Source organism: Saccopteryx bilineata, chromosome 2, assembly GCF_036850765.1.
Source record: "Saccopteryx bilineata isolate mSacBil1 chromosome 2, mSacBil1_pri_phased_curated, whole genome shotgun sequence".
In the NCBI taxonomy this organism is placed as follows: domain Eukaryota; kingdom Metazoa; phylum Chordata; class Mammalia; order Chiroptera; family Emballonuridae; genus Saccopteryx; species Saccopteryx bilineata.
In genome coordinates this window covers 205,805,143-205,877,231 of record NC_089491.1, presented here as the reverse complement: position 1 = coordinate 205,877,231, position 72,089 = coordinate 205,805,143, and positions in this window count along the sequence as shown.

Sequence of the window (72,089 nt, the reverse complement as noted above, 5' to 3'; positions counted from 1 at the left end):
GGATCAAAGACCTAAATATATGACCTGAAACAAGAAAGTACATTGAAGAAGACATAGGTACTAAACTCATGGACCTGGGTTTTAAAGAACATTTTATGAACTTGACCCCAATGGCAAGAGAAGTGAAGGCAAAGTAAATGAATGGGACTACATCAGACTAAGAAGTTTTTGCTCAGCAAGACAAACTGACATCAAAATAAACAGACAGCAAACTAAATGGGAAATGTTATTTTCAAACAACAGCTCAGATAAGGGCCTAATATTTAAAATTTACAAAGAACTCATAAAACTCAACAACAAACAAGCAAACAATCCAATAAAAAAATGGGAAGAGAACATGAACAGACACTTCTCCCAGGAAGAAATACAAATGGCCAACAGATATATGAAAAAGATGCTCAGCTTCATTAGTTATTATAGAATTGCAAATCAAAACTACAATGAGATACCACCTCACCCCTGTTAGATTAGCTATTATCAACAAGACGGGTAATAGCAAATGTTGGAGAGGCTGCGGAGAAAAGGGAACTCTCATCCACTGTTGGTGGGACTGTAAAGTAGTACAACCATTATGGATGAAAGTATGGTGGTTCCTCAAAAAACTGCAAATAGAACTACCTTATGACCCAGCAATCCCTTTACTGGGTATATACCCCAAAACCTCAGAAACATTGATACGTAAAGACACATGTAGCCCCATGTTCATTGCAGCACTGTTCACAGTGGCCAAGACATGGAAACTGCCAAAAAGCCCTTCAATAAAAGACTAGATAAAGAAGAAGTGGCACATTATACACTATGGAATACTACTCAGCCATAAGAAATGATGACATCAGATCATTTACAGCAAAATGGTGGGATCTTGATAACATTATATGCAATGAAATAAGTAAATCAGAAAAAAACAAGAACTACATGATTCCATACATTGGTGGAACATAAAAACAAGATTAAGAGACATGGACAAGAGTGTGGTGGTTACCAGGGGTGGGGGGAGGGAGGATGCGAGAGGGAAGGAAGGAGATGGTTAGGGGGAGGGGGAGGGGCGCAAAGAAATCTAGATAGAGGGTGACAAGGGACAATCTGACTCTGGGCGATGGTTATGCAACATAATTTAATGACAAGATAACCTAGACATGTTTTCTTTGAATATATGTACCCTGATTTATTAATGTCACCCCATTAACATTAATAAAAATTTATTAAAAAAATGACAATGAATAATAAAAAAGAATCAGTCAGGAATGACAAATACAATATCAGAAATGGAGACCACACTAGAAGGAATTAAAAGCAGGATGGATGAAGCTGAGGATCAAATTAGCAAGCTAGAGGACAAGATAAATGAAAGCATGGAAGCAGAACAGCAAAAAGAAAAGAGGCTCAATATGTCTGAAGAAACTCTAAGAGAGCTCTGTGACAACATGTTATGAAGGTCACTACATAACATCCGCATCATAGGGTTCCTGAAGGAGAAGAGAAAAAACAAGGGATAGAGAATCTGATTGAAGAAATAATAGCTGAAAACTTTCCTAAATTGACGAAGGAAAAAAATCACACAAGTTCAAGAAGCACAGAGAGTTCCGTTACGGATGAACGCAAAAAGGCCAACACTAAGACATATTATAATTAAAATACAAAAATTAAGAGGTAAAGAAAGAATACTGAAAGTTGTAAGAGAAAAAAGGTCTATTCCCTATGGAGGAGCCCCCATAAAATGACATTCAACTTCTCAACGGAAGCATTAGAGGCCAGAAGAAAATGGCAAGAAATATTCAAAATAATGCAAAACAAGAGCCTACAACCAAGACTTCTCTATCCAGCAAAACTATCATATAAAATTGAAGGAGAAATAAAAAGCTTCCCAGACAAAACAAACTCAAGGAATTCATTACAACCAAACCAATGGTACAAGAAATGTTAAGGGGCATGCTGTAAACAGAACAATGGAGAAAAAAACAATCTAGTAAAAGAGGAATGTAGATTTAAAGAATAAAATGGCCATAAACAACTATATATCAATAATAACTTTAAATGTAAATGGATTAAATGCTCCAATCAAAAGACATAGGGTAGCTGCATGGATAAGAAAACAGGACCCATACATATGCTGTCTACAAGAGACATACCTCAAAACAAAAGATACACATGGACTGAAAATAAAGGGATGGAAAAAATATTTTATGCAAATGCAAATTAAAAGAAAACTGGGGTAGCAATACTTATATCAGACAAAATAGATTTTAAAACAAAGGCTAAGAATAAGGGAAAAAGAAGGTCACTACATAATGATAAAGGGAGCTATCCAATAGAAAGATATAACCATTATAAATATTTATGCATCTAATATAGGAGCGCCTAAATATATAAAGCAGATTTTCATGGGAATAAAGAAAGAGATCAACAGCAACATTATAATAGTAAGGGATTTTAATTTTTATTAGCCACACATGGGCTGGCATAGTGGTTTGGAATTTGATATAGCCTCAGCCACAGGGAGAGTCCCTGCAAGATGGTAATAGGATCTCCCCCCTTTGGTTAAAATACTTCAACCCAAAATCCAACACTTAGATTATAATGTCTTTTTACATTTGACCCCTTTTTACCTCTCACTGTCTACATTCACACATCTCGCCCCAAACATGATGAACTTAGTCTTAAAGATGTGTTTTATGCTACATATACTGTCAACTGCATACCTCAAGGGCTATGATGTCAGAAGTTCATCTCAGAGATAAAAACATGGCAGCCTTAATTTTAGATTTTTAAATGTGTTCTTTTTTTCTCTGTATGGTACCAATTTCTTCTCATCATCTGGAGCTTATCACCTTTCTTTGCCTGGCTAATACTTATTCATATTTTAGGGTGACTTATAAGTCATTTCTTTCAGAAAAATTTTAACACTTTAAATTCAGAGTAAATATTTTTTCTGTGTTTCTACACACCCTGCATGTCCCTATCATGCTCCTTAGCATATTACTTGTATATTTGCTCACTCATCTGTCTTCACCACCAGCCCCTAAACTTCGTGAGGAAATCTATCTTTCTAATCACTGTTGTGGTTGAAGAATTTAGCACAGTACCTGAAAAATCCCAGGGGATCAATAAATAACTCCTGAATGAATGTACAAATGAATCTCTAATCACATTTGGTATAGCACAATTCATAGATGAAGAAATATAATAGATTATAGCAACTTACATGGTACACAAGTTTTCCCCAATTGTCATATTTCAAATAAATATGTTAAAATAATATAAGATCACAGACAATTAAAGGTTAGTGTTTATAAATCAATGAAGACAACACTAGGACTTTACAGAGGGAAAATAACCCCACCCACCTTTCCAAAGTTAATGCATTGTTAAGGTTATACTTTAACAGAAATAGTTCTAGAGTCCAAGTTTTCTGGTTGCTAGTTTAATGGTCTTGAACTATGATTTTCATCAGGTTGTGCAATTTACCATTTCCAGGAAGAAGTAGAACCCATAGTAACTGGTTACTTCCTTCTTCAGAGGATAGGCTGCACAGAACTAGAGGCAGAAAAATGACATGCAGAAAATATGAAGATAGCGATTTTATTTTTTTTCATTTTCATACTAGAGAAAATTTGCTTTCATACTGTTTTACACCTGTGTTTTCTGGAGTGGCAGAGGGAACAAAAAAAGCTGGTCTGCCAAAGTCAGGTTTCAAAACAGTATATCAGCCACTAATATTTTTTCTGTTTGTTGTTAATATGAGGCAGTAGCCTTCATTATCATAATCTTCTACTTCCTCAAACAACCAACCAAACAACCAACCAATCAACCAACCAACCAACAAACCAACCAACCAGCCAACCTCTTTCCCTCTGTCAGCTCCCTTCCTCTCTTTCTTCCTCCCTAATTTTTTTTCTTTCCCATTGTCCTCATAGTAAGGTTTACCCATCTTCCTTGTTACTTATTATTAAAGTAATGGTGAATTAGATTATGGGGATTTTCTAGTTTTATTTATTTTTTATTTTTAAGTAAGAGGAGGGGAGATAGACTCCTGTATGTGCCCTTACTGGGATCCACCTGGCAACCCCCATCTTGGGCTGATGCTCAAATCAACCAAGCTCTCTTCAGTGCCTGGGGCTGATGCTCAGACCAACGAAGCCACTGGCTGTAGGGGGGGAAGAGAGAGAGAGGGAGAGAGGGAGGGGGAGAGAAGTAGATGGTCACTTCTCTTGTATGCTCTGACTGGGAATCAAACCTGAGATGTCCATACTCCAGGATGACACTCTATCCATTGAGCACACTGGCCAGAACCAGGATTTTCTAGTTTTAAAATTATTACTTAGTATAGTGTTAATCTGACTGCTTTGTGGACTCCTATTATCCTAAGTAGTTACTAGAGTGTTTTCCAGAAAGAATGTCAACTAACATAAAATTTTCCTCATTGTCTAAATTTGTTCTTCAAATTTTTGATTTGTATCTCTGTCAATAAGAAATGTTTAAGCAAACAAGCACCCTGATATATATATATATATATTTATTAATAATTGCATTAGTTACATGTACTTGTTAGCTTATGAATTAATAAAACTTGATCACTGACTTTTGGATAAATACTAAAAGTTCTTCTCTGTTCTATTTTATTTATTTTTTATTTTAATTAATTAATTAGTTAATGAATTAATTTACTTTTAGTGAGAGAGACAGAGACAGAGAAAGGGACAGCTAGGGATAGACAGGAAGGAAGAGATACTAGAAGCATCAGTTGCTTGTTGCAGCACCATAGTTGTTCATTGATTGCTTTTTCAAATGTGCCTTGACAGGGGGATGTGTGGGGGGCTCCAGCTAAACCAGTGACCCCTTGCTTAAGCCAGTGACCTTTGAGCTCAAGCCAGTGATCATGAATCATGTCTATGATTCCGAGCTCAAACCAGTGACCTTGTGCTCAAGCTTGATGAGCCCACACTCAAGCCAGCAGCCTTGGGGTTTCAAACCTGGGTCCTCTGCATTTCAGGCTGATGCTCCATTCACTGCACCACTGCCTGGCCAGGCAATATACTAGAAGTTCTAATATGTTCTTCACATATCTCCATATAACCCCTCTTGTGTATCTTTTTTTTTTTTTCAGAGACAGAGAGAGAGAGTAAGAGAGAGGAATAGATAGGGACAGACAAACAGGAACGGAGAGAGATGAGAAGTATCAATCATTAGTTTTTTGTTGTGACACCTTAGTTGTTCATTGATTGCTTTCTCATATGTGCTTTGACCGTGGGGTTACAGCAGACCGCGTAACCCCTTGCTCGAGCCAGCGACCTTGGGTTCAAGCTGGTGAGCTGTGCTCAAACTAGATGAGCCCATGCTCAAACCTGGGTCCTCTGCATCTCTGTCTGACACTCTATCCACTGCATCATCACCTGGTCAGGCCCTCTTGTGTATCTTTTGGAGTATATGTACCTCACTTTGAGCAAGAAAACAATGTTCCAAACTCTGGCAGGAAAACAACTCTTAGTTACAAACTGGTGTACTTTCATCATTGACTATAGTTGTTAATTTCCCCCCCAAAATTCTATGCCTAAAATAGTAAGGAGAATTCCCATATAGTATCCCACTTTTACTTCTTTAGTGCCTATTGAAAAACTTGGTATAACTTACCACATTCTAGCATAGATGTGAAATTAAATAGTGGGTAAAACTTATTCTGAGTTGCTTCAAAATAAACTCCTGATTTTTCTTAAACATCCATGAACCGGTTGGAAATAGAACTTTTTCAGTGTTTCTAACAATACTTTAGAACTTCTGCTTCTATTAATAACATTAGGGAGTTAGGGAGTTGCAGCAACATACAGTCTTGCTTGATGGACATATATTTGTGGCTGGGAGGGCTGGAAATTTTCCAGCATAATGATTTTCATATCTGTAGAGCCCATCACTCAAGAATTCTTAAAAAAAAGGAGAAAGATATACAAAGATATAAAAGGATAATTACTACAACATATGTTTCAGATTTTAAAAACAATTAGCTGGAGACCCCAAACTTTCCTTTCTCATTCTGCACACACAATAAAAAATAATGCTTCATATTGGATAAGCATTTTGTTTATGATTGTTTTATTTGATGTTTTTACCAATTATCTGAAGTAGCCAGGAGTTATTATCTCATTTTCTTTCCAATTGAAAGAATTGGTAAAAAAGAGATAAAATCGGGGTGGAACAAGCTAAATCTTGGTCTCTAGTGCACTAAGCTGGCCTTCTCTTAAGAAAATTTTTGCTTAGTTAACCTTTAATGATATATGTGACTTATTGGCCTACTTATGTAAATAACATTTTCATTATGTTAACTATAATTATAAAAAAGTGTTCTTAACGTGCAGTTACTCTGTGTGACCCAAGTGGAGGAAGTATCATTTGGAAGTTTGGGGACTCAGAAAATTCTCCAGTTTGAAGATAAAAGAGTTGGATGGAAACTAATACTATGGTTCCTTTGAGTTCTCGTAGTGTCTGGTTAAATCATTTGCCTATCCAGTTTTTTAAACTCTCTTGGAATGACAGCATGCAGTTTTGCTCTCTCTCTCTCTCTCTCTCTCTCTCTATATATATATATATATATATATATATATTTGCTCAATATATTATATATATATTTGCATTTTATAACAATAGAATATAAATTTAAATGTACCAATTTGGCAACATTTCTTCAATGGGACAATGACATTATAATGTACAACATATGATATTAGAGAGTGAAATTGAGTAGAATAGTCTTACATTAAAAACAACTCAGGACAATATTCTAGCTGCCATCCTAACTTCCCTGCCTTTGCAAAGATAGAAGCTTCACCAGAATGAAATTCCCAATTTATATTTTACCTCAAACATAGCTGCAGGTGCAGTTGATTACGAGAAAAACTGTTTTATACTAGTTTTCATTTAAAATTGATTTTAATCCTTAAAAGTTTTCTGATCTTTAGTAATAATCTCTTTAATAGTTTCTCCACTATCATCTAGAATATTTGTTTACCTTATGTGTTATCCTTTATGAATTAGATTAAATAATTTAAATTTCTTCTCCAGTACTTAAGAACAGCAATAACATTGATTTTTTTTAGTGAGTTTTATTTATTTATTATCCAGTGATGGTGATTAGAATATACAGTAGGTACTGGGATGGTTCATAGGTATGGGAAGAGTGTTAAAGGGAGAGTCTTCTGGTAGAGTGATCTGGGAAGAAGCAGACTCTTGAAACATAGTCAGCATTTTTTAAATCAAAATTTGATGAGCATCAGTTCAAGTGAAAGCAGGGAAATGAGAAAGAGAGAATTATGGGTAACAAATCATCTTTTTTTTCTCTTCTAAATAGTATTTTAAAGTTAAAATAGGCCTAAAACTATCCAACTCTAGTTTTCGAACAACACTTCCACAAAGTTGCTTTGTATTGCCTTTATCAATTAATTCATTATATTATATAAAATATTACACTTAATTTTTAAGGGAATAAAATACAAATTGTCCTTATTTTTAAGGAAGTTGTGGACTACTATAAAGCCCCACAATCCAGTGTTCTTATGCAAACCTTGGAACTATTCCTATTGAAAAAAAGTGTTCATTTCAACTTACTCCACTTCTAGAATTGATGCCATGACCTTTGAACTGCTTGGTTATTTGGTTATAAATATTGGCTAAAACATTTTCAGATATCATCTGTATAAATTAATACTCATGTGACATTTTACAAGTTATTTTTCTATATACCACATTATATTTTCTATTTACCATATTATTATGTTAAAGTTCTGCAAGTATTTCTTTTGACTGGAGGTCCTGAAACTGTTGAACAATATGTATTTGTACTTCCTTTGGGAAGAAATGATTGGTTTTTATCACAGACACATACATTTCCACTATTAAAAATATAAAAAAAATCAGATTGATCATTTGGATTTTATTGGGGAACTGTGAAAACAACATTTTTACAGTGTGCTGGTTCATGGGGTAGATAGGACATTCCTGAGAGTTATTGCTACTTGGCCACAATTGGAATCCTCAGGATGCCGCTAAGCTCTGCTTGCTCATGGTGTGCCTTGAGAGATGGGAGGCTTCCTTGCTGAGGCTTCAGCCAAGGGAATCAGTAGTTAGAGAACAGTTTGAGATACTTTACTTTTTGGGCTTAGATTACATCAGGGGAAAGGAAAGTGGGAAAATTGTGAAAAGATGGATGGGGAAGTCCTCACTATATTTGACAGCTGCTATAAGAGTCTTCCACCAAAGGACCAAAAGCCCAGCATTTTCCTGCTCATTCCATGTCTGGCCTAGTAGTAGACAGGTCCCTCAGATGAAAGTCCTCATTTTATAAAGTGTGCTATTTTAATAATCATAAACTTATATGATTGTTATGTGGATTGAGCAGAAAGAATATTTGTAATTTATAATCTTTGGTAAACTCTATACAGCACTGATCTTTTATGAATGTGAATCATCCTCATTTGGGTTCATCTGTGTTAATCTATTTTACTATTGTCTTATACATTGAAAAGTGATGCCTGGTATGGAGGATTGTGAGGAGCAAAGGAAGAAAGCCTTTGATTCTATTTTCCAGGCCTCAGTCTGGAGGATGAGAAAGGTTTGGGTAATTGTGGTCTGCTTCCCTTTGAATTTGATGTCCAGACTTGAAGAACTACATCTCCAGAGGGTTTTTGTGGTATTCATTCAGGTCAAGGTGACCTTGTCCTCAGACGGTGTCTGACATATTCCATTTGATATTACTTTCTCTGCTTAGCAGTCCTTCACCTGCCAAGAAAAGCTCAGCTCCAGACCAAAGCAAGGCCTTGACTTTCAGACTGAGGGGATGACAGTCATCAGCTGTTATCCAGACAAGCCAATGGTCTGCTTAGCCGAAGCTTGTCAATAACCTCGAAGACAAAGGGATGGCCTGGAAACAATTGTCATTGAGCATGGGCTGATTATAGAAGTCATATCTTTGGATGATTTCAATAACTTTGATGATCTCCACAAGCATGGTTTTTTCTTCTTTAGTGCAAAACAAGTCAAAAGATATGGACAAAGGTCATGTGATTAATACTCAGAAAGCAAAACAGGTTAATATGTTAAACATGCTTAAAGAGTAAAAAAGCTCTTTATCTTTTATAGCACATAAAAACATTTTTTCCACTTGGCAAGTTGTATTTATTTAAAAATAGCATAGAATCATGTGGTAGGAAATGAGAAAAGAGAAGGGAAAGTACTCTAGTATGCTCTCAGAAAGCTATGGATTGAATTTTACTTATATGCTTAATACTGAAGATAGTTGTTTTTTACTAATGAAAAAAAAATTATAATTGTTTGTCCTAACATTTTTTTAACAGAATAAAAAGCTGTCTCTCTAAAAATGAGACTCAGAGACATGGACAAGAAGAGTGTGGGTGTTACAGGGAGGGGGGGAGAAGGAGGGGGTTGGGGAAAGGGAGGGGCACAAAGAAAACCAGTTAGAAGGTGATGGAAGACAATTGGACTTTGGGTGATGGGACTGCAGCATAATCAAATGTCAAAATAACCTAGAGATGTTTTCTCTGAACATATGTACCCTGATTTATCAATGTCACCTCATTAAAATTAATTTTAAAAAAGCTGTCTTTAAAAGAAATTCTATGTTTGATTATTTTGTCCTTTGCTACATGAGATAATGTGAATTGTATCCTTGCTGGGTCACCCAAGTTTCTCAGTCTCCTATAATTACTGAACATTTGTAGATGTAGCTAGACACTTGATTTGATTCAGGCCTGGTTTTCTGGCAAGGTTACTCTGAAAGTGGTGTTGTATACTTACATACATAGGAGGCATGTAAATCTGCTGGTTTCCCTTTGTATTATGTTTATTATTATCTCTGAGACTCATTATAGATGGATAATCTTCTAAATCTGTCAACTGTTCTTTGTTTCTGGATATGTACTGAAGGTAGACACAATGATATCTCTGTTTGGCTGCATGAGAGATGAAAAAAAATAAGAATGAGTGATGACTTCCAGGATTGGGCCTCAGCAACAGAAAGAATGGGGTTGCCACCCACTGACTGGGAAAGTCATAGGCTAAGCAAGTTTGTGGAGAGTGAAAGTGGAGTCTGGAGTTTAGTTCTGGACTTATTGACTTCAGAATGTCTGTTAGGAATCTGTATCAGTTAGGGTTTAAGCAGAGAAGCAGAAACCATATATTTAAAAATATTCTAATGTATTACATATGAATATGTTAATACATGTGTTCAAATCTACTTAACAAATCTCTTTGAATATCTTTATTTATCTCTTTATATACTGGATATATACACAGTATAATGAGATATATCTTTCTTCATTTCTGGATATGTTTTGAAAGTAGACACATAGAAAGAGATATACAAGATAGAGGTATATGAATGTCATTTATACTGCATATATCTTCAGTGTATACAGAGATAAATGGAGATATATAAGGGGATTTGATAGAGAAATGTGATCTTATGCAATTGTAAGACCTGCTTAGGCAGTTTTTGTAAAGTTGTCATGTTTGTGTCTTGTACTGAAGTTTGAATTCCATGGGGCAGGCAGTTAGGAAGGAAAAAAAGGATGCAAAGTAGGGGAAAGTGAGTACAGCATATACTAGAATATAAGCAAGTTCAGTTTATGGTACCTTTGACCTAACGGTATGGGTCTCTTAAAGAAGCCAGGGTCTTTTGTTAGAAAGGTAAACACATAAACTGGGACCTAGGATTATAAAAGCTAAAGTATATTCCAAGGACAAAGTATAGCAATTGCAGATCTCACCTCTGTCTCATGCCAACAGGAGAACCAGCAGATAAATAAAAATGGGCAAGAATGACAAAGTGGCTGCTACTTCAGTTTTGCCCTCCAAATCTTCCATAATAATCTCTCTTGAAACCTAACCTAACCAGAAACATATAGGAAAGGAATTCTGGGAAATGCAGTTTAGTCTAGACAAGTTGATATATGACAGAACCACCACAACATACAAATAGGTATTTGGATATGTCAGTGTGCAGTTCGAGAAAAATAAATATGGAAATTGTTATATAGATCAGTGGTCCTCAACCTTTTTTTGGCTGGTTTAATTTCAGAAAATATTTTCATGAACCGGCCTTTAGGGTGGGATGGATAAATGCACAAAATAAAATTATGTGACTGGAGTAAACACTGTGGTATTTTTAAATATAATTGTTGAACTTACAATATTTATTGGGCTAAGTTAAAGGAGGAACGAGCATGTTCTCATTATTCAGGCTGTATTTAAATTTGTTATTCTGACAACATTTTATGTCTGACATCAATATATAATATGATAGGTTCAGGCTCGCTACCAATTATGAACCTACAACAATAAAAATAAACATGAATCCACTGTGTACTCATATGCAACTTAATTAGAGGCGTCCTCTTAACATTGCACCAACAACATAGCATGAGTAACATCCTCTCTGCCTCCAAACACTTTCTAGTTGCTATGGTAACATTTAAACTTGCCTTAAAAATAAGATACAACACAAAAACAAATATAAAGTGTATGAAAAATACAACTCACCATTGTTATAAACATTGTAAGTTAAGGGTTATTTATTATAATGTTTATATAGAATGAGAGATAGTAGCCTATCCTCAACAACCATAACGCTAAATCAGCAGGAACCCTGAGCTTGTTTCTCTGCAATGAGGTGGTCCCATCTAGGGGTAATGGGAGACAATGACACCCAAAGAGTGTTGCTTATGTCCAGTCTATTTTGTAATTTTGTTTTGGTTGCTGTCACTGTAGAGAATTCCGCTTCACACAAATAGGATGTTGGAAATGGCAACAGGGTTTTTAGTGCTTTTGTGGCAATCTCGGGGTATTCTGCCATGACTTTAATCTAGAACACTGGCAGAGTTGTAGTCTCGAACATATTTTTTAAGGCCACCATCATCTGTGATCTCCAGTCGTTGATCCTCTTCTTGCATAGACATGCTGGATTCACCTGGTTTGTTGACAAATGGATCGTGGATTCATTCCTTGGCAATTCGTGGGTCTTTTGTGGTTGGGAAGTAGCATTCAAACTCTTTTAAAAGCAAATACAGGTGATCATGCACCAGCTGGGACAATGAAGGCTTGGGCTCAGTCTCTTCCAAAATTCCCATGAATGTTTGAAACATGTCAATATACCCCTGTTTATGCATCATCCCCATAAATCCAATTTGGCTTTAAATGCAGCTACTTTATCTGCCAACTTGAAGACAGCTGTCATTTTCCCCTGAAGTGACCGTTTGAGTTCATTGAAGAAGTTAAATATGTTGCACAAGTAAGCGAGTTTTGCGACCCATTCCTCATCACTGAAATGTGCAGCTAGCGGTGACTTTTTTTTCTGAGAGAAATTTCTGCAGCAGCTCTCACAATTCAAACATTCTGGCCAGGGACCTCCCTCAGGATAACCATCTTATTTCTGTGTATTAGAGAAGGTGTCCGTGCTCCATGTTCATTTCCTCACAAAGCTGCTTGAACAGGTGCAAATGAAGAGCCTGTGCTTTGATGTGGTTAATAAATTTAACGACATCATTCAATATGCTGTTAAATTCTGATGGTATATTCCAGCTAGCCAGCATTTCCCTGTGAATGACACAATGCGTAGACTCGCATTCAGGTGCAACCTTTTTAATCTGAGTAGTTAAACCAGACATCCTTCCGGCCATGTCAGCAGCTCCATCTGTGCATATGTTGACACAAAAGGAGCATTTCAGTTTTCCTGATATATAGTCATCCAGTGATTTAAATAGTTCTGTGGCTGTGGTTTTGGTTGGAAATGATAGTGCACATAACATATCCTTATGCACATCCCCTTGATAAAGATAACACACGTAAACAAGTAACATTGCCTTGTTGTTAATATCTGTAGATTTGTCAACCTGGAGAGCGTACCACGGTGATTTATTAATCCTTTCCAACAATTGTGATTTAATGTCCTCTGCTATTTCCTCAATGTGCTGTGTGACAGTGGTAGCCGAAAGAGGCATCTGTGCTATCTTTTTAACCACAGCCTCTCCTAGAAGTTTACGACAAATGTCTTTAGTGGCTGGAAGGATCAATTCTTCACCAATGGTGAATGGCTTATTAGCCTTAGTAATACAATTAGCCACCAAGTATGATGCTCTCAGTGCATTTGCATTTATTGATGTAGTGGCCACCAGTAATTGTTTCTGTCCTTCTTGTTCATGCTTTTTTCTTTTAAAATATTCAGAAGGCTTGTCTTTTAAGGTAGGGTGCTTGGTATCCAAGTGGCATAGCAGTTTTGAAGGCTTCATTGCCTCATTACTTAGCCGGTCGCCACATATTATGCGGAGTGGCCTTGGTGCACAAGAATCACCAGTTGCAATAAATCCATACTTCAAGTAGGACTCCTGGTATTGTCTGTTAAATGAAGCCTTCTTTTTCTTCGAGTTTGTAGGTTCTTCTTCTGTCTCCTCACTGGCACTTTTCCGCTTCGCAAAAAAACTTTCGATGGAATTTTGTTTTCACTCATTTTGCTAGTTTATGGGTTTAATTTTAGTGGCAACATATCACTTGACTGAGACAAGCATCAGGAGTGAGTCTTAGATGGATGTAACAGAGGGAATCTGGTCATTTTAAAAAAATAAAACATCATTCAGACTTAAATATAAATAGAACGGAAATAATGTAAGTTATTTATTCTTTCTCCACGGACCAGTACCAAATGGCCCACGGACCAGTATCGGTCCATGGCCCGGGGGTTGGGGACCACAGATATAGATGATTTTTAAAGATTTGAGTTTAAATGCAATCACCCAGGGAATGAGAGTAGGAAGAGAAAGGAATAGATCAAAGGACTTGATGATCTCCAATTTTAGGATACTAGGGAGAAGAAGTATTTAAATAAGCACCAAGACACAAGATGAGTGGTGTAGTAAGAAAACCAGAGAAGCCTGACCTGTGGTGGTGCAGTGGATAAAGCATCAACCTGGAAACGCTGAGGTTGCCGGTTCAAAACCCTGGGCTTGCCTGGTCAAGGCACATATGGGAGTTGATGCTTCCTGCTCCTCCCCCCTTCCTTCTCTCTCTTTCTCTCTCTCCCCTCTCTATAATGAATAAATAAAATCTTAAAAAAAAAAAAAGAAAACCAGAGAATAGGGTATCCTGTGAGAATAGGGTATACTGTCTTCACAAAGACAGTATATCAAAGAGGGAGAGATTAATTACATCAATATCTGCTGATTGACCTCATATGGTAAAGAACTGATCATTGGCTTTCAGATAACCTAAGGAGAATATATAAAGAGAATCAAGACTGGTTAAGTGGATCCAACTGGTCTCTTTCAGCTTAAGAGAGTAAAAAGAAGAGAAAGAAGCTTCAGAAGGTGTGGCGGGTGAGAAAAGTGGAAAACCAGATGTATGGTGTCAAAAAAATTAAGAGAAGAAAGTGATCCAGGAAGAAATGGCAGTCAAGAAATATATGCAGGCCCTGGCCGGTTGGCTCAGTGGTAGAGTGTCAGCCTGGTGTGCAGGAGTCCCGGGTTTGATTCCCAGCCAGGGCACACAGGAGCAGTGCCCATCTGCTTCTCCATCCCTCCCCCTCTCCTTTCTCTCTGTCTCTCTCTTCCCCTCTCACAGCCAAGGCTCCATTGGAGCAAAGTTGGCCCGGGTGCTGAGGATGGCTCTGTGGCCTCTGCCTCAGGCGCTAGAATGGCACTGGTTACAATATAGCAATGCCCCAGATGGGTAGAGCATCGCCCCTGGTGGGCATGCCAGGTAGATCCTGGTCGGGTGCGTGTGGGAGTCTGTCTGACTGCCTCCTCGTTTCCAACTTCAGAAAAATACAAAAAAAAAAAAAAAGAAATGGTTTGATTGCCTTGGAAACAGACCCTCCCACCCCACTGCCCCCAAAAAAGTTAGATGTAGGTACTTTATTTTTAGGAGATATCTACATGATGCTGCATTGATAGAGCAAAGAGAAAGACATGGCATGGGGAAAATCAATAAAGTGTGTCTTACCGAACTGGTTTTCAACTCCAGGGCTTCTTTTAGAAGACTCTTTAGAATTTTCTCTCTGACTGAATTGAAACTATGTAGAACTTTGCCCTGATTAGTTAAGAATTGTCACCAGATGGTCTATTATTTTGCTGGGGTTGCTCATAACAAAGTACCACAGTCTGAATGGCTTCACCAACAGAAATTTATTTTCTCACAGTTATGAAGGCTAGAAGTCTGTGGTCAAGTTGTTGACAGAATTAGTTTCTTCTGAGGACAATGAGGGAAGGATCTATTCCAAGCCTCTCTTGGCATGTAGACAGTCAAGTAATATACTCCTCACTGAAGCAATAAAATATCCCCTAATTTTCATAAGCAGTGTATTTGATGAGGACCCATCCTGATGATCTCATTTTAACTTAGTTACCTACATAAAGATTCTGTTTCTGAAAATGGTCAGATGCTGAGGTACTGAGGGTTAGGACCTATACATATGAATTTTGGGGAAGACACAATTTAGCCCATAACTGGTGATGGTCACCCCATCTTTCTAGGATACCTTATTTTATGGCTGAACTAATTTCCATAGATTAATGAAAGCACTCTTGAAGAAAATCCAAGTGTCCCAGTTGGGGCTTGAGAGGAAATTCTGTGAGGTTATGTGTGAGTTGTTCGCCAAAATGGCAACCAAATTAGAAGCTGATAAAGGGTATATGGTGCAGGGTACCCAGAATATCTATAATATGTACAAGTATCACTGTAAGTCTTGACTAATAACCTGAAGTGGGCTCTTTACTCTCTTGTAAAGTGGGCTAGTAATTGTACATTTTCTCATCAAGCCACTTTTCACCTCCTTTGGTAAATATCTATTTCACCTTTTATTATTTTTTTCTATCCTCCAAAATTCTTTCTCCAGACTTAATCCTGGTTGATAAATTTGCTGCCGATTTCACTGAGAAAATCAAGTCATCAAAGAGGGCTTTTACAAGTCTGTCCACTCCCTGTAATGATGCTCATATAGTCTAACTTCTTTCTTTTTATTTGAATATCTGTGCTGCTAGCTAACGCCAGATTATCTACCATCACCTATATCGTTTTCCTAGTCTTTTGTCTCTCATGTTCTCACCTTTACTTCTTTGACATCAGTTTTCCCCTGACTACTTAATCTATTCCATCAGTACGTGACAAGCTATTATTTCTTTTCAGTTCAACTTCCCCATCCTTGCACTATCTCAATTTTATCTCTTTTTACAACAAAACTGCTTGGAATAGTTGTCTGCACTTTCTGCATCCAATTTTCTCCCCAATAGTCTCTTTGGACTCCTTGGCAATCAGGCTTCACCAGCCTACCTGCAGTCTCCAATCCATTAGTGCATATTACTGAATCCATGTCCAGTGCTCATTCATTTGTCTTCATGTATCTGTAACATCTGATAGTGCTGATGATTCCCCTACACTGAATCACTTTCCTTACTTTGAATTCAGGTGATTACCCTCACTTCTACTACTCCGGCAACTGCTTCTTTCAGTTTCTGTTGCTCATTTCTCCTTATCTCCCCAAATTTATCTTCAGTCCAACACTTTCTCCCAAACTCTAGGCTCTTATCTATAGCTCCACTTGGATAATTAAAAGGCATCTCAAATTTAATATGTCCAAAATGGAGATCCAGATAATTCCCCATCAAAACCACTTTTGCATAGTTCTTTCCGCTTTAGTAAATCATGTTAGTGTTTTATGTCAAAAACCCTGGAGTCATCTTTAACTCTCACTTTCTTACACTCCATAATTCAATCCTTCAGCAAATACTTTCAATTTTACCTCTAAAAATCTATCTAAAATTCAGCCACCTCTTACCACTTCTACCGTACCATGTTCTCTATACCACTGTCATATCTTCCCTGGATTGCTAAAATAGTCTTTATGGTCTCCCTGATATTGGCATCACCCCTGTACAGCTTATTCACAACCAAGCAGCTAGAACGACTATGTTAAATACAAATCAGATACAGTCTCTCTACTGCTTAAAGTCTTCCAGTAGCTTTCCATCTCACTTAGAATAAAAGTCAAGAAGTATAGTCCGGTCCTCAGTTTCCTCACTGACCTCATCTCTTTTACATGTCCATTCCATTTTGCTCTATCCTTTCCACAAGGGCATTTTTGCTTTTGCTTCTAAATATCTGTCACACTTATGCTTCAGGGACTTTGCACTTGCTTCCCCCCCCCTGCAATTTTCTTTCTTTATGTATGACAGATTCTTCTTGCAGGTTTTTGCTATAATGACACTTTCAGAAAGGTCTCTCCTGATCTTTCCATCTGAAATCTCAAGCTTTCTTTCAATATTTGTTACTCCTTTCTTAAAATTTTCATTTATCCTTAACCCTTATTTAACCCTTTCAGTAGTGAGTTTTTTATATGCTTGGTGACCCTTGGGAGTGAGTTTTTTTGCAAAAAGTGAAATTAGTTCCAGTTTCAGTTTTATTAACTTAAAATCATGGGTTTTTTGGATAACCAATTTATGGAAACAAGAAGAACATATATTTCCCTTTTTTAATGTTGCCTTACACATTTTTAAAATAAAGCAATTATACTCTGGATGGTCAGGAGGAATGAGGACATACATGAACATTAGTACTACTCAAAGGGTTAACTATTCAGCATAGCACATATTCTACTTTCTTACATTGCTTATTTTTGGTTTCCTCTGAGAGTGTGGACTCCATGAAGGCAGAGATATTTGTCTATTATTTTCTCCCCTGCATTCCCAGACCCTAGACCAGGACTTGCATGATTCTAGCCAAAAGAATTCTTGTTCTGAGTGCTATACTTGTCTCGACTTATAAGTCAAGTCAATATGCTCAGTTTCATTATTTTCATTGTGATAAATGACGGGATCCAAAGAAGAAAAAGAATGCCCTTAAGAACTTAACTAACACAACTTGAGGAAACTGGGAAACCAGTAAATAAATCAAGACATCAACTTTGAAACCATGCTGGTTGAGCATTCTCAAGGTCATTTATACAAGTTAGCAACATTTTAAGATCAAATAATAATTTAGGAGTTAAAAATCTATACAATTTTAGTTTATTGTGTAGATTGGTTTCTTTTTGTAAAAAAATGTTGAAATTCATAAATTAATAAGTTGAGATACCTTTTTCCAAATGGTAAGAAAAAATGATTGAGATACTAAGTTTTATAAAAAAATAATAAAAATTAAAATGTAGGATGTAAGTGGGAAAAGAATTGCAGTATGAATGAAAGAACTTTCATAACAATTAAGAAAAAAAGGAAAAAGGTATGCTAATAAAAATTGGCAAAAAAATAAGAATAAACAAAGCTGAATTATTAATGGCTAATTCTGAAAAAAATATCATAATCTTTAATCTAGCTGTTATGGATTGATTTTCTAGTTAAAGGGCCTATCATTCCTTTTTCTCTCCAGTTACTGACTTAGAACCCTCAACCTGTCCTTATTGACATTATTTTTTTTTTTCTTGAGGCTTCTTAACCCTAAATTGTCTAAAAACCCTGAGAGTTTACTCAATCCAAAGGGCATAAATTCTGTTTTTAAAGGATCATTAGTCTTAGTCACTTGTCTGCGGTCAGCTATGGGTCAGGTAGGTAGCTCTGTTGATCTTGATTTGGCTTCCTCGTATATCTGAAATCAGCTCACTACAGGCTTGTCTAGAATGGCTTTCCCTGGGATAAATGGGCTCTCTTCTCTGTATTTGGCATGCTGGAAAAGGCTGTTCACATGTGGTGGCAAGATTCTAAGACTAAGAAGCATGCAAAATCTCTTGCAATCTAGGCTTGGAATTTGCAAAGTCCTTTCTGCCAAATTATATTGACCAAACAAGTCAGAATTTCAACCCAAACTCAAGGGGTGGAGAAATAGATATTACTTTTCAATGAGAGATGATGCATAGTCACATTGTAAAAGCATGTGTAATAAGAGTCTGACTCATATTTTAATGTTCAACTGCTGGCAACTTTTAATCTTCACTCCTCCCTCTTCCTCCTCTGCCCCACATCTTGGTAAGCCAGGAGAAAACCTGGGTTCACTTTCCTTTGGAGCCAGTGTAAAGTTCAAACCACTCAAGTCCCTGTCCATGCAGGAACCTTTACCCAGCACAACCTCTTGACTATTATAAAACCCCAAAGCAGACTGTTATTTTGCTTTGTAAGCCATGTTTGAATCAACATGGGAGAATGCTCTCCTCTTTCTTTTTTCTTTTCTTTTCTTTTTTTTTTTTTTTTTGCATTTTTCTGAAGCTGGAAACAGGGAGAGACAGTCAGACAGACTCCTGCATGCGCCCGACTGGGATCCACCCGACACGCCCACCAGGGGCCACGCTCTGCTCACCAGGGGGCGATGCTCTGCCCCTCCGAGGCGTCACTCTGCCGTGACCAGAGCCACTCCAGCGCCTGGGGCAGAGGCCAAGGAGCCATCCCCAGCGCCCGGGCCATCTTTGCTCCAATGGAGCCTTGGCTGCGGGAGGGGAAGAGAGACAGAGAGGAAGGAGGGGGGTGGTGGAGAAGCAAATGGGCACTTCTCCTATGTGCCCTGGCCGGGAATCGAATCCAGGTCCCCCACACGCCAGGCCGATGCTCTACCGCTGAGCCAACCGGCCAGGGCGCTCTCCTCTTTCTTAATAGTCTTATTATCTAAGTGATATATCTTCTCATACTCTCTTGGTGTGTCTGTGTAGCATCATTAGTCTTGACACAAAGTCAAATTTGGGTTCTTTCCCAAGTAGCACAACAGGGTGGATAAATGTGAAAAAATAAAGCCATTTGTGTGATTTGTTACAGTTAAAATCTGCTACATATATTAGTTACAAACAACCCTCCAATCTAAGTAGCTTGTAAAGACAAAGACATGTCTTTTTTTTTTTTTGTGGTGAGCTTCATTCTAATCCTGTTGGCCAGGGTTGTGTCTACGGTTACTGAGGTCATCACAGGAAGTTTATAGCTGCTATCCACATGGCTCTGTTGCATGGATATTTTTAATTGTGGAATTCAAGATGATGGGACAGCCCTCAACTGGGAAATGCAGATCTAATGTCAGTGGAAAACGAGCAAAAGAGCTGTGGCAAAAATGCAATGACTCTTTACATTTCTACTTGGATGTGGTATGGGTCACATCTTTTTATATGCACTTGGCCAAAATAAGGCATGTATGTATTCATGATCAAGGGCAATAATACAAGAATAAATATTCCTTCTACAAAAGGCATTTTAATCACATGGTAATGGGTGATAATTTTTTTAATAAAAAAAAAAGAGGTTAATTAGGAAAATTAGTATAGTATACCCAAGAACTTTAAATTTTTTCTCTAGTTTTTGATCTATTAATTTTTTTTATTTAGTGAGAGGAAGGGAAGCAGACTCCTACATGTGCCCCGACTGGGATACACCCAGCAAGACCATTAGAGGGCTATGCTCAGCCCATCTGGATCTGCTGCTCTGTTGCTCAGCAACTGAACTCTTCTTAGTACCTGAGGTGGAGGCCACTGAGCAATCCTCAGCTCCTGCGGCAAACTGGCTCCAATTGAGCCATCGCTATGGGAGGAAATGACAGAGGGAAAGAGAGAGATAAAGAGAGAAGCAAGATGAGGAAGGGTGGAGAAGCAGATAGTCACTTCTCCTGTGTGCCCTGACCGGGAATTGTACCTGGGACATCTACATGCCAGCCAACACTCTACCACTGAGCCAACTTGTCAGGGCCTGACCAGCTAATTTTCCATCTAACAATTCAACCTAAGCAAGCATGTTGTTGGAAAAAAATGAATTTAATGAGGCAGGTCATTACAACCATCAAAGGCAATATGTTAATATATTATGATATATTATTGTGATACAATATTATTATTTTTTCTTTTATATTGAATTTATTGTGTGTGACATTGATTAATAGAATTACATATAGGTTTCAGGTGTAGAAGTCTATGATACCTCATCTATTTATTGTATCATGTGTTCTCCACCTCAGCTCAAGTCTCCTTCTATCATGTTTATTCCCCCTTTACCCTCATCTACTTTGCCACCCCTCCTTTCCCTTTGGATGTCACCAGGCTGTTTACTGTGTCTATAAATTTTTGTTTTTGTTTTCTTAATCCCTCTACCTTTTTATCCAGCTCTTTAACCTCCCTGTCCTCTAAACGCTGTCAGTCTATTCTCACTCTATGAATGTTTTATTTTGTTTTTTAGTTTATTTATGATACAATATTATTTTTTATTAGAATAGTATAAAAGAATACTTATTAATATAAAAAATGTTTATGATATTTTTACAGTTAAGGTTTCATAAGGAGTATAGATCAAAAGGCTTATTCACTTTCAGAAAGTTTTAATTCTGGTTAAAAATATAACATAAAATTTACCTTTTTAACCATTTTAAAGTATTTTATCTCATTTATTTTTTAAGAAAAAATCATTTATATAACTATGTATTGGGGAAAATAACAGAAGGAAAGACACTTAAATATTTATAAAGGTATCTATAAATGTGTTAGGTAAACTTTATTTTCTACTTTTTATTTACTAATATCTTAAAAGAACATGTAGCTTTTGCAGTTTTAAAAGTATACAAAGTAAGTGGTGAAAACTTGGATATCTTCAATGTAAAAAAATATAGAAACACAAAATTTTATATGTGAACAGAAAAGGATTATAAATAATAGAGTATGAAACATCCAGGGTTTGCACAGGTTATGTTTGACACCTAGGTTATGGTCTTCTGAAATTGTTATGAATTGGTGACTTTTTTCTCAGTTTACACTGATTTGGATAACACTAGTCATACTATTGTAATACCTCCAAATTAGAGTTTAGACAATCAGCATCCTGTGATATGGGCAAGACTGTGAGGTCATTTTATGGCCCTTGATTTTTATAATCAAGATTATATTCCCAAAAAGTAGAAGAAAAAGATATGTGAAAATGATAAAAATTTTCACTGAAAAAGAGTATGAAATGCATAATTTTAATTGATCTACCAGTGGTGACCATATAAAAATAATTGCTGAAAGCAGACACTTCTTTTATTCAGGTGATTCTTCATGTTCTCGTTATCTTTGATTCCCTTTGTCTTCTGAAGAGCATGATGATCTGTGAAGCAATGGGGAGAACGTTATTTCCTGTGTCTTCGTTTGAGCCTCAGAATGGTTTCTTCAAACAAAGGCTTAGTGGGAGTCTAGTTTATGACTTGGAGCAGTGGTTTAGGCAAGAAGTTTGGAGTCCTGGCATTCCTTGTCCCTTTGTCTTTGTTGGCCTCATACAGCTGCGCAGATCTGTGCTCCAGAAGAAGCCGGTTTTAACCACTAATTTGAAGTTTAAAGCAACACAACTTTGCTCTTAGAAGTCAATTAGTATATTGTCCCTCCTATCAACACTTAAAAATATCTCCACTAAAATATTGCAAGTTTATAAACTGTGTTTAGCTTTCAGGGTTTATAATTTCTATCAAGGAAATGTTTGAATTTTAACATTTCCATTAAAATGACTGAACTATCACATATCTATAGGGAACATCTGTTTGAGTTAAATTTAACATGGTCTTTAACCTGTAATTAAGGCTATGAAAGATTTTAGACACTTGAATACAGGGTTCAGCATGCCACACATACCACCAGCCTTTATCTTTTACTTTTTTGTTAAGATTTTACTTAGTCATTTTAGGGAACAGAGAGAGAGAGAAAAGGGGAGGAAAAGGAAGCATCAACTCCTATATGTGCCTTGCCCAGGCAAGCACTGGGTTTCAAACTGGTGACCTCAGTGTTTCAGGTCAATGTTTTATCCACCATGCCACAACAGGTCAGGCAATACCAGCCTTTATTTTAATATAAGTGAGGGTAACCTGTGTTTTGATACTGTGAAACCAAAGGTTACAGTGTTCAGGTAACACGAAGAATAGAGGACATAATTTTTTAGGTATGGAAACAAGCAAATTACCCAGACTTTTGAGGCAGAACAAAGAAAGCATTGAGACATGCATGATGCAGTAATTAAAGGAAGCAATGAATGTTTAGAACTAAATGATGTACAAGAAAGGACTGCAGAAATGTGATTGAATTCTTTCAAGGTTTTAATACTCATGCAGTTCAATTCCTTATCAGTTATCCTATGCTCAAACCAATAAGCTAGTAGGTGTGCAGGCCCAGACACAGTTTGTGGTGTCCAGAGCAAAATGAAAATGAACTCCTTGTTCAAAAAGAAGGATAAATTACCATTAAAGGTACTAACATAAAGTTTTTTCATTCCTTTCATAGTCTTTATCTGACTTATTATGACAAATTTTATTTGCTATTTCATGTCATTCTAAATAAAAATATATATAAATTTATTTTTTTTAATATTTTATTTATTGATTTTTTTAGAGAGAGAGGAGTGAAAGAGAGAGACAGAGAGAGAGAGAATTGGGAGGAGCAGGAAGCATCAACTCCCATATGTGCCTTGACCAGGCAAGCCCAAGGTTTCGAACCGGTGACCTCAGTGTTCCAGGTCGACGCTTTATCCCACTGCACCCCCACAGGTCAGGCCAAAATATATATAAATTTAAATTATTACCATGAATTTTACTGTTCATCTTTATTTTATGGAATACCAGTGTTTTTAATTGAATTTATTGAGGTGACATTGGTTAATAAAACCATAGAGGCTTCAAATGTACAACTCAATAAACATATCTGCATATTGAGTTAGGTGGTTCACCATCAACATGAAACAAATTCAGAACTTACAGGAAAAAATTGATAGATTTGATTTTCTCCAAAATATTTTCTAAAAGGTTGTGAGAAAAATGGAAAGACATTGACTGAAATGTTGAAAATGGCCTCAGGAGAGTAGGATTTTAAGCCATTTTTACCTTTATTTGTATTCTTTTATGTATTTTTCTTAAGGAAAGGAATTCTTATAAGTAAACTAATTTTTAATTCTGTAAAAGATAAATTAAAAAGTATTCATTATTTAGCGGAACTTGGAATGCAAAAATATGAGGTCATTTCGAGTCATATTTTTGGCACTGCTTTGGCAGCCTATGAGTTAAAGTGGGAAAATAAGTTGTGAAATATACTAAAAATTAAGGATTGTGTAAAGCGGGTAGGTGGTATATGGGTTTTTAAGATGCTGGGGAGAGAGCTATTTACAGGACTGTTTGTATACTTCAGGGCAAATGAGGAGACAAAGCGGTGTAGTGACAGTTGACTGGGAGACCAAAGGAGCAAAGGAAACAGAGCCTGTAAAGACAAAGGACAAAAGAATTATTAGGATGGACCTGATGACAGGACAGAGGAAATCCTGAGTTCTGGATTTCAGAAATTAAAAAATTCAGAGCAATGGTCAGGTACAGAGAATAAATGTTTATTGTAAGGAGTTGAAGTTGGAAATGAATGTAATTTGAGTTTTCCTGGGTGACAGTTGTCAGCCAGTATTTTTGTAGAAAGGAATCTTTGAGGAAAAAACTAAGAATGCTTTTAAAAGTATAAAGAATTGGAACACTATGCTTTATATATTATTTGTTAATACTATGATATAATTATCTTTAAAAAGTAATGATTTAAACCATTGCACAAAACCTGTATTTACACAATTTTTACAATTTGCAAACTGTTCTTTAATCTTGCCTTGTACTATCTCCTGCCTATTTTCTATTTTTTAAATAGCATTTTATATTACTTCTGGATTCACTGCAATTTGCTTTCTTTGCAGAAACATCTGTGCAGTTTAAGAATAAAGTTATGCAGTCTTGGCACATAGTCAAAATATTTTAAATTGATTAGTTTTAGTGTGATCAGCACTATCCCATGTATTAGGTGACCTTTATGATTTATATTAGTTGAAATATAGTTCTGTGATTTAATAAAGGATCCACTGAACTAATTATGAATTGAATTATTGAATTTATTTATACATCTACAGTAGGAAAGAGTATAAATGAATCTTACAAAAATTAACAACCTTTTTCTGTTGATGGTTCACCATGCTTGCCAACTCATACAACTAAATTTTTATGTCTTAGGGATCTTTATCTTCTGATGTTAGCTTTCATTACATTTTATATGATTGCCTATTTACAATCCATTTTCAAATGTTATCCCCTGTTTAAGGCGAAAAGTCAGTCTTATTATTTTCTTTTGTGCATATAATGAAATTGAAGCTCGGCAAGGTTAAACTGGTTAGAACAAGTATACACAGACACAAATAAATAATTATGTGCTTGGAGTTAAAAGTGCAATGTAAGTTTGTTCCACAGAACTCCATTTTGAAAATGCTTCGCACATAAATGTAAATATACTTTTCCCTAGTTCTGCTGAATCAAGTTATTTAATAAGTGGTTAGATGAAGAATAAGCCACAGACCTCTAAAGGCAAATTGTTTTATTGACTTAATTTCTTCAAGTTTATGAGGAGTAAATTCTAATTCTTTTTTTTTTTTTTGCATTTTTCTGAAGCTGGAAACAGGGAGAGACAGTCAGACAGACTCCCGCATGCGCCCGGCCGGGATCCACCCGGAACGCCCACCATGGGGCGAAGCTCTGCCCACCAGGGGGCAATGCTCTGCCCATCCTGGGCGTCGCCATGTTGCGACCAGAGGCACTCTAGCGCCTGGGGCAGAGGCCACAGAGCCATCCCCAGCACCCGGGCCATCTTTGCTCCAATGGAGCCTTGGCTGCGGGAGGGGAAGAGAGAGACAGAGAGGAAGGCGCGGCAGAGGGGTGGAGAAGCAAATGGGCGCTTCTCCTGTGTGCCCTGGCCGGGAATCGAACCCGGGTCCTCCGCACGCTAGGCCGACGCTCTACTGCTGAGCCAACTGGCCAGGGCTAAATTCTAATTCTTAATATCCAATAATTCTTACTTGGAATTTTTCTCTGTTAAATTGAATGATAATTGAGACTCTGTATTCTGCAAAAACTTGAAACAGCTAATTGGAACAATATAGGCAATGTTCTAAATTTCGTATTCAAGGTTTTCTTTTACAATTCCCAAATAAAGTTGAATCAAAGATTTTGTTAGTTAGAAAATTTTTCTCATGTTTGAGGCTCTTTCAATGCCTTCACAATATTGTTGCACCCCACTTTTGTTTGCAAATTATTTCAACTAGTAAATCTGAATTATTAAGGCTCACTGTCATAAGCTGAATTATCTCCCCTAGAAATTCATGTGTTGAACTCCCAGCCTCTGGTACCTCAGAATGTAACTGTGTTTAGAGATAGGACCTTTAAAGAGATCATTAAACTTAAATGAGGTCAGATGGATGAGCCTTAATCTCTATGTGACTGTATTTGAAGATTGGGCCATCAAAGAGGATATTAAGTTAAAATGAGGCCTATAGGGAAATTGTGTTTATAAGAAAGAAAAGAGGCACTAGGGAAGCACTTACACAGAGGTAAGGTCATGTGAGGATGCAGTGAGAAGGTGGGCATCTGAAATTAAAGGAGAGAAACTTCAGGAGAAGCCAAACCTTGATGTTGGACTTCCAGGCTTCAGAACTGTGAGAAATGAATTTCTGTTGTTTAAGCCACCCCATCTGTGGAGTTTTGTTATTGCAGCCATAGCTGACTAATATATTCACTAACAGATGACTCCTCCTTCCCTGAATATTCTGTAAGATTTAAACAGCAGGTTCTGTTAAGTGAATCAGTGCATTACTATGTTACTACTCTAAGGCAAATGGAAGGTTGGATTTTCAGGACCTCTTGTTTACTGAGGGTCTGTGTTACTGGTTCTGGTTCATTTAATTGTTGGCACACAAGAACCATCAACATTCCCTCTGCCCAGGTGATCATAGGAACACAAGGTAGGATTACTCCCTGACTGACTATATTCTTTTATATATAAACTTTCTTTCTGTGAAGTCACTGAATTTGGAAAGAGGGAGGTTATTGTTTGTACCACAAATTTATCCTTTAATTTATCCTTTCTAACACCACTATGTGTTGTCTTAATTAAAAATGAGTGAAAGCTAACTGATATTTTCCTGCAGTTAAAGAAAACATAAAATTTAAGTATCAGCTTATGGATACACGACCAGCCAAAACATTCTAATACCTTGTTTATGCAAATTGTTGAAGACATAGATAATTTAATCATTCTTATTCATCTCTGTAGAACAAAGTTAAGAGTGTTTTATCTATATCAAGGGAAGAATATTTGGGTGATTAAAGGCCTAGAGCTGGCAAATGTGACTCTTCAGTTTATAGAACAGTGTTGGCTAGATTCCTAAACATCACCATTTATAAAATCATAAATATTCAACATGAAACAAAGCCAAAGTTCACTTGCTCAATTTTGCTGCTGTAATTGAAACCACTTAGAGTTGTTTATTGTTTTAAGACCAGAAACAATAAAGATAGCATAAATAAGAAAGTGATCCAGTGTGATGCTATCAGATAAATCAAAGGAAAACAACTAAGTTTTTACATACACAGCTGACCTCATGCTCTTCCTGACTGTGGTTAGCATGCCAGCATGAAGCTTTCTCCTGTCTCTTTTGGAAACTGGGGATGAGGTAAAGGGCAGGTCCGGGTTCTCAGTATGTTTCTCTTCTCTTCTTTTTAACATAGACACTAAAACAGCAATCTGGTTAGAGAGAAAATAAAGCTAATATTTTTGGACAGCCAGTCATTCTGCACTTAATGAAGAAAAGACAAACATTTTCCCCTTTCAGAAAACTTTGGTTAAGAAATTTGAGCCTGACCAGGCAGTGGTGCACTGGATAGAGCATCGGACTGGGATGCGGAGGACCCAGGTTCGAGACCCTGAGATTGCCAGCTTGAGCACAGGCTCATCTGATTTGAGCAAAGCTCAACAGGTTGGACCCAAGGTCACTGGCTCGAGCAAGGGGTTACTCGGTCTGCTGTAGCCTCCTCCCCAGTCAAGGCACAAATGAGAAAGCAATCAATGAACAACTAAGGTGTCGCAACAAAAAACTAATGATTGGTGCTTCTCATCTCTCTCTATTCCTGTCTGTCTGTCCCTATCTATCCCTCTCTCTGACTCTCTCTCTATCTCTGTAAAAAAAAGAATTTTTAATGTGCCTTACATAAAGACTATACTATATTTCTTCATATATAAGACATACCCTTTCTGAAAAATTTGGGGTCTAAAAAACTGGGTGTGTCTTATACAGTGGTTGTAGATTTTTTTTAACTTGCATTTCCTACTTTTTCATGGGAATAAATTTTGTGATGAATAAAACTCGAGTTCAATAACTTTATGTAATAGATTATTTTTTAAATTTGGGCCCCCAAATTAAAGTGTGTCTTATACATGGGGACATACAGTAAATATTAAGCAAATATAACAAAGCTCAAAAGTTAAAATAAGGTGAACTGATTCCCAAATGTTCAAACTATTAGGAGACAATAGCAAACTGGAGCAAGGCTCATAAATTGTGAAGGCAATAGGTAGCAACTGAGTGATACTGTATTAGTGTTTCAAAGAAGACATTGGGTCATTCCATTGGTTTCATTTTCATTATTTGTGTTGTTAGATTTTCAGACCCAACTCTCTTGATATATGTGAATGAATGAGATGCAGATGAGAGAAATAGAATGGTGGAAGGAAGAGTTGTTTTAGGGTTACCTCCCCTAAAAGGTTATAGAGGGTACCCACTTAGACACTCAGATGTCACTGAATATGCTAACTACATAGAGCCATCAGCTGATTTTATGGAGAGCCAACATTAGACAGGTGTGAGGACATCTGTAGTTAGATTCAGGAGAAAGGAGACTAAGAGTTCCACTAGCTATAATTTCAGAGGGAGAGTAGCCAACTGTCCAGGGTCAGCCACACAGAGTTAGACAGCAGGGAAGACCTGAAGGAAGGTGAGTGATGACATGCTCTTCCTCCATCTGGACACACTATTTCTTTGTTTTTGTTTCTTTTTGATGTTTAAAGAGTAAGATTGGAGAAATTACTGAAGCCCTATACTTTAGAGCAGGGATCGGGAACCTATGGCTTGTGAGCCAGATATGGCTCTTTTGATGGCTGCATCTGGCTCACAGACAAATCTTTAATAAAAAAATAATAAAGTTAAAAATATAAAACATTCGCATGTATTGCAATCCATTCATTTCCTACTGCTCATGTTCATGGTTGTGGCTGGAGCCAATCACAGCTGTCCTATGGGACAACATCAAATTTTTATTGGATAATGCATAATGTACACAGGTCATTTGTTGTATGGCTCTCATGGAATTACATTTTAAAATATGTGGTGTTCATGGCTCTCTCAGCCAAAAAGGTTCCCAACCCCTGCTTTAGAGACTGACTTTATCTGAAAGAAATTGTTTTATAACAGAAGAAAGTAAAATAATTATTTGCATTATTATTATTATGTAATTTCCCCCTGATACCTAGTGGAAGGTCGGCTCCTGGATGATAGGTTCAAATCCATTATATAAATGAAAGAAGCAACAAACTTTTGCATAAGTGCAGTTGTATTGTGTACTTTATTTCTCCTTCTGCAAATATTTTTTGACATTTGATATAAGTAAGGTATTAGGCTAGTCATTTTATTCATTAGTCATGTTGTTTAAGAAAATTTTATTGTTAACTTATTCAGTACACAATTAATTATGACTGGATATTGCTCTCTTTACAGCTCTAATTTTTTAAAGTAATATGATGACTCAGGTTTAATTTAAGATTAAAGTTTTGACCCTGGCCAGTTGGCTCAGTGGTAGAGCGTCAGCCTGGCGTGCAGGAGTCCTGGGTTTGATTCCCAGCCAGGGCACACAGGAGAAGCGCCCATCTGCTTCTCCACCCCTCCCCCTCTCCTTCCTCTCTGTCTCTCTCTTCCCCTCCCGCAGCCAAGGCTCCATTGGAGCAAAGTTTCCCCGGGCACTGAGGATGGCTCTGTGGCCTCTGCCTCAGGGGCTCGAGTGGCTCTTGTTGCAACAGAGCATCGCCCGTCTGGTCGCAACAGAGCGACGCCCAGGATGGGCAGAGCATCGCCCCCTGGTGGGTGTGCCGGGTGGATCCCTGTCGGGCGCATGTGGGAGTCTGTCTGACTGCCTCCCTGCTTCTGGCTTTGAAAAAATACAAAATAAATAAATAAATACAAAAAAAAAGATTAAAGTTTTAATTTATCATCTCTATTTGGGAATATGTCCTATCTGTAGTGTGGCTTTATCAGTGTTATACACTTTCAGTTCTTGTTTCATCTTCATTACTATGCTCTGGGACAGAACACTTGTTTATTTGACACCTTCTCCAACCCTCACATACATCACATTTATTTTGATGCCTACGATAGCACAGATACCTCATAAAGATCTGGTGAATGAGTGAGTGAACATGTATACATAATTTTTTAGACTGTTTTCAACTTAAGAAAATGATTGTCAATACTATATAACATACTCTACAATACGGAGTAATACATTTAAAAAATAAATATATTTTTTACCTATTGATAAATGTTAACTGTAGAAAATCAGAAAGTGGAGGTGTCTACTTTCAGACAGAAAAATATGTGTCTATGTTATGTTGTCACCTAACTTTCACAAGCTTATTTTATGGTAATAAAATATACATACAATCTTAGCCAATAATAACTAAAACATGACTCTCTCTGGGAACACTTGGATCATAAAAGGCAGTTTCTGGAGTAAAAATATCTCTAAGATCCCATGAAATGACAGAGAATGGGAAATTGATTTGTATTTTGCATTGGGATTAAATAGTAAGAGAAGAGGGAAACTATACTGAATTGTATGTCACATAAGAAAAAGTCACTTAAATATAATTTCTCCTCATTCTGATTTGACTTTTTAAAAATTTTTTTAGAAGTAGTCTCCTGTTGTGACTAAAGGAAATAATAATTCAAATTTAATGTGAAAAGCCAGCTATTACAGAGAGGCAATGTGGTATAGTGGTTAAGATATAGGCTCTAGGCCCCAGAAGGCCTGAATTTTAATCTTAGTTTTGTTGCTTACTAGATGAACAACCTCAGGCACATTACTGAACCTTCCCACGCTCATTGGCAAAATTTCTGAAATATAGGCCCAGCCTCCTAGATCTATTGTAAAGATTAAATGGCAAATAAATGTGAACAGATCAGAATATTGACGGCACAGGGTTAACTCATACTGGGGAATCTCATCACTTCAGATTTGGAAACAATCTTGGAAGAGAAGGTTTCAGAGAAGAGTAATTAAGGTAATTTACAAAATAGAAAAATTCATCTTACGAAGGAAAATGAAAGGGATAAAATTTGTATTGCCTGGCAAAAGGACAAGTCGGAGAACCTAATAACCACCTACTGGCTTTAGATAGATTCAAGTAGCACAGAGAATATAATTTAACATGGGAAGAAGGAGTACAGCTATAATTAATAAGACTAAGTCTGGAAAAAAAACATGTTGAGTAAACATTAGAAAAGCAGAAAATAGATACTTCTTCAAAACGAGAACAATATAATTGTGGGAAGCCTCCCAAGAATGGTGAGAGAAGTCTTTCTCGTGAAAGCATTTCTCACACTATAGTGTGTAAGATGCTGTAGAAAGTCACTGTCCTGTTCAGTTTGGAAGGAAATCAGAGCAGCGTTCAATATTCCAAATATAAACCTAGTCATTCTTTTTTCTAAGTCAAGGATAAAAGTATTTATCAGAAGGAGTTTCAGACTTTTGTATTATTTTTTTTTATATCTGCAGGACCCAAATATTCAGTCCATGGCAGGAAGAAACATGCTTAAATAAAGTAAAAAAAAATGAAAACAAAAATGTATTTACCACCTAAACAATATTACAGTAATTCCAATTTCAGAGGCTACTGAAAAGCCAGATCTCCATTTTTTTTGTTTCTAAATGTTGGAGTGGGTCCTGTCCCACTGGCATCCTGACCTGATATCACATGGACAGAACATTTGTTGGCTTGCCTCATTTTGTGTTAAAAGTATACAATGGGAGAGATCAGGCTTTCTTACTGATACTTAGTATTTTTTTTATATTAGAAATGCTGAAGCTAAATTTTCATGCCACATGAGAAAAATCAATAAGCAAAACCAGAGACCCAAGTCAATGTATATGGTTTCTGGAAAATGAGAACAATGGGGAACTTATTTCCATATACAGTGTATCAGATGGAAAGCCAAACAAATAGCCAGCAGTAGACCAAACTGAAAATGAAATAGAGCACACATGACTTGCTATAATAACACTGGGGAACAAAATTTTTGTTGCATCCACAAAAACACTTGTTCTTACCTAGTTTGAGTGTGCTGATCTAAAATCTGACATTAGTTTTTCTCTGGAAGCTACAGTTATTCTTGCAATTCAAAATTTTAGGTTTTCATCTTATTGTAAAATTTTCAACATTTATTTTAACATAATGAAATAGAATATCTTCTTGGGCATCATCTTTGTGAAAATATAATAATTTATATAATGCAGTAAATACACTAATACACTAAAAGATATGACTGCATCAGAATTTATCTACAATTTTGAAATAGAACATATTAAAACACTTATTTTAATCATAAAATTTGTGCAAAACTTATTTAAATTTTATTCAGGCAAAAATTTGCGTTTGTAGCTCTTGCGTTTGTGTACTTGTTGAGGAAAATCTCATTTGATGCTCCAGCAGTAGTCTGCTCATCACTAACAGCTCCAAGATTTTCAGGAAACTTATCAAGGTGACTGTTCAGGAAGTGAATCATAACACTCATGTTACATCCAATGTTGTGGAAAGCCAACAGCATCCTTTGAACCAGAAGTTTATAGTTTTCTGCCTTTTTGTTGCCAAGAAAGTTCATTGTAACTGCCACAAAAGACTGCCATGCTGCTCTCTCCTCCTTATTCATCTTCCTTGCAAAGTCTTTGTCACATATGAGGGTTCTAATTTGAGGTCCATCGAATACACCTGCTTTTATCTTCTGGAAAGACAAAGCAGGAAAAGCAGAAATAATATGTTGAAAGCATTTACTTTCCCTATTTAAAGCCTGAACAAACTGCTTCATTAAGCCAAGTTTGATGTGAAGTGGGGTACAATGATCCTGTCTCAATTACTTACAGGTTCATTCACAATATTTTGCATCTCTACTTCCAGAGCTTCACGTTTCGGCCACTCATTCTGTGTCCAGTGTTTCTCCTGAGCTCAGCTGTCCCACAAACACAGAAAGCAAGGATACTTCTTGAAACTACTCTGTTGTCCTGACAGAAATTTTACCATTTGAAGATCCACACAAATGATCCAGTTATACTCCTCATACTTCAGAAAGTCAAAGACAAGATTTATGTCATTTTAATCTTCTCACAGATGAGTTAAATAACCAATTGGAACTGCTGCATAAACATTACCATTGTGTAGAACACATTTCATACTCTGTTTAGAGCTGTTAAGAAATAGCTGCCATTCTGTTAGACTGTAAGTGGTAACACATAGCTGGTTGAGAAGACTACTGATATCATGACAGTAAACAAAGTGTTTGTCCTCAGAAAAATAGTCCACAAAAATTTGTTCACGCTTCCTGAAATGGGATACTTTAGCTTACCAGTGAAGTACATTCTTTTCTTAAAGCCTGGAGGCTAATAACTCAGCTGCTTTCTTTGATAGGCCCAAATCTTTTACTAAGTCATTTAATTTGGGTTGGCTAAACTGCTGAGGGGTTAATGACTGCTTGGCATCAGAAGAAGATCCTTCAGATTCTACAACCATATCCTCATGCATCTTATCAAAATACACTTGATCACCATGTTCACTTTCTTCATTTTTAGAATAAATGAAACCATTGAAAACTGGAACGGGAGTGTCTCAGATTGTGGGATAGGTCGTATTGCTGAAGAAATATTATTATACGTGATCATATGCCATTTTTCTTGCCGATGCCCTTTGTATGGATCAGACAGAAATAACAGTCACTGCTGTGGTTCTTAGGTTCATGCCAAACCATGGGAATACCAAAAGGCATCCCTTTGTGTTTTCCTTTTGTCCAGTCATGAAGCATTTCCTCACAATTATGACACACAATATGAGGGGCCCAATTCTTGTCTTGATCACCAAGGAGAACTTAAAAATAGGCAATATATGTACTTGTCACAAATAATGAAATATTATGCCTTTGACGTTGAAGTGTGTAACAGCCACATATATACCAGAAGGTGTCAGGACTATTCTTACATTTATGCCTACTTGAAGAAGCCATGATTCCATCTTAAAACAAAATAAGAGGGTGTTTTTATCAGATAATGATTTTCATTTAAAAACAACTACAATTATGTAAAAGTGATGTTTGTAAAACATTAATTGCCTTGCGGTTATATTCAATTCAAGAGTTGTTGCCCTTTAACTCCAATTTAAAAACCAATGCGTGCCATTAACTGTAACAAAAAGAAACTAAAATTGCATAAAAACTAGAGCACGCACCAAAAAAAGGATTTCAAATTTGGAATCAGCAATGCACAGATATATAGAAAAAGTTCTAAAACCTCATGCAACAGAAAATGAAAAAAAAATTGTTCCTCAGTGGGTGATTTGATTACCTCTTTGCATGTAGCCATAAGGATTTGCATCAAAAACTAAGGAAGAAAAAGATTTTAGGTTTGTTTGCTTTATTATTCCTAGAGTTGACTATGTAGTAAGTCCAACAAGCCAACAGTCAGCTTGGAACTATGCAAATAAAAAGCTGAGGGCAGATTATTAATCTTTAGATGGCTTAATGTAGTGCAGTTGAATAATATTTATTAAACACACACAACAGTTTTTAATTTTTAAGTGATTTCATATATGTTTTTTCATTGGATCCATTCTGACTTATCACATTAAGAAATCACAGAGGGAGGGTCAAGCCATGGTAAAGATATATATAGTAGACTTTTTTTTTCTATTTGGCTTTAATATACAGATATTATTATGTTCAGAAAATCACAATACTTTCCAAAGAAGAATATTAGCAATTTTATGAATCATGTTTTTTTTTCATGGTTATATTCCCAAAGCTAATTCAGTGTTTTTAACCACTTCAAATTGGACATCAAGAGATACTATTTTTATATTTATTGATTTTTTTATATCTTATTATTATTATTTTGTGTGTGTGACAGAAACAGAGAGAGAGATAGAGAGAGACAGATAGGACAGACAGGCAAGAAGGGAGAGAGATGAGATGATCAATTCTTCATTGCCACTTCTTTGTCTCCTTAGTTGTTCATGGATTGCTTTTTCATATGTGCCATGACCAGGAGGCTACAGCAGAGTGATCCCTTGCTTTAGCCAGTGACCTGGGGCTCAAGCCAGTGACCCCATGCTCAAGCCAGATGAGCCCACACTCAAGCCGGTTACCTCAGAGCTTTGAACCTGGATTCTTCACATCCCAGTTCGACACTCTATCCACTGTGCCACTGCCTGGTCAGATACTATTTATATTTATAAATTTTGATTTCACACTATAAGTCAGAGTTCTCATATATTTATGCATGTGAAAAATCTGATCAGAGCCAAAAAATTAATTAGGCATTATAATTAATTTAAAATAATCTAATGTCTACACCAAATGATTTTTTTGAAATTGATTTTAGTTATACTCTGGCTTTTTGCATGAAAACTAAAACAAAAACTTAATCCAATATGACTGAGTCTAGTCTGGGTGGAGTTGTACTTAGTAATTAAAAATAAATTATGTTCTAATAATATTGAAGGTAAAATATATTCATCCATATAATTGTTTGAAAATAATAATATGCATTTTACATAGAATTTTAAGCAATAAAATTGCTAATTGGTCTTCCTTGACACAATCATTTCATGTTTGGCTTATAATTACATTATATATGGAAGTTGCAAGATAGTAAAAGGTGATTCTATAGCATTGAAACACTCTTCTTGTTTGAGTTAATCTATTAATTTTATTTCTGAAATGAAGGGATCTCTGGGCACTAAAATTTCCTGTTAGAATACAAGGCTTCATTGAAATAGCTTATTCAAATTATATCAAACTTTTTAGTTAAGCACTCCCATGCTAGTAACCCCCCCCCAGATCTTGTTTCACTGACCAATGATTGAGGGCAGCAGAAGGTGAGATGGGGTCTTAAGTAGCAAGCAACTTACTCCTGGAATCTGCCCTGTGGTGGGAGTCAGAAACTTTACAGGAAAAAAGAGGAGACCTTAGTTCTGCAGGAGGACACAGAGGGAAAGTAATACTTAGTGTAAAGACATAAATGTAGATGAGGGAAAAAGCAGAGGGTTTGGATCCTGCATTGTCAAATAAGTAATTTCTTAAACTCTAGGCACAAGTGGTAGATTATAGAATGTGTAGATTTGTGCAGGCTTTTGGGTCTGTGGTTCAAAACAGAGGAGCAGTCCATTGGAATTCAGGATTTAAAAAAAAATTATTTAAACAATTAATTTTAATGGGATGATATTGATCAATTAGAGTACATAGATACAGAGAAAACATCTCCAGATCATTTTGACATTTGATTATGTTGCATACCCATCACCCAAAGACAAATTGTCTTCCCTCACCTTCTATTTGGTTTTCTTTGTGCCCCTCTCTTCCCCTCAGCCCCTCCCTCTCCTCCCTTCCACTCCCCCATAACCACCACACTCTTGTTCATGTCCATGAGTCTCAATTTTGTGTTCCACCTATGTATGAAATCATACAGTTCTTAGATTTTCCTGATTTACTTATTTCATGCAGTATAATGTTATCAAGGTCCATCCATGTTGTTGTAAATGATCCTGTCATCATTTCTTATGGCTGAGAAGTATTACATAGTATATATGTGCCACATCTTATTTATCCAATCATCTATTGAAGGGCTTTTTGGTTGTTTTCATGTTTTCACCACTGTGATCAATGCTGCAATGAACATGGGGCTGCATGTGTCTTTACATACTAATATTTTTGAGTTTTGGTAGAGGGATTGCTGGGTCATATGGTAGTTCTATTCTTAATTTTTTGAGGAACCACCATACTTTATTTCATAATGGTTGTACTACTTTGCATTCCCACCAACAGTGGATGAGGGTTCCTTTTTCTCCACAGCCTCTCCAACACTTGCTATTACCTGTCTTGATAATAGCTAATCTAACAGGTGTGAGGTGGTATCTCACTGTAGTTTTGATTTGCATTTCTCTAATAACTAATGAAGATGAACATCTTTTCATATATCTGTTGACCATTTGTATTTCTTCCTGAAAAAGTGTCTGTTCATGTCCTCTTTCTATTTTTTTATTGGATTGCTTGCTTGTTTGTTGTTGTTTCAAGAGTTCTTTGTATATTTAAATATTAGGCTCTTATCTGTGCTGTTGTTTGAAAATATCATCTCCCATTGAGTTGGCTGTCTGTTTTGTTGTCAGTTTCTTTTGCTGTGTAAAAGTTTCTTAGTGTGATATAGTCTCATTCATTTATTTTTGCCTTCACTTCCCTTGCCTTTGGAGTCAAACTCATAAAGTGCTCTCTGTAACCAAGGTTCATGAGTTTAATACCTATGTTTTCTTCTATGTAATTTATTGTTTCAGGTCTCATTGGTACAAGGGGACAAACTGTAGTTAAGTTTCATTCTTTTGCATGTGGCTTTCCACTTTTCCCAGCACCATTTATTGAAGAGGCTTTCTTTTCTTCATTGTATTTTTTTGGCTCCTTTATTAAAGATTATTTGACCATTATATATTATATATGTGGTTTTATTTCTGGGCTCTCAATTCTGTTTCATTGGTCTGAGTGTCTATTTTTCTGCCAATACCATGCTGTTTTGATTATCGTGTCTGTATAATATACTTTGAAGTCAAGTATTGTAATATCTCCAGCTTAGTTCATTTTCCTTAGAATCACTTTGACTATTCAGGGCTTTTTTTTTTTTTTTTCTTTTTCTGAAGCTGGAAACGGGGAGAGACAGTCAGACAGACTCCCGCATGCGCCCGACCGGGATCTACCCGGCACGCCCACCAGGGGCAACGCTCTGCCCACCAGGGGGCGATGCTCTGCCCCTCCGAGGGGTCGCTCTGCCGTGACCAGAGCCACTCTAGCGCCTGGGGCAGAGGCCAAGGAGCCATCCCCAGTGCCCGGGCCATCTTTGCTCCAATGGAGCCTTGGCTACGGGAGGGGAAGAGAGAGACAGAGAGGATGTAGGGGGTGGGGGTGGAGAAGCAAATGGGCGCTTCTCCTATGTGCCCTGGCCGGGAATTGAACCCGTGTCCCCCGCACGCCAGGCCAACGCTCTACCGCTGAGCCAACCGGCCAGGGCCATTCAGGGCTTTTTATACTTTCATATAAACCTGTGATTTTTTGTTCCATTTCTTTAAAAAATGACATTGAAATTTTGATGGGAATTGCATTAATTTGTATATCACTTTGGGTAATGTGGTCATTTTGACTATATTTATTCTTCCTATGCAAGAATAAGGAATATTACTTTATTTCATTGTATCTTTTTTTATTTCCCTTAACAATGCTTTGTAGTTTTCATTATATAGGTCCTTTACATTCTTTGTTATGTTTATTTCTAGATATTTTATTTTTTTTTGTTGCAACTGTCAAAGGGTTTATTTTTTTGAATTTGTTTTCTGATGTGTCATTGTTGGCATATAGGAAACAATAGACTTCTGTATATTAATTTTGTATCCAGTGACCTTACTGAATTGGTTTATTGTTTTTAATAGTCTTTTTGTGGAGTCCTTGGGGTTTTCAATATACAGGATCATATCATTTGCAAAAGGTGAAACCATTACTTCTTCTTTCCCAGTATGAATGTCTTTTATTTCTTTCTCTTGTATGATTATTCTGGCTAGAACTTACCGCACTACATAGAATAAGAGTGGAGAGAGGGGGCAACCTTGTATTGTTCCTGATTTTAGAGGAAAAGTCCTCAGTTTTATGCCATTTAATATGATGTTTGGTCATAAATGGCCTTTATTATGTTTATATATTCTCCCCCTATACCCATTTTGTTTAGTGTTTTAAACATGAAATGATGTTGTATTTTATCGAATGCCTTTTCTGCATCTATTGATAGGATCATATAATTTTGTTCTTTGTTTTGTTGACATGGTGTATTATATTAACTGTTTTACATATGTTGAAACATCCTTGTTATTCTGGAATGAATCACACTTGATCATGATGAATTATTTTTTTAATGTGTTGTTGTATTTGGTTTGCTAGTATTTTGTTTAGGATATTAACATCTGTATCCATTAGAGATATTGATCTGTAGTTTTCTTTTTTGTGTGTTGTCCTTGCCAGGTTTTGGTATGAGGGTTATGTTGGCCTCATAAAATGTGTTTGGAAGTATTTTTCTTCTTCAATTTTTTGGAAAACTTTGAGTAGAATAGGAATCAAATCTTCTTTGAATGTTTGACAGAATTCACTATTATAGTTGTCTGGCTCTGGAGTTTTAATTATTGGGAGGTTTTTGATAGTTGTTTCTATTTCCTCCCTGCTTATGGGTCTGTTTAGGCTTTCCACTTCTTTATGTGTTAGTCTAGGTAGATTGTATTGTTCTAGGAATTTATCCATTTTTTCTAGATTGTTAAATTTGTTTTCATATAGTTTTTCATAATATTCTATCATAATTCTTTATATATCTATGATATATGTGGTGATTTCTCTTCTTTCATTTTGAAATTTGTTTATATGAGTCCTTTCTTTTTTTTCTTAGTGAGTCTTGCCAGGGGTCTGTCAGCTCCTTGTTTTATTGATTTTTTTCTATAGTTTTTCTGTTCCTTATCTCATTTATTTCTGTTCTGATTTTTATTATTTTCTTTCTTCTGCTTGTTTTGGGTTGCCTTTGTTCTTATTTTTCTAGTTCCATAAGATGTGAAGTTATTTACCTGGGCTTTCTTTTGTTTGTTCATATAGGCCTGTAGTGAGATGAACTTCCCTCTTATTACTGCATTTGCTGCATCCCAGAAATTCTGATATGTCATATTGTCATTTTCATTTGTCTGTATGTATCTTTTGATCTCTGCTTTTATTTCTTCTTTGACCCACTCATTTTTTAGAAGTATGTTGTTGAATTTCCACATTTTTGTTGGTTTGTTTTACTTCTTCTTGCTGTTGAATTCTAGTTTTAAAGCTTTATGGTCAGAAAATATACTTGGCATGATTTCAATCTTTCTGAATTTGTTGATGTTATTTTTGAGGTCCAACATATGGTCAATTCTTGAGAATGTTTTATGTACACGGGATAAAAATGTATATCTGACATTTTGGGATGCAGGTGTTTATCATATCCAATTGTTCTAGGGTTTTGTTAAAGCCCATATTTCTTTATTGATTTTCTGTTTGGATGAATGATCTAGAGTCATCAGCAGTGTATTGAGGTTTCTGAGTATGATTGTATTTTCTGTTGGTTTTTATTTTTAGATCAGTTAGTAGATGTCTTATATACTTTGGTGCTCCTTGGTTTGGTGCATATATATTAAGAAGTGTTATCTCTTCCTGATTCAATGTTCCCTTCATCATTATGAAATGACCTTCTTTGTCTTTGATTACTTTTGCTGTCTTGTAGTCAGCATTGTTAGATCTGAATTTTGCTACACCTGCTTTACTTTGGATGTTATTTGCTTGGAGAATCATTTTCCAACCTTTCACTTTGAATTTGTTTTTATCCTTGTAGCTTAGATGTGTTTCTTGAAGGAAGCATAAAGTTGGATTTTCTTTTTTGATCCATTCTGCTAGTCTGTCTTTCTATTGGTTAGTTCAATTCATTTCCATTTAGTGTAATTATTGACACTTCAGGGTTTCCTATTTCCATTTTATATATTGCTTTCTGATAGCACTGTATCTTGTTTGGTTCTTCTCTTTTGTTTTTCTGTCATTTGTTTTTGTTTGGTTGTATTTAATACTTTTTCCCTCTGTTTCTTCTTTTTAAGCCATGTGTTTTTGTAGTGTTTTTTTTTCAGGGGTGGTTACCATTGAGTAATAGAAAGGATATATATTATAATCATTGTAATACTTATTCTCATGGGTGCTTCTGTACTCCATCCTCCTTTGTTACTGTTAATATTTGTTCAGCCCCCTTTTTTGTTTTTGTTGTCACAGAGTAATCTTATTTTTATTGTGATCTTGATGGAGCTTTTACTTGTAATTTTGTTTAGTTTTGTTCTTTGTATCTGCTTAGATAACCCCTTGTAGTATTTCCTGAAATGAGGGTTTTCTGGTGATAAATTCCCTCATCTTTTTTTATATCTGTGAATGTTTTTATTTTTTATTTATATTTGAAGAATAGCTTTGATGGGTATAGTATTCCTGGCTGGAAGTTTCTGTCTTTCAGTACTTTAAATATTGGCATCCACTTTCTTCTGGCTTGTAAAGTTTCTGCTGAGAAATCTGCTGTTAACCTAATGGGCCTTCCTTTATATGTTGTATTCTTTTTTTTCCCTGCCTGCCTTGAGGATTTTTTTTGTTTTGTTATTGGTTTGTGATAATTTCATTACAATGCGTCTTGGAGTAGGTCTGTTTGGCTTAAGGTAACTCAGTGTTCTGTTTGCTTCTTGGATTCTAGCCTCTAATTCTTTCCACAGGCTTGGGAGTTTTCATCTATTATTTGTTGAATATGTTCTCCATTTCATTTTTTCTCTCTTCTCCTTCTGATGTACCCATTATTCTTATGTTGCTCTTTCTGATGGAGTCAGACAATTCTTGTAGGGCTTTCTTATTTTTTTTTAATTTGTGAGTCCCTTTTCTCTTCTCTCTGTAATGTCTCCGATTGCCTGTTTTTTATGTCACTAATTGTCTCCTCCATCTGGCCTGTTCTATTAGCTAAGCTTGTTATTCATTTTTCAGTTCATGTATTGAGTTTTTCATCTATATTTGATCTTTTTCATAGTTTCAATTTCTTTGGTGATGTATTCTTTTTGTTAATTGAATTGTTTTTTGAGCCCTCTAAATTGCCTGTTTGTGCTTTCTTGTACTTCCCGGAGTATTTTTAGGATTTCAATTTTTAATTCTCTATCATTTGTCTCCAAGGTTTCCATGATATTTGATTTCTTTTTTCTTAATGGCATTTGAGAGTCATATTGTTAGTAACACTAATAAGAGATGATTAAAAAATAAAATAAAAATTGAAAAGATATAGTGAAAAAATAAAAATTCTATTATGCTAAGTGAAACAGAAACTATATAGAATGGGGAGACAGAGCTGAGGGAAAATAAGAAAGAGATAAAAAAAACACAAAATGTTACAAAAGTATGATTCCAGAATAAAATAATTTGTTTATAAATGATGATAGAATGAGAGAAAAAGTAAATGAGAAAAAAGAAGAGAAAAGAAGAAAGAAAAGGTTAAGGTTTTTGAAATGTAACCCTCAAAACAAAATGAAAAATGTGACACCTATGGACAATGAATATTAAAATGAAAAAAGAAAGAATAAGATGGAAAGAATATAAAATAATCAAAATGGAAAGAAAAAATAAAGAAACAAGAAAAAATATAAAAAAGTTACAAAAAATGTAATTTTTTTCTTGTTTTAAGAGGTAGCTTTTTTTTCTTTCTTTTTCTTTTCGGCAGGTGATGCTGTATTACAGGTTTTGTCCCTGTGGGGCTCTTGAGTAGGGATTTGCTGATGTGTCACTATGGCGATGATGTAAGCTGGGCCTCAGTCCTGTTGGTCAGTGGTGCTTGTTAGGGATTGCAGGCTCCAACAATAGGAGAGTCAGTCAGTTTCCCAGAGGCCTCTCCCCACCTCTTTTCTTCCTGAGCCAGCAGCCTGGGGACTCAGCTGTGAAATTGCCCCAGCTACTGCTTGCAGAGCAAGAGGCTCTAAGAGCTGCCAATTCCTTCCTTCAGCCCTGCTCAAAGCACAGTTCTGGGTAAGGCTGTGCCAACCAGAGTGGCCAGTGAAAGCAGGCAGGGTAGGGAGTCTATTGCTGATCAAGTGCCTTTCTAAGGGCTTCCAGGCATGTCTCATTCACCTTAGTGCTCTGTGGTTCTAATTTCCACAAGCTTTTCTCCCTTGTGTCCTGTTTTGAAGATAGCAGCCCAGTCCCCACGACTTCCGCAGTGCACTCAAAAGTCTGCTCTGCAGTAATGCACTTTGTGACCTGTATTGGCTCGCAGAGGCACCCTGTCTAGATAGGTCCAGGCCTAAAGATCCTGGCCCTGTGCACTTACTGTGCTGTTGGTTGGGCAGTTGGGACCACACAGAAACAGTAGCTACAGCCCACACAGAAGTTCACTGCTGACAATCTATGGTCTAGCCCCTCTGCCTGCAAATGCATGCACCCACCCCAGAGGTGACAGGTAGAGCCACTCGCATTCCAACCATGATTGTGGACCAGGAGTGCACAAAACCCAAAAGCCACTAACCCTAACCCTAACCCTAACCCTTTGTGGGCAATCCACTCCGGCAACCTTCGTAGGTGTCTGCTGCCCATGTTAGCCCCACGTTCGTGATCTCAGGCCCAGCCTGTGTGCTCTCTCCTCTGCCTGATCATCCACCATAGCCCAACTTCTTTCCTCTGCCCCAAATGCTCTGTTTCTTTTGATTCTAGGAGAAAGCGGCCCTTCCTCAGATTCATGAGGAAAGCAGAATACTTCATTCTCTGTCTTATTTCCTTCAGAGTGGATTATATTCAGCCACCTTTTCATCCAATCGTACCTTTGTCTTGCGTGTGTATATTTCAGGTGCTTCTGTGATTGATTTTCTGTCTCTAGTTGTTGAATTTGTTGAAATTTTAGGGGGGTTATCAAGAGCACCCCTCATTTCTCTAATGTCCAGAATTCAGTATTTTATTTAAAGATATATATATATTATAATTTATACATATAAAAGTCTAAAACAAGGAACCCTGGACATTAAAATTCATATATATGTAAGTTCTGTATGTACATAAGTATTATATTGGGCACAGGGGACACAGAAGAATTGGACAGCATTATTCTCAAAAATCTTGCAATCTACTGGCCACACACTATCTCCTGCTACAGTGGTCCCTCTGTGTGTCCTGACAGAATTATGGGTACACTCACAGAAGGAGAGCAATAGGAATTGGAACAAAACTATTCAAATTTGGGAGAAATCAAAGTGCGAAGTGCAAACATCTTGTTTTGATGGCAGACCAGCAGCCATCAAACTTTTCATGTGAAGAAGAGTTCATTAGAGGTATGCACCTAATTAATAAATTATAATAAAAATTTTCTTAAGCCTGAGTTGAGTGTTTTTAACTTCTCTTCCTGGAGCTACTTTCCTTGGACTGTTGTGGTTCTTGTCTAGCACAATGTGGTGGAAGGGCAGAATACCAGGGTCTGATTCTAATTCTGTTACTTTCTTGATGTCTACATATAAGGCCCCTGATTTTCTATTCCCAACTGGTAAAAGCAGCATCCGTACTTTCTTCAGCTTCTCAGAGATAAAATGAATGATTTAAAAGTTTATGTAAGTGGCAAAAAAAAAACCCCGAAAGAAAGACACCCCTGTGTAGAAATAGTAAATTACTTTGCAGCTCAGAGGTAAGGCATTTGCTGCAAAAAATTAGCAATTAACTACAGTACCGCCTTCTTTGTGGTTAATAGACATTTAAAACCTGAGCCTAACAGTGGCATCTGTAGTTCCATCAGGTCACTGAGAAAACAGCCTGCACTATCTGAATATAAAAATATACAGATGATGAAGAAATTCTATGTTTTAATAAGCTATCTCTCTTTGAGTATTTAGATAACATTTGGAGGGCCTTTTATTTTATTAACCTTTTCAGTGGATAAAGAATTAAGAATTACATTCTTGCATTGTATGAGGAATTTTACTTTATCAACATCTGACATGACTTTAGAACAGGGGTCCCCAAACTTTTTACACAGGGGGCCAGTTCACTGTCCCTCAGACCATTGGAGGGCCGGACTATAAAAAAAAAAACTATGAACAAATCCCTATGCACACTGCACATATCTTATTTTAAAGTAAAAAAACAAAATGGGAACAAATACAATATTTAAAATAAAGAACAAGTAAATTTAAATCAAACTGACCAGTATTTCAATGGGAACTATGGCCTGCCTTTGGCTAATGAGATGGTCAATGTGCTCCTCTCACTGACCACCAATGAAAAAGGTGCCCCTCTGGAAGTACGGCGGGGGCTGGATAAATGGCCTCAGATGGCCGCATGCGGCCTGCGGGCCGTAGTTTGGGGACCCCTGCTTTAGAAAATGCTGAGTGTTCTGAAACAGTTTGTTGCTTAGTATGTCTCCCATCACTGAACGCAATAGAGGCCCTTATCAAATAAGAATTGGTTAAACTTAGAGCTTTTAGAATGGCTATTAATGCAGATTAATGAGTTTCTGAGAGATTAGAGTTCAGGAGCTTTGATATAAAACATGTACCAGAATTACTAGAAAGCCATGTCAGTGAAGAACAAAGAGAAAATGACACTCAGAACTTTCTTTCTGACCCTCCTGTCCTTACTTAGTGTGCAGTTATTGGTATGCATACTTTAAACAATGAGGATGTTGAAGTATCATTAATATTGTTTTAAAAACTAATTTTCCAGTGAGTATAGGCATATAATTTTTTTCTCCACATGCAAAACTTTGGTTATCTTCAAATATATTAAATTCTATATATTGAGGCTTGCTACAATTTACACTGGACTAAGAAACCAATGGTCTTGAATACCAAAGTTCAATTTGTTTCTATACCTGTCTTTTATTGCATTTTTGGGGAATAAATATTCTACAATATTCAAATACTGTAGTGTAAGATCCCCCAAATAATACTTCATTTAAAAAAAGTTTAAAATCAGATTAACAATTTTTCCCAATACTGATTTTTAATATTAAATTATTTAAAAGTTATTGGTTATTTTAGGAAATGATAATTCCTATAATATTAAGTAATTATAACCATGAATATAAATCTCTTTCCATGAATTCAGGTTTTCTTTTAGGGCTTTTAAGCAAATTGAACATTTTCCCCATTAAGTTCCTATAAATATCACGCTGGTTAATCCCAAAATACTTTGCAGTTTGTGCTGCTGTTGTGAATGCCACCTTTTAAAAAATTGTATTTTCTTACTGGTTATTTTGCTGGTGCAGAGCAGGGTTTCTCAACAACCTTTCTATTGACATTTTGGGGCTGGATGATCCTTTGTTGTGGGAGGCTGTCTTGGGCATTGCAGGATGTTTGGCAGCAACTCTGGCCTCTACCCACTAGAACCTTTTCTTCACTCCCCCATTGTGGCAACCAAAATGTCTCTCTATATTGCTAAATGTCTGAATGCAGACAAAATCAGCCCCCTTGTGAACCACTGGTTTTGAGGAATGCTGATTTTTGTTTTTACATGTTAATCTTATATATATTTAGCAAGCTTGGTGAATACTCTTAATAGTTTCTTTCTTCCCCAACACAAGTTTGGGAGATATGTGTTCTTTTTAACTATTCCAGTCCTACCTACTTTCTAAGTCTGTTATACTGAATCCATTAAACTTCCCCTGATTATTCCTGGCCCAATTAGTTTCTTTCTCTAAATTTCTTTTAAAAATTTGAGTTTATTCTCTAAGTTTTAGAATTAATGTTATCTCCTTATATTTAGGTATTTTTATTTTTAAAATTCTCATCTCAAATAAAATGTTGGTAATCAAGAGGCAGGGAATGGGGAATGGTTGGAAGGGTCACAAGGTGTAAACTTTCAGTTACAGAAAGTTGGGATGTAATGAACAGCATGGTAGCTATAATTAATAATAAAGTATGGCATATTTGAAGTTTGTTGAGAGTAAATCTTAAAAGTTCTCATCACAAGAAGAAAATTTTGTAACTATGGTGACAGATGTTAACTAGACTTATTGTGCTGATTATTTTGCAATATATGCAAATACCAAATTATTAGTTCATACACCTAAAACTAATGTAATGTTTCATGTCAATTATAACTCAATTAAAAAAAGTAAAAGGATAAATAAAGTTGGCTCTTGAATACAAACTTTATCTAGTTTTTTTTAGAGCTCCCACAACACTTAATAGAAGAAAATACAAAGTATGTTCTAAATATGCACTCAGTAACAGATATTACTAATAAATGGATAATTAGTTAAAAGATGGCACTTATTTTCTTGACATTTTCTAAAGAAAACAAATTTTGGGGAAAAATTCTCTTATATAAATCAGTTTCCAATTCAAAAGCATCTACAAAGGATATGTTTGTTAGTTTTGTTTTTGTTTCTATATTTTTATTTGCTTATTTGAGTGGTTTGAGATAAATTGCTTTGGTTCAATACATAATCCACAGTCTAAGCAAAAGTTTTAGAAATCCATAGTATGGGCTCTGACCTATAGCAATGTAGGGTTAAAAGTATAAAACTAGGCAAATAAATTCCTCCTGCCTCTTCTTTACACTTCATTTTGCAGAATATTTTTATGAAGCAGTGGCAGCACCAGTGCTGATTTTGGTGAGGAGAGCACTCCTCTTCCTAAAGCCATGCTAAATGCCTATAAAAATCTATGTAAATACAATGATCCAGTTATAAGAAAGATTCTTCAAAAGCAGCTCCCCCCACAATCTTCTAATTATTTTTCCCTTTCCACCAAACTTCCAATTATCTTTCCCATCACCATACCTGCTATATTTCAGTTCTGGAGCTGCCACCATTTTGGAACATTGTATAATGAGATATCTTTGTCCCTAAATTTGTTGTAGAGTTTATTAAGTTTTATTAATGCTGAAGCAGAAACAGTTGAGAATTTAAGAAAAGCATGATTTCTTCTGTAGAACAATTTGTATGTAACAAATTAAAGATAGGTGACTCTGCAAGTCTCAATGTCATTCAAAGTGTCTAAGTAATTGCTAGACAAAAATTTTCTAAGGTTCTGGATATTATTACCTTACTGGGTAGCAACTATGAACTTGGTAACTGCCTCCTTTTCTACCTTAATGATACACATTCACCCTTTTTAGTAGGTAAATATTTATTATATGTATTAACTCGTGATTCCTCTAGTCAGCATCTTCCGGTCTCTCATTTCCTTAATGGTTAAATCACACTTCTTCCTAAATCCCTGGTGTTTCCTGTGAATAGGAGAGGAAAAGAGTCAGTTCAGAATAAAACTGACAATTACTTCTAACAAGCTACCAATAGTAGGAAAAGAGAGGAAAGAATATTTGAACACTCATCTCATTGTAAGACTGAGAACAGAGAGGACACTACATCTTTTTTTTTTTTAGATTTTATTTATTTATTATAGAGAGGGAAGACACAGCAAGAGAGAGTGAGAGAGAGAGAGAGAGAGAGAGAGAGAGAGAGAAGCAGGAAGCATCAACTCCCATATGTGCCTTGACCCGGGAAGCCAGGGTTTTGAACCAGCAACCTCAGCGTTTCCAGGTTGACGCTTTATCCACTGTGCCACCACAGGTCAGGCAACACTACATCTTTTGTGTGTTGTTTGTGTCCTTCACAACCATCAAGTGATCTGAAATTATTTCTGTTTGGAAAGAATTTACTTTCTCAAGACCAGGAAAAAGACAGACAGGCCCGTGGATTAGTAAAGAACAGGAACAAAACAGATGGACATTTCTTTCATTTAATTGGATTTATAGGATCTGAAGGGAAGAAGCAAAAATAATTTAAAGGAGGTCAACCTGGAGGGATATCAGTTTTATGGGTAGGGAGAATGAATTTACCATGTAAGATAAGTAATAAATATAGGAAATATACCCGGAGAAATACTATCTAGTGTCAGTAACATCAGTTATGTATCATAGCATTGAGAGAAAAAAAAAATCTTTTGAATTCAGGAAGTTTTTCTTGTTTGAAATTCTGTTCTTCAAATCTGTGAAGTAATGGTTCAGATGGGATTTGTGATAGCACATAGTGTGTAACCACATATGGAAGCATCTACTTAGGTTGATGGATTATAATATTGAATTTGAAGATCATGTATTCTGCAATTCTATATTCATTTTCTCTCTTGTAGAGCTGTTTGTGGAAACCAGATTGTAGAGGGAAAAAAATGTGTCTTGGAATAACAGATGTAGAGATTATGACTTAAAACCCCATTCTTCACAAATAAATTGCTCTGTGCCTTTGGACAGGCTGCCTAATTGTTAATGCTCTCCAATTTTTTCTTTATAAAATCTGAGACTCAAATTTATCTTACATATAAATGTTAAAAATCTCATGATGAAATGGTTCTTTCATTTCCATTGAGGTTTGGGATGAGAATCATTCACTCATTATCACAGAATCGTTAATAATTATAAAGGAGGTTAAAAATCAAATTCTACCCTCTAAGTGTGTTAATACCTAACATGTTTATTGAGTCATTTTTAAGATATAATTTGAGAACAATTTTGATTCTAGGTGGTAATGAAATATATATACCCTATTTATTTTTTTGGTATTTTAACTTTAAAAGTTGGATTTTCAAGTGAAAATACTTGATATAAGGTTGATAATTAGTTTCTAAAAATTGCTTGAAAAACTAGATATCTCACATAGAAACTGGTATACATGTCTACAGTGCCAATTAAGAGATAGTTAAAAGTAGTGACCATCGTGAATTTATCATTGATTAGAAATAAATTGAAGCTTTTAAGATAATTAGATAATTGAAACTATCATCTTTAAATTTTTAAGGGCATCTCATTTTAATTATCTTATTTTTAAAATAAATAGCACCTTCTAATTTTATGTTGAAGTCCATTGGGCATTATTTAATTTCTTCTTGATGACATAGTTATCACTATGATTTTAAATTACATTCATGCTATAATATAGAGATGTTCTTCTTGAAGTTTTTTTGATACTATTTAAATGGCAAGGCGTATTTCCTTGTCTATTCTTTTTAATTTTTTTTGTCTTTTTCTTTGCTGTCATTCATCCTTAAATGATACTTCTTACTTCTACAGTGTACTTTCTTTCATACTCCATTCTTTACAATTTATCATTTCCAAACTTCCATAGACCAGAAATGCCAAAGTTAGTAAAACTAGTTGAATAAAATCTACTTAAAAAATTTTAGATGTAAAATCCAAAATGAGGATGAACTAATAAAAAGTATTCCATGATTAAATGGATTCTTAGAAATAAAAAATAGTGTCTGCACAGAAGCATCTGATATATACTATCAAAAGGTAAAAAATATTTCACAAATCACATACTAACTTACCTCCATCAGAGGCAGTATAGAAATAACCAAAATGCAAAATAGTCTGTATTTGAGAAGCACAGCAGTTTCACTCAAATTGCCTATTCTCTGCAACTTGAACAGTATAGCGTCTTGTTTATCCCTTTTGGGAACTAAATGGATAACTTGTTTCTGTCCTGTGTAACTAGCCCAGATCCTCTTCAAATATAAATACAGAAGAAGTAATGAAGAGGAGCTGTGGTGAATAAACCGTGCAGTCATTAACAATTATTTGATGGGAGTCTGCTGTGGATGAGGCCCTATGATAAGCACTAAGAATATAGCAGGGAATGAGGTACATCTATTCCCTGCTCTCCTTAAACTCATGGCACTTCCTGGTACTTTGAACAATGTTTAAAAATGTTAACATCAGGGGAAGCTAAGTGAGGAATACATAAACACTGTGTACTATTTTTGAAACTTTTATGGAAGTTTAAAATTTGTTCAAAAGAAAAAAAATGAAAAGTATAATGACACTGATGTCATAACAAATTTAGGATGTATAAGAACATTTGACAAATGAAGAAAATCTGGTGGTTTAGGGGAGAATGGTGTTAACTACATCCAGGCAGAGGAACTAGTAGACAGCAGAGATCTGTGGTGGTAGACAACACCAGCGTGTGTGTGAAGATAAATGACACTTAGGATGGCCAGAGCACTGGGAGTGAGAGGTGAAGGAACATCAGCCCACTTGGCCATTCCCATCATAGATCATTCCTCTGATTACAAGGATGCTGGTGACAAGGTTTTTAGAAAACCAGAGCTATTAATTCATAACATGTAATTTTGATCTGATCCTTTTCCCCTTTCATAGTATTGAGTTAATTATATCAAGCCACTGCTCAGCCATGTACATCACATTTTACTCAGTTCTCTTCTCATATAGCCAAGTGCCTAGATTTTGTCAAGGGAATAATGTGAGACTATAGGAAAATTGAGCCACAAGGTAGAAGAAGCCATAGTCTCTAAATTACCACATGGAAGATACATTTTTATCAGCAAGAAACACTTGCATTAAACTTCTATAGTGTTAAGTCACCTACATGTTGTTTTTATTTATTACAGTAGCTAGTGTTGCCTTAACCAACAGAGATATTGACTTAAAAGTTTTTAGGGTTTGAGTTTTAGAATCCAGAAGTGTCCAGATCATTAAACAACTCTGCTGCATGGATCTTGGTTCTTACTCCTTCAAGCATGAATTATCTTGTTTTTTATCTGCTTTTTTTGGTATTTTTCTGAAGTGAAAAACAGAGAGACAGACAGACAGACTCCTGCATGTGCCTGACTAGGATCCACCTGGCATGCCCACTAGGGGGTGATGCTCTGCCCATCTGGGCCATTGCTCCATTGCAACTGCATCCATTCTAGTACCTGAGGCAGAGCCCATAGAGCCATCCTCAGCGCCCAGGCCAACTTTGCTCTAATGGAGCCTTGGTTGTGGGGGGGGGGAAGAGAAAGAAGAGAGAAAGGAGATGGAGAAGGGTGGAGAAGCAGGTGGTCTCTTCTCCTGTGTGCCTGGCTGGGAATTGAACCTGGCACTTCCAAATGCCAGGCTTATGCTCCACCACTGAACCAATTGGCCAGGGCTCCTGTGTTTTAATTTAACAGTTATTTGTTGCATATCAATTTCAAGCAAAAAAGATCACACCATGTCTTTTACTTATTGCTTTATGAATGATATCAGATAGCATATTTATCCTGAACCCTAGGGTCACCTAGTACATTGTGAATAGTCCATAGACTCAGTTAAATTCTTTAGGTTTTTCAAATAATTGTTTACCTTTTTCTATTTATTGCTTGAAAGAACTCTTTATTTGATACACTTCCCTTTTACTGATATTACAATTTTATAAACCAAGAAGCTCAAATTTGTAATGTCAAGGAATTTTGCCAAAGTCACAGGACTGATAAATATTGTAGTCAGGATCCTCATATAGGTTTTCTGATGCAAAATCCCATGCTCATTGTTCTTTCTCATAGTATTCTGTCACAGAATGTGACAGTAACACATCAGAAAAAAAGAAAAAGAATTACATGAAAACTGACCTGTTATTCATTATCCATTTTTCTTTTCTGAGTCTTGAACCTCAATTTATAGTGGCCATTACTACATATAATTTTTAAAAAGTGTATTAAAGCATCTTGATGTGCCTACAGTTAATGGGAGATGCAGTTGCAAGAGAGACAAGAAGATGGGTGATGGGTACATAAGGTTCATTATACTGGGCACTACTTAGAGCATTATTGTGAACTTTGAAATCCTAAGTTAAGAAAAATGATATAGATGATGTCAGAGAAATAGGTGCCATGAGGAGTGCTCCCAATACCTCTCCCTGAAACTTCAACAAATTCGACAACTAGAGACAGAAAACAGACTCAGGAGCATCTGAAATACACATACATCAAACAAAGGTAAAATTGGGTGAAAAGGTAGCTGAATATATAACCCACTCTAAATGAAATAAGATGGAGAATGGAATATTCCTCTTTCCTAACTGACCTAAGCAAGGCCTGCTTTTACTTGGAAATGAGAGAAAGCGAGGGCTGGGAGTGGAGAAAAGCTAGGCTAGGGCAGAGATGTTCAAGCTGAGGAGCAAGTTGGCCTGCAGCTCAACTCACGTGGAACTAATGCCAGCGGCAGACCCCAGCAGAGGTGGGTGAGCAGTTGCCTTGTTTACTCCTGTTATCTTGGTCAACGAGCACGGGCAGTGTGTGAGTGGATCCACCTGGTGCTTCAGGCATGGGTGCCCACATTCCTGGACAGAGGGGCTGGGTTGGAGACTGTCAGTAGTGACCCTCTATATGGGCTGTGACCAGAGTTTCTGAATAATCTTGGCTTCCCAAACAATGGTGCATGGGAAGTGCACAAAAGCCAGCTTCCCTACACCCAAACCTGTCTGAGTGTAGCACCTCCATCAGCCATACAGGCTAACAAATCACACTCCTGGGGAAGAGAACTGCGGAAGTGGTGGGGGAAGGGCATGCAGGCAGCTTGCAGACAGTCTTTGGAGAGCAGACCTGCAGAGTACTGAGGCATGCTAAACATGCCTGGAAGCTCATAGAAAGACAACTGAAAGGCAATCAGCTCAAAGCCCTGCCTTTTTACACTGGCGGCTCTGGCTGGCAAAGCCTTACCCAGAACCCTGCATTGAGTGGGGATAGAGGAGAGGTTTGGCAGCTCTTTGATCCTCTTGCTCTCCAGGCAGTGGCTGGGGCAACTTCACAGCTGTGTCTCAGGCTGCTGGTTCAGGAAGGAGAGATTTGAGGAGAGGCTCCAGGAAAACGAACTCTCCCATTGTAGGAGCCTGCAAATGCTAAGAAGCCCCGCCTATCAATGGGAATGAGGCCTAGTTTATGTCATCACCATAGTAACACAATAGCAAATCTCTGCCTAAGAGTGCCACAGGGGCAGAACCTGGGTTACAGCACTACTGGCCAAAAAGAGAGAAAAGAAAGAAAAAGGAAGAAGATAACTTCTAAAAACCAGAAAAAATTCAGTCTTTATAACTTTTTTCATTTTTTTCTTGTACTTTTTATCTTTTTTTTCTTTCCACCTTGGTCATTTTACCCTCTTACCATATTATTCTTTTCTTTTCATTTTGAATGTTATTTCCCATAGGTGTTACATTTTCCATTCTTTTTTTCCCTATAAGCATTACATTCCAAAAACATTAACTAAATATTTTTTTTCTCTCTCTTTCTTTCTTCTTTCTTTTTCACTTTTTTTCTCATTCAAATCTCACCACAACAAATTATTTTATTCTGAATTCAAAATTTTTTCTTTGTGGCATTTTGTCTGCTTTTCACTTCACTTTTTATCTAATTAGCATTTGCCTAACTCCGGCACTCCATTCTATAGTTTTCATGCCACTTAATACAATAGAATTTTTATTTTTCACTGTATTTTTTCTTTTTTCTTTTTTTTCTTTTCTCTTACACTCTTTCTCTCATTTGACTATCATTTACAAACAAATTATTTTATTCTTGATTCAAATTTTTCTCTTGTGGCATTTTGTGGGATCTTGCCTCATTTTTTGCCTCTTTGTCACTCCCCCCAACCCAGACCCTTTGTTTTATGTATTTGAGTTCCACTTAGCACAATATAATTTTTATTTTTTCACTGCATTTTCTCAAAAAAATATTTTTTATCAACTCTTATTAGTGTTATTAACAATATTACTCTCAAATGTCATTAAAGAAAAAGAAATTAAATATCATGGATACAAAAGACAGTGATGTAGCTCATACAAATGAGAAAAATTTATAGAAAAAAAATTTAATACCTTAGAAACCATGGAATTAAATGACAAAGAATTTAAAATTAAAGTCTTAAAAATACTCAGGGATATAGAAGAAAGCACAAAAGGCAATTTAGGGAACTCAAAAAACAATTTAGTGAACAGAAAGAATACTTCACCAAGGAAATTAAAACTATAAAAACTAATCAAACAGAGATGAAAAACTCAATTCATGAACTGAAAAATGAGGTAACAAGCTTAGACAATAGAACAGGCAGATAGAGGAGAGAATTAGTGACATAGTACACAGGCAACTAGAGCCCTGGCCAGTTGGCTCAGTGGTAGAGCATTGGTCTGGCATGCAGGAGACCCAGGTTTGATTCCCGGCCAGGGCACACAGGAGAAGTGCCCATTGGCCTCTCCTTCCTCTCTGTCTCTCTCTTCCCCTCCCACAGCCAAGGCTCCATTGGATCAGTGTTTGCCTGGGCGCTGAGGATGGCTCTGTGGCCTCTGCCTCAGGCACTAGAATGGCTCTGATTGTGGCAGAGTGATGCCCCAAGATGGGCAGAGCATCGCCCCTTGGTAGGCGTGCCAGGTGGATCCCAGTCGGGAGCATGCGGGAGTCTGTCTGACTGCCTCCCCATTTCCAACTTCAGAGAAAGACAAAAAAAGAAGAAAAAAAGCAAAGAAAACAGGCAACTAGAGTTACTACAGAGAGAAAAGGAGAGAGACTCATGAATTTTAAAAAATGAGAGCCTCAACAGGCAGTGGTGCAGTGGAGAGAGCTTCAGACTGGGATGTGGAGGACCCAGGTTTGAGACCCTGAGGTTGCCAGCTTGAGCATGGGCTCATCTGGTTTGAGCAAAGCTCACCAGGTTGGACCCAACGTCGCTGGCTAAAGCAAGGGGTTACTCAGTCTGCTGAAGGCCCATGGTCAAGGCGCATATGAAAAAGCAATCAATGAACAACTAAGGTGTTACAATGAAAAACTGATGATTGATGCTTCTCATCTCTATTCATTCTTGTCTGGCTATCCCTATCTATCCCTTTCTCTGACTCTCTCTCTCTGTCTCTGTAAAAAAAAAAAAAAAAGAAAGAAAAGAAAAAGATAGCCCTACAAGAATTATCTCACTCCATTAGAAAGAGCAGCACAAGAATATTGGGTACATCAGAAGGAGAAGAGAGAGAAAATGGAATGGTAAACATATTCAAACAAATAATAGATGAGAACTTCCCAAGCTTGTGAAAAGAAGTAAAGCATCAAATTCAATAAGCAAACAGAACACCAAGTAATCTTAACCCTAACAAACCTACTCCAAGGCATATCATAATGAAATTGGCACAAACCAATAACACAGAAAAAATTATCAAGGCAGCCAGGGAAAAGAAGACTACAAGATATAAAGGAAGGCCCATTAGATTATCAACAAATATCTCAGCAAAAACTCTACAAGCTAAAAAAGAGTGGACCCCAATATTTAAAATTCTGAAAGAGAGGACTTCCAGCCAAGAATACTATACCCGTCAAAGCTATCCTTCAAATATGAAGGAGAAATAAAAACATTCACAGATCAGAAAAGATGAGGGAATTTATCACCAGAAAACCCCCACTTCAGGAACTACTAAAAGGGTTTTCCAACCAGACACAAAGAACAAAACAAAACGAAACTACAAGTAAAAGCTCCATCAAGATCACAATAAAAAGGGGATTAATCTGTGACAAAGAAACAAAAAAGGGGCGAGGACAAAGATTAACAGTAGCAAAGGAGAATAAAGTGAAGAAGCACTCATGAGATAAAGTACTACAATAAACATGATATGTATACTTTCCATTACTTAATGATAACCACCCCTGAAAAAACCAACACAGAAGTACATGGCTTGATAAAAGAAGTAACAGAGAAAAGAAGTATGGATTACAATCAGACAAAAAAGTTATAGAAAAACAAAATAGAAGAACCAAACAAAACTATCAGAAAGCAATGTATAAAATGGCAATAGAAAACCCTCAAATGGCAATAGAAAACCCTCAAATGGCAATAATTACACTAAATGTAAATGGGTTAAATTCACCAATAAAAAGACACAGCGTAGCAGAATGGTTACAAAAAAAATCCAACAATATGCTGCCTACAAGAAACACATCTAAGCTACAAGGATAAAAACAAGTTCAAAGTGAAAGGTTGAAAAACAATACTCCAAGCAAATAACATCCAAAAAAAGCAAGTATAGCAATACTCATATCTAACAATGCTGACTACAGGACAGCAAAGGTAATCAGATACAAAAACAGTCGTTTCATAATGATAAAGTGGACATTAAATCAGGAAGACATAATGCTTCTTAATATATATGCATTAAACCAAAATATATAAGATAGCTACTGACTGACCTAAAAACAAAAACTGACAAAAATACAATCATACTTGGGGACTTCAATATACCGCTGATGGCTCTAGATTGTTCATCCAAACAGAAAATCAATAAAGAAATATTTGCCTTAAATGAAACACTAGAACAATTGGATATGATAAACATCTACAAAACATTTCATCCCAAAGTGCCAGAGTATACATTTTTCTCTAGTGTACATGGAACATTCTCAAGAATTGACCATATGTGGGGCCACAAAAATAACATCAACATATTCAGAAAGATTGAAATTATATCAAGCATATTTTCTGATCATAAAGCATTGAAACTAGAATTCAACTGCAAAAAAGAGGTAAACAAACCCACAAAAATGTGGAAACTAAACAACATACTTTTAAAAAATTAGTGGGTCAAAGAAGAAATAAGCATAGAGATCAAAGCATACATACAGGCATATGAAAATAACAATGCACCATATCAAAATCTCTGGGATGCAGCAAAAGCAGTAATAAGAAAGAAGTTCATATCACTACAGGCCTATATGAATAAACAAGAGAGAGCCAAAATAAACCAGTTAACTTTACATCTTAAGGAACTACAAAAAGAAGAACAAAGACAACCCCAAACCAGAAGAACAAAGAAAATAATAAAAATCAGAACAGAAATGAACAGAAAAACTATAGAAAAAATTAATAAAACAAGAAGCTGTTTCTTTGAAAAGATCAACAAAATTGACAAACCCTTGACAAGACTCACCAAGGGAAAAAGTGAAAGGACTCATATAAACAAAATCCAAAACAAAAGAGAAGAAATCACGACAGATATCATAGATATACAAAGAATTATTGTAGAATACTATGAAAAACTATATTACACCAATTTAACAATATAGAAGAAATGGATAAATTTCTAGAACAATATAATATTTTTAGACTGAATCATGAAGAAGCAGAAAGCCTAAACAGACCTATAAGCAGGGAGGAAATAAAAACAACTATTAAAAACCTTCCCAAAAATAAAAGTCCAGGACCAGATGATTATACTAGTGAATTCTATCAAACATTCAAAGAAGAATTGGTTCCTATTCTACTCAAAGTCTTCCAAAAAATTGAAGAAGAAGCAATACTTCCAAACATATTTTATTAGGCCAACATAACCCTCATACCAAAACATGGCAAGGACAACATAAAAAAAGAAAACTACAGACCAATATCTCTAATGAGTACAGATGCTAACATACTAAAGAAAATAGTAGCAAATCAAATACAACAACACATTAAAAAAAACAATTCATTATGATCAAGTGGGATTTATCCCAGAATCAGAAGGATGGTTCAATAGACGTAAAATGGTTAACATAATACACCATATCAATAAAACAAAAAACAGAAACCATATGATCTTATCAATAGATGCAGAAAAGACATTCGATAAAATACATTATTTTATGTTTAAAAAACTTAACATAGTGGGTATAGAAGAAAAATATCTCAACATAATAAAGGCCATCTATGATAAACCATCAGCTAAGATCATATCAAATGGCACAAAACTAAGGACTTTTCCCCCAAAATCAGGAACAAGACAAGGTTGTCCACTCTCTCTACTCTTATTAAACGTAGTGCTGGAAGTTCTAGCCAAAGCAATCAGATAAGAGAAAGAAATAAAAAGCATTCATATCAGGAAAGAGGAAGGCAACGTTTCACTTTTTGCAGATGATATGATCCTGTACATCAAAAACCCCAAAGACTCCACAAAAAGACTATTAGAAACAATAAACCAATACTGTAAGGTCGCAAGATACAAAATTAATATACAATAGTTCATTGCCTTCCTATATGCCAACAATAAAACATCAGAAAACGAGCTCAGAAAAACAATCCCCTTAATGGTTACAACAACAAAAAAAATAAAAAGCCTAGGAATAAACATAACAAAGAATGTAAAGGGCCTATATAATGAACTATACAAGGCATTGTTAAGGGAAATCAAAAAGATATAATGAAATGGAAAAATATTCCTTGTTCTTGGATAGGAATAAATATAGTCAAAATGACTACATTACCCAAAGTGGTATAATGCAATTCCCATCAAAATTTCAATGTCATTTTTTAAAGAAATGGAACAAAAAATCATCAGGTTTATATGGAACTATAAAATATCCAGAGCAATCCTATGAAAAAAGAATGAAAGTGGGAGCATTACAATACCTGATTTCAAGTTGTATTATAGGGCCACCTTAATCAAAACAGCATGGCATTGGCAGAAAAATAGACACTCAGACCAATGGAACAGAATAGAAAGCCACATGTATATGGTCAAATAATTTTTGATAAAGGGGCCAACAACACACAATGGAGAAAAGAGAGCCTCTTCAACAAATCGTGCTGGGAAAAGTGTAAAACAACATGTAAAAGAATGAAAATTGACTACAGTTTGTCCCCTTGTACTAAAATTAATTCAAAATGAATCAAAGTCCTAAATATAAGACCTGAAACAATAAAATACATAGAAGAAGACATAGGTTCTAAACTCAAGGACCTTGGTTACAAAGAGTACTTTATGAATTTGACTCCAAAGGGAAGGGAAGTGAATGCAAGGATAAATGAATGGGACTATATCAGACTAAGAAACTTTTTTTTAAAATAAATTTTTATTAATGTTAATGGGATGACATTAATAAGTCAGGGTACATATATTAAAAAAAAAACATGTCTAGGTTATCTTGTCATTAAATTATGTTGCATACCCCTCACCCAGAGTTAGATTGTCCTCCGTCACCCTCTATCTAGTTTTCTTTGTGCCCCTCCCCCTCCCCCTAACCCTCTCCCTCCTTCCCTCCTGCATCCTCCCTCCCCCCACCCCTGGTAACCACCACACTCTTATCCATGTCTCTTAGTCTCGTTTTTATGTTCCACCAATGTATGGAATCATGTAGTTCTTGTTTTTTTCTGATTTACTTATTTCACTCTGTATAATGTTATCAAGATCCCACCATTTTGCTGTAAATGATCTGATGTCATCATTTCTTATGGCTGAGTAGTATTCCATAGTGTATATGTACCATATCTTCTTTATCCAGTCTTCTATTGAAGGGCTTTTTGGTTGTTTCCATGTCTTGGCCACTGTGAACAGTGCTGTAATGAATATGGGGCTACATGTGTCTTTATGTATCAATGTTTCTGAGGTTTTGGGGTATATACCCAGTAAAGGGATTGCTGGGTCATAAGGTAGTTATATTTTCAGTTTTTTGAGGAACCACCATACTTTCCTCCATAATGGTTGTACTACTTTACAGTCCCAACAAGACTAAGAAACTTTTGCCCAGCAAAAGAAACTGACAACAAAACAAACAGACAGCCAACTAAATGGGAGATGATATTTTCAAAGAACAACACAGATAAGGGCCTAATATCCAAAATATGCAAAGAACTCATAAAACTCACAACAGGAAAGCAAACAATCCAATAAAAAATGGGAAAAGGACATGAACAGACACTTTTCCCAGGAAGAAATACAAAGGGTCAACAGATATATGCAAAGATGCTCATCTTCATTAGCTATTAGAGAAGTGCAAATTAAAACTACAATGATATACCACCTCACACCTGTTAGATTAGCTATTATCAAAAGACAGGTAATAACAAATGTTGGAGAGGCTTGGAGAAAAAGGAACCTTAATCCACTGTTGGTGGGAATGTAAAGTAGTACAACCACTATGGAAGAAAGTATGGTGGTTCCTCAAAAAATTAAAAATAGAACTACCATATGACCCAGCAATTCCTCTAGTGGGAATATACCCCCTTAACTCAAAAACTCTGGTTCATAAAGACACATGGAGCCCCATGTTCATTGCAACATTGTTCACAGTGGCCAAGACATGGAAACAACCAAAAAGCCCTTCAACAGATGATTGGCTAAAGAAGATGTGGTACATATATACTATGGAATACTACTCAGCCATAAGAAATGCTGACATCAGATCATTTACAACAACATGGATGGACCTTGATAACATTATATTGAGTGAAATAAGTAAATCAGAAAAAGCTAAGAAGTATATGATTCCATACATAGGTAGGACATAAAAATGAGACTCAGGGACATGGACAAGAGTGTGGTGGTTACTAGGGTTGGGGAGGGGAAGGGAGCGGATGACGGAAGAGGAGGCACACAAAGATAACCAATAAAAGGTGATGGAAGACTATTTGACTTTGGGTGATGGATATGCAACATAATCAAATGTCAAAATAACCTGGAAATGTTTTCTCTGAACCTATGTACCCTGATTGATTAATGTCACCCTATTAAAATTAATTAACAAAAAGAAAAATGATATGAAGGCAACAAAATCTTTACATATGCCACAGGTTCATGTGTTTTTTTTTCAGCTAAACTTCTTGCAAGAATAATTATGTCAATTCCTCATTTTCTACTTACTCTGCACTCATCTGCAGCCTGTCTCCTACCTCCTCTAGACTTTGAAAATGCAAAATGGTCACAAATAAACTCTATTGACAGCTATCCAAGATGAGAATTGTTGCCCAACATAGTACCTCTAGTTAGCAATAAGGTAATTGTGCACTTAAATATTTGTTAGGAAGATACATCTCATCTTAAGTTTCTCACCAGAAAAAGAAATCAACAAAACCACCAACAACAAAGGGATACAATAAAACTTTTGAAGGTGATGTATATTACTTTGATTATAGTGATGGTGACACGAATGTATATTTTTGTCCATACTCATCAAATTGCATACATTAATCATATGCAGTTTTTTATATATTACTTGAACTCAATTAAACTGGAAAAAAGGAGAAAGTGCATGAAGATTCAGCAAGAATAAAATATCTTAGAAGAAGAAGAGTTTGAGGAGATTTTCACTATTAACTGTGAGGGAAAGAGAAAGAATATATGGAAGCAGTTGCTATGAGATTTAGGACTTCAGGGAGAGAAATGAATTAAGAGACATATTAGGAAGTTTTCTGAATATTGTACAATATAATTTATTCATTTCTGCTTCCTCCTGAGACATTTAATAAAGACTTCCCTAACTTTAAAAAAAATTCAAGGATATCCCTAGATCATTTAATATTTCCTTGGCACTTATTTTTGTTGCCAAGTATTAAGTCACACAATATATTCTGAATAAAAGAAACTTTATCAAATTTTATGATAGAAAATAAAAAATATACTATTTTTAATGCTTAGCCCTATTAGCTGGTTCCTTCATTGCTTTTGGCTGTAATGTAGATACCCCCATACATCCAATTTTGGTTCTTTTAATCTTCTAAACTTTATACACAGTAATCTCAGTCTTACTTAGTATTTCTACCATTCATAGCCTCCAGTTCCACAAATAGCTAATGATCCCCAAATAAGTATTCTTATTTCTAGATCTTGATTACTAGACCTTAATTCTAAACTTCAGAGTAGCTACTGCATATATTCATGTACATACCACTTAGGAAAATCAAGCACAACACGTCTGTAGTGGTTTTGAAATGTGTCTACACATTCTTTGATATTCTTCCCTTCAAGAATTAGAGCTTAATTCCCCACCCTATGAGGGTGGGCTGGACTTAGCAACTCATTTCTAATGAATAAAATATGGCAGAACGGATTGTGTGTGACTTCAGAGACTAAGCCACAGCAGGCATAGCCACTTTCCTTGATCTCTCTCTGGTATCACTCACTTTGGGACAAGCTAACTGTCATGTTGTCATAGCACTCAACTTGATGGAGAGGTCTAGCTGGTAATGAACTGAGGCCTCCTGCCCACAGCCATTTGGGTGAGTTTGGAAGCAGATGCTTCAGTTCCAGCCAATCTTTTAGAGGCCAATAGCCCTGGTCAACATCTTGATTGTAACCTAACGAGAGGCTCTGACCTAGAATCACCTTGGGAAGCACTCCTGAATTCTTGACCCACAGAAACCATGGCATAATAAATGTGTACTGTCCAAAATACTATATTTTTAGGTAATTTGTTATGAAACAATAGATAGTTCAATTGGTGTCTGAAACTGAATTCACTATTGTTGCTATATCACATGCCTCTCTTTCTTAGTTCTTTATTCCACAAAGCCAGAAACATCCATCTTCTTTGCTTTCTTTGGGCAGCCAGTAGGCTTTGCTTATTTAAAATGCATAACATAGATACTTCCCTGTGGCTGCTCTTACTTGGTAGCATATTATAGGTCCATTTGTTATCAACACTTCTTCAACATTGGTCCCTTCAACATTGGTTGTCTTTCTTATTCTTTACCAAAATAGTCTACATATTAGACTCTGAGGATTCTTTTCTAAGGTTTACTTGTTGCTCAAAATTCTTTAATATCTACCCTGATTTTCATCACATATCATAATGATTCCTGTACACTGTCTACAAATGGCATTAGACAATTTGGTATATTGTGGAGAGTTTAACTCTGCAGTGTAAATTTAGCATAAAGGATCATCTTTTAAAAGTACATAATCTTAGAGGGTTTTTTTAGTTTTCTAAGAAATAGAAGAGTAGTTGTTCATTGTTTATTATTCTTGTTTTCAAGTGTCCTTATTGGACAATCTGAAGGATAACTTCAATTTAAGAAAACAGTTTGTTTGCTACATGAAATCCAATAAGATTCAATTGTATACCTGATTTTTCACCACTCTTACAAATAATCATTATACAGCAAGAACAAAACCAATTCTAGTCTTCAAACATATAGAGTTGTTTCAGTGCCTATGCCTTAGAATGCTATAGTTCACCCACTGAGAATGGTTTTCTTCTGGACTACTTGGGAAACTTTAATTTATTCCTCAAGATCCAGCCCCCTTGACCTCCACTCTGTGAAACTTTCTGTTCTCCCCAAATCGACTTGATTACTCCCTGGATAATTATACCTAACATATTTCTGTTACTATAATTATTTTGCTTTTCTGTTGTTTATTTGTACCTATGCTTCTCATCCTAGACTGTTTGCTCTTTAATTGGAAGAACCACATGCTTGTACTGTGTGTTATGGGGAAGATAACATGAATAAGACATGCTATTTTATCCAAGGAATAATTGTAATTGAATAAGTCATGTTACTTTGTCCAGGGAAATAAAACCTCTTCAGAAAGATAAAATCTGTATTTAAATTGCTAAAACACAAGTGAATACCATGTTAGGGAAGAAACCTTGAATATAATTCAGAGAAAGAGAATTTCCAGCTAAGATAATTGGGAAAGGATTCATATAGTAGTTAGTTTATAAACTGGATGTGGAAGGACATTAGGATTTTTGAGATTAAGGAAGATATCCCATGTGAGAGATCAGATGAGATTTGGAGTTTAAAAGAATGTTGAGTCTTCCATTTTGACTAATGTAGAGTGCAATAGAACAGTGAGAAGCAGCAGTTTGGAAATAGAAATTAAGCCCAGTATGAAAAACTTTAAATGCTAGATTGAGAAAGTTGGGTGAGAATGAAGCTATAGAAACCTTTGTGCAAAAGGCAATGTCAATGTCATGATTAGAACTCTGAGTTTAGAAGATTAAGCTAGTGCGATTGTGAAGAGCACACCTGAGTGTGATGAGACTATGGAAGGACATATTACAGAAACCCAAGTAAAGAGCAAGTAGGATCTGAGATACAGTGAAAACAGTGGGGATCGAAATGTGGCAAGAATGTTGGAGATAGAGAAACTGCCAACTAACTGAATATGGAGAGTTAAGAAGAAAAAGAAAGGGAAATCAAATTGGAAGAAATAGAAAAAAGTGAGTTGTTGGAAGAGAAGAGGTATTTGTTAATATGATCTTATATCTGATATAATTTTATAGAAAGCTATTTGAGACAATAGTAATATGGCTAAGATGGGATCAAATGAATTAGCACTGAAATATCTCATTTGAAAATAAATTAATTTAACATTTTAACATTAATTTTTAAGAGTGTAAGCTTTAAATACAAAACACACATATAAATATAAATATATATATATATATATATTTACTTATTTCTGACATATATATCACATCCTTCCTATTTCCGTCCCAACTATCCTAGTTTTGTTAGTGATTATTACTATTATTGTTTTACAAATGACAAAACATTTGGGTGAGGTCATGTGGGACCAAGCAGCCTATAGCTGACCTTCCAAATGCCACAGATAGCAGATCAAACCCAGGCCAGGTTAGCCAAGACTGGCTCAGACCAGCAACTGCCCATCAGAAGTGTGAGCTAAATAACTGGTTGTTGTTTAAATTACTGTTTATATTGATAACTGATACAGTCATCTTATTCCTTCCCATATTAGAAGACTTACCTAATTTTACCCATAAAATTGCACCAAGGTTAGGGCTTATCTGTTCTTAGTTATCTTTATACAGTGCTTATTGCAATACTTTCCAAGGAATAATTGTAAAATTTAATCCTAAGATTATTTGAAAATGTTGGCTCCCCACCCCCAAACTTCAATTAAATCCAAGAAAAATGGTTGAAAACCTCTGGTTAAGTTGTGAGCTTTGCCCAGTTTTTGTCTAAATGTGTCTGATGGTTGACAGACGCTGACTGGTACTTTTAGTCACCTAATTTTTTAAAAAAATATTCCCATTTGTCAGGATGCAAGCTAATAATATTTTTCCATTTCAAAATTGTATTTCAACTCCTAATCCAATTTTGTAAAGATTTACCTTTTGGCTCTCATGAAAAGTAAAAGTTTTCTAAAAGGTACAACACTATATTAATAGCTAGTGCTAGGTAGAGGCAACCAGCGCATTACTGAAATCAAATTAATTGGCCAGAAGGGACTGAGCCTGGAAGCATTTTAGATTAAAACTGTTCCCTTTGCTGCTGTCTGGGACAATGCGTTCCAAATAAAACTGCTTTACATAAAAGTTCTGTTGCAAACCAATCCTATAGAGATTTTCCTCTTCTCACAAAACATCTAGAGTATTTTTCCAATAAAACAGAGTTGTGATTCTGTTTTATCTTCTACCACATTACCTTCATATATTTCCCATGATAAAATTAAAAACAGCTCACCTGTTTAATGCATTGTATTGGACTATATGAATGCATTATAAGAGTTTATAGGTATATAGTTCATATATTTAATATATGAGTCTATAGCAATGAAGGCATTTGTGAGATGGGAGAGTCTTTCACTTATCAAAAGAAGAAAAATCTTGGCCTTGGCCGGTTGGCTCACTGATAGAGCGTCAGCCTGGTGTGCAGAAGTCCTGGGTTCGATTCCCGGCCAGGGCACACAGGAGAGGCACCCATCTGCTTCTCCACCCCTCCCCCTCTCCTTCCTCTCTGTCTCTCTCTTCCCCTCCCGCAGCGAGGCTCCATTGGAGCAAAGATGGCCCGGGCACTGGGGATGGCTCCTTGGCCTCTGCCCCAGGCACTAGAGTGGCTCTGGTCACAACAGAGCGACGCCCCGGATGGGCAGAGCATCGCCCCTGGTGGGCAGAGCTTCACCCCCTGGTGGTCGTGCTGGGTGGATCTCGGTGGGCGCATGCGGGAGTCTGTCTGACTGTCTCTCCCCGTTTCTAGCTTCAGAAAAATAAAAAAATAAAAAAAAATAAAAAAAAGAAGAAAAATCTTGCTTGACCTGTGGTGGTGCAGGGGATAAAGCATTAATCTGAAGAAGATGGGGCACATATACACCATGGTATACTATTCAGCTAGGAGAAATGATGACATCGGATCACTTGCAGCGGAATGGTGGAGTCTTGGTAGCATTGTGTGGGGTGAAATGGGCGAATCAGAAAAAAACAGGAACTGCAGGATTCCATACATTGGTGGGACATAGAAGCGAGACTAAGAGGCATGGACGGGAGTGTGGTGGTTATGGGGGGGGTGGAGGAGGGAAGGAGGGAGAGGGGGAGGGGGAGGGGTACAGAGAGAACTGGATGGAGGGTGAGGGAGGACGATCTCTCTTCAGGGGATGGGTATGCAACAGAACCAAATGACAAGATAACCTGGAAATGTTTTCTTTGAATGTATGTACCCTGATGTATTGATGTCACCCCATTAAAATAAAAATTTATTAAAAAAAAAAGCATTAATCTGAAACACTGAGGTCACCGGTTCAAAACCTGGGCTTGCCTGGTCAAGGCACATATGGCAGTTGATGCTTCTTGTTCCTCCCCCCTTCTCTTTCTCTCTCTCCCCTTTAAAATGAATAAATAAAGTCTTAAAATAAAATAAAAAAAATCTTAGAGAAATGCATACAGTGTACTTGTTCAAATTTTTTTGATGTCTATTGAAGTGTTTATTTTAGAAAATGCACTAGAGAAGGCAAATCTTTAATTTTGAAGTATTTGAAACATGTCATTAAAAATGGATATTCAAAGATTGCATACATATTTAGGTAATTTAAGCATTATCCATATGTGTGTATTATTTTGACATATTTTGTCGGTAAGAATTACAGTGAAGCCTGTAAATGTAGAACATGAGAGATATTCCTTAAATTACTATACTCTTTAAAAAAGTATAGCACAGAGGGTTACTGCTGCTTTTTGAACTAAACAATGTCAACTACAAAGAGGAAGTTGACCAGGTATTTCTTCTGCAAAAAGATTTTATTTGGGATAAAGAAAGGATTGCAATCTGGTATGTACGTATAGTCATGGTGAGTTCATGCATGAAGGGAGTAAAACAAAGAAAAGGCAGATCTTTTATTGAGGGGAAGAAGGAGTTAGAAGAAGGGCTGTTACACCATAGAGCTCTGTTTTAACCATACAATTCTTCGTGTAGAGTTTTTGTGACTGAAGTGGGGTGTGATACCTCCTACTATAAGCCCTCCTGATTTCTGTCCTGTCTCTATTATAAATTTTAACAGCATTAAAGAGTTTCTTCAGTAACTACTACATATACTTTGAGACATGTTCATATTTTAAACCTACCATATCCTCTGCTCCCTCTGAGGATGATTAATATAAGGAAACATTTAGTGTGAAAGTTACTAGGGTTGAAATTTCATTTTAACAGTTGTAGAAATTTGTTAGGTGAAAGTAACTTTAAAAAGGACATGGATGCAAGTCATGGAAATATAGTTTAAAAAACTGTGGTATTATATGTATTTTCTCTTAAAAATCTCTTTGCTTTTAATGTTAGAAAGAAAAAGTTGGTGGTTTGAGGAAGACTAATCAGAATTCAAAGCAATTAAATTTTATGAATAAAGATATTATTAATAGGGGATTTGTAGAAGTTGAATTCAACTTGGGTTCAACTTTAGAATTTCTTTTTATCTTATTTAAAAAAAATGAAAATTTAAAAATAGAGTGTATAATTATTATAAACACCCATGTAAGCTTTACCTTGATTCACCAATTATTAACATTTTACCATGTTTTTTTGTTTTTTAAAATAATTTTTTTAATTTATTCATTTTATAGAGGAGAGAGAGAGAAAAAAAAGGGGGAAGGAGCAGGAAGCATCAACTCCCATATAAGTCTTAACCAGGGAAGCCCAGGGTTTTGAACCAGCAACCTCAGCATTTCAGGTCTACACTTTATCCACCACACCACCACAGGTCAGGCATTTTTTATTTTATTTTTTTAAACTTTTGAAAGTGCATTAATGATATCAAGAAAGCCAACCCTTAAATATTTCAGCAGGTAACTCTGGCATAATCACAGTTATATTATTACACTCAATAAATTTTATATTGATACAATCATATCTAATACATAATTCATATTTATATTAACTCAATTGAGCCCCAAATTTCTTTTTTTATTTTTAATTCAGAATCTGATTAATGATCTTTTAATACATTTGTCTGTTGTATTTCTTTAACTTTAATTTAGGTGAGTCCCCTTACACTTTTTGATTTTTATGGTATTTCTAAAGCATCCAGGATAGTGGTCTTGTAAACTATTTCACAGTCTGGATTTGTGTAGTTGCTCCTTATGATTAGATTCAAGTTAAACATTTTGTGGGAGACTGCAAACTGACTAAAGTCCTTGCAGTTTAAGTCTTAAGCTAAAAGGCTAAACTCTTCCCTACAACCTCTGATTGATTGTCTGTGGTAAAGGCAATTTACATGCCCTTCCCCACACCTCCATGTCAGTTGTGATGTGGATGGTTTCTATTCATCTCATCCCCTATCTCCCCATTTTTTTACCCTTTGTTTTGTGAAGTCAAGATGTTATACATGGTGGGGGGTTTTCTGCACTTGGGAGAATTCTTGGTTTGCCTTGGAAATGTGACTTTGTATCTGAGCTTTCTTTGTTTTGCAAATAGCTTTACTCTCTGCATTATAAATAAAGTGTTTTGGGCATGCAGGCTCACTCTTGCAGACTATGAGTCTTGGCAATGAATCTTCCTGATCCTATCCTTTTTCTCTCTGTGTTTATTTTCTAATCCTCCACCATTCCCACTCAAGACCTACAGAATTATGAATGGTGCTGGCTCACGACAATGTTTTTTCAAGAACAATAACATAGAGGATGTTTTGTCTTCCCATTGCATTAAATCAAAAGGTTAATGATTTCTGTTATCTTCTCCTACTGATAGTATTCAATTTGATCACTCAATTAAGGCAGAATCTATGATTGCAAAGGTGCTTTTTCTGCTTAGTAATTAATGTGTATTCAGTAAGTTCACACTTTGAAATTATGTGTATGTTCTGATTTTCAACAAGTTTTCAGGCAATTGTTTTAGCAACTATTGATAACTAAATAATTACACTGATGTTTGAAAATGATCTAATTCTTTTAATTTTGTCATTCTATATAAATTAATTGGCAAACTTTTACCTGCTCACCTTTTTTAGTGTAGATATGAACTCGTAAATCCTTTTTCATTAAATAGCTTAAAACCTATTATCATTATTTTTATTTTGATTAGCCCAGAATTAACCAGTGAGGTATCTTTCGGTTGGCATCTTTGTCCTGTTGACATATCTCTATCAGTAGTTGAACCCTTCAGTAATGATGCTAACCTGTGTCACCCAGGTTCCCACTTTAGGACTAATGGATATATTATCAATTGTTTCAAAGATTGAGGGCTGACACACTGAGCTGTCCACTCTCTCTAGGAATTGACTTTGGCTAAAGATAGCTTTCTTATTCAAGATCATGGTACTTTTTTGGAGTGGAGGTGTTAAAAGGGGGATAACTTGTAAATTATACCTAATGACTAGTGGATGAGGGTATAGAAAAGCCTTGGTACCTCTCTTTAATTCAGGATAATTCTGGAAAACTATGCCAGTATCTTGAGCTGCTCCACCACAGGCCAAATTCTCTCTTTACCCAAATTCACTTTTGTTCCCTTTTCCCACAATTATTGATCCCAAGAGCATTCCTTAATGAATCTCCACTTTGCTAACTTCCATCTCAGAGTAAACTTCTTGTAAAACCAAACTTGTGATGGTGGGTCTGACAATGTTCTGAGAAAACAGATGCTAAAATGGGATTTTGGAGCTAGATCACTCTCTGCTCAGTAAGTAATGAGTAAAGAAGCCCCTGGCACAAGGTAGCAATTAGAAAGCTCTCATCATTCCCTGGTTGGCAAACCAAGGCTCACAAGCCACATGCAGCTCTTTGGCCCCTTGAGTGTGGCTCTTCCACAAAATACCATGAGCGGGCACTACCTCGATAAGGAATGTACCTACTTACATATAGTTTAAGTTTAAAAAATTTGGCTCTTGGCCCTGGCTGGTTGGCTCAGTGGTAGGAGTCCTGGGTTTGATTCCTGGCCAGGGCACACAGCAGAAGCACCCATTTGCTTCTCTACCCCTCCCCCTCTCCTTCCTCTCTGTCTCTCTCTTCCCCTCCCGCAGCCAAGGCTCCATTGGAGCAAAGATGGCCCAGGCGCTGAGGATGGCTCTGTGGCCTCTGCCTCAGGCGCTAGGATGGCTCTGGATGCAACAGAGCGTCGCCCCAGATGGGCAGAGCATCACCCCCTGGTGGGCGTGCTGGGTGGATCTCGGTCGGGCTCATGCAGGAGTCTGACTGACTGTCTCCCCGTTTCCAGCTTCGGAAAAATGCAAAAAAAACCCAAAAAAACAAACAAACAAAAAATTTGGCTCTCAAAAAAAATTTTAATTGTTGTACTGTTGATATTTGGCTATGTTGACTAATGAGTTTGCTGACCACTGCAAGTGGTATGGGATGCTGTAGTAGTGAAAAAAACAACAACAACACAATAGTGGGTGTATGGTATCAAGCATTTGAGATAAATATGGGAAATAGTAATTATAAGGGCAATGACATTGAATAGTGCCTGCTGGGGATAATTTATGCTTTGGGAAAAGAGAATGAAAGACTGAAGATTAACAAACAGTCAATAAAAGACTAAATGTAAAAAACAGAGGGTCTTCTTGGAAACAGGAGAACATCTCATTTCTTGTAGCCTGAGGCAGAAAACACTGAGAACAATGTTCAGGATTTATAGCTCTAGAGACAGCTAAATATCTCCATTAGTTAGATTTGCCATGACAAGGCTAGGGCCCTGATGGGTAAAGAACTTGACACAAAGATAACAGATGAAGCCATGTGTTTGATATCCTTGAAAATCTTATATCCTCAGATTCCTTAGGACCCTCTGAACTTCCAAACTGGCAGAAATAGCACACCATCATTTTAGAGAAAAAAGATATTTCCTCTAAAAATAGAGGTATGGTTTATCAAGATTAAATATAAAGCTAACTTTGAAATTTAAAAATTGTCCTTCATATAAATTTAATAGGTTTGAAGGAAAATATGCTTTAATGAAAGGGAATGAGTAACCTATTATTGATTCAAACACTTAAAGCAATGTAAAAACAGAAAGTTCAAGTAGAATTACTATAATTCTCATGAGATAGTGACTTGCTTGGAGTAGAAAAGTGAATATGTTACAAAGAATAAAGTTATTTATTGGTATTGGGTTTTTAAAAGTATTTGTCGGGAAAGCTTGCTTTGACAGTAGATTTAGACAAATACCTCTTTATTTTTTATTAAGGCCGACAAGTACTCCAGCCTGTAGAAAAATCATAAAGTTAAAAATATATATTATACATAAAGGAAAGATGTGTGTGATGCTTACAAGCACATTTAAAAAAATAATTATATTGATCACTTTGTAATGCTCAGTTCTCACTGGAGGACATTTGGGCTTCATTGAAAAATAAGAGAAAGTAACATGAGAGGTTGTATATCTGTCTCATTGCTTGGCTGGGTTAAACCAGACACACTTCTAGAAGACTGTTGGCTTCAAACCAGAGTTTTTCAAGATTAGGTTGATAGCTGCCTCATATCCAGCCAAAATTTATTGTCTGTAGAAACAATATGTATATCTTTTTCAATTATGGAAGTTCAACATGATTCTGGATGTGATACTTAATAGAACTCAATTCATTTGTTATTTAATTACTCTGATGTGACAAACCGATAAAGAAGAAAAGAGCTTTTCTCTACTGACTAAAAAAAGGCAACATATAAAACAGCTGACTTCTGTGCAAAAGCACAGAAACTTAAAGCGCAAAGA